The 70,652-nt window shown below is 39.5% G+C and overlaps 25 non-coding genes across 25 annotated transcripts; 24 read left to right on the top strand and 1 right to left on the bottom strand.

The window, feature by feature from the left end:
* Positions 1-22,487: 22,487 nt before the first annotated feature.
* Positions 22,488-22,569, top strand: trnas-cga (transfer RNA serine (anticodon CGA)). Its single transcript has one exon. It is a non-coding gene; the product is annotated as a tRNA-Ser (tRNA).
* A 965-nt stretch (positions 22,570-23,534) lies between these two features.
* Positions 23,535-23,616, top strand: trnas-aga (transfer RNA serine (anticodon AGA)). Its single transcript has one exon. It is a non-coding gene; the product is annotated as a tRNA-Ser (tRNA).
* A 1,028-nt stretch (positions 23,617-24,644) lies between these two features.
* Positions 24,645-24,726, top strand: trnas-cga (transfer RNA serine (anticodon CGA)). The gene has a single exon. It is a non-coding gene; the product is annotated as a tRNA-Ser (tRNA).
* A 965-nt stretch (positions 24,727-25,691) lies between these two features.
* trnas-aga (transfer RNA serine (anticodon AGA)) lies at positions 25,692-25,773 on the top strand. The gene has a single exon. It is a non-coding gene; the product is annotated as a tRNA-Ser (tRNA).
* Positions 25,774-26,801: 1,028 nt separating this feature from the next.
* On the top strand, positions 26,802-26,883 carry trnas-cga (transfer RNA serine (anticodon CGA)). Its single transcript has one exon. It is a non-coding gene; the product is annotated as a tRNA-Ser (tRNA).
* A 964-nt stretch (positions 26,884-27,847) lies between these two features.
* On the top strand, positions 27,848-27,929 carry trnas-aga (transfer RNA serine (anticodon AGA)). Its single transcript has one exon. It is a non-coding gene; the product is annotated as a tRNA-Ser (tRNA).
* Positions 27,930-28,957: 1,028 nt separating this feature from the next.
* trnal-caa (transfer RNA leucine (anticodon CAA)) lies at positions 28,958-29,039 on the top strand. The gene has a single exon. It is a non-coding gene; the product is annotated as a tRNA-Leu (tRNA).
* A 1,065-nt stretch (positions 29,040-30,104) lies between these two features.
* Positions 30,105-30,186, top strand: trnas-uga (transfer RNA serine (anticodon UGA)). The gene has a single exon. It is a non-coding gene; the product is annotated as a tRNA-Ser (tRNA).
* Positions 30,187-31,214: 1,028 nt separating this feature from the next.
* On the top strand, positions 31,215-31,296 carry trnas-cga (transfer RNA serine (anticodon CGA)). The gene has a single exon. It is a non-coding gene; the product is annotated as a tRNA-Ser (tRNA).
* Positions 31,297-32,257: 961 nt separating this feature from the next.
* Positions 32,258-32,339, top strand: trnas-aga (transfer RNA serine (anticodon AGA)). The gene has a single exon. It is a non-coding gene; the product is annotated as a tRNA-Ser (tRNA).
* A 2,072-nt stretch (positions 32,340-34,411) lies between these two features.
* Positions 34,412-34,493, top strand: trnas-aga (transfer RNA serine (anticodon AGA)). The gene has a single exon. It is a non-coding gene; the product is annotated as a tRNA-Ser (tRNA).
* Positions 34,494-35,521: 1,028 nt separating this feature from the next.
* Positions 35,522-35,603, top strand: trnas-cga (transfer RNA serine (anticodon CGA)). The gene has a single exon. It is a non-coding gene; the product is annotated as a tRNA-Ser (tRNA).
* A 962-nt stretch (positions 35,604-36,565) lies between these two features.
* trnas-aga (transfer RNA serine (anticodon AGA)) lies at positions 36,566-36,647 on the top strand. Its single transcript has one exon. It is a non-coding gene; the product is annotated as a tRNA-Ser (tRNA).
* A 1,028-nt stretch (positions 36,648-37,675) lies between these two features.
* On the top strand, positions 37,676-37,759 carry trnas-cga (transfer RNA serine (anticodon CGA)). Its single transcript has one exon. It is a non-coding gene; the product is annotated as a tRNA-Ser (tRNA).
* A 965-nt stretch (positions 37,760-38,724) lies between these two features.
* On the top strand, positions 38,725-38,806 carry trnas-aga (transfer RNA serine (anticodon AGA)). Its single transcript has one exon. It is a non-coding gene; the product is annotated as a tRNA-Ser (tRNA).
* Positions 38,807-39,834: 1,028 nt separating this feature from the next.
* trnas-cga (transfer RNA serine (anticodon CGA)) lies at positions 39,835-39,916 on the top strand. The gene has a single exon. It is a non-coding gene; the product is annotated as a tRNA-Ser (tRNA).
* A 964-nt stretch (positions 39,917-40,880) lies between these two features.
* On the top strand, positions 40,881-40,962 carry trnas-aga (transfer RNA serine (anticodon AGA)). Its single transcript has one exon. It is a non-coding gene; the product is annotated as a tRNA-Ser (tRNA).
* A 1,028-nt stretch (positions 40,963-41,990) lies between these two features.
* trnas-cga (transfer RNA serine (anticodon CGA)) lies at positions 41,991-42,074 on the top strand. Its single transcript has one exon. It is a non-coding gene; the product is annotated as a tRNA-Ser (tRNA).
* Positions 42,075-43,035: 961 nt separating this feature from the next.
* Positions 43,036-43,117, top strand: trnas-aga (transfer RNA serine (anticodon AGA)). Its single transcript has one exon. It is a non-coding gene; the product is annotated as a tRNA-Ser (tRNA).
* Positions 43,118-44,145: 1,028 nt separating this feature from the next.
* trnas-cga (transfer RNA serine (anticodon CGA)) lies at positions 44,146-44,227 on the top strand. The gene has a single exon. It is a non-coding gene; the product is annotated as a tRNA-Ser (tRNA).
* A 962-nt stretch (positions 44,228-45,189) lies between these two features.
* trnas-aga (transfer RNA serine (anticodon AGA)) lies at positions 45,190-45,271 on the top strand. The gene has a single exon. It is a non-coding gene; the product is annotated as a tRNA-Ser (tRNA).
* A 1,029-nt stretch (positions 45,272-46,300) lies between these two features.
* Positions 46,301-46,382, top strand: trnas-cga (transfer RNA serine (anticodon CGA)). Its single transcript has one exon. It is a non-coding gene; the product is annotated as a tRNA-Ser (tRNA).
* Positions 46,383-48,010: 1,628 nt separating this feature from the next.
* Positions 48,011-48,093, bottom strand: trnal-uaa (transfer RNA leucine (anticodon UAA)). Its single transcript has one exon. It is a non-coding gene; the product is annotated as a tRNA-Leu (tRNA).
* A 13,812-nt stretch (positions 48,094-61,905) lies between these two features.
* trnas-aga (transfer RNA serine (anticodon AGA)) lies at positions 61,906-61,987 on the top strand. Its single transcript has one exon. It is a non-coding gene; the product is annotated as a tRNA-Ser (tRNA).
* Positions 61,988-63,012: 1,025 nt separating this feature from the next.
* On the top strand, positions 63,013-63,094 carry trnas-cga (transfer RNA serine (anticodon CGA)). The gene has a single exon. It is a non-coding gene; the product is annotated as a tRNA-Ser (tRNA).
* The last annotated feature ends 7,558 nt before the right edge of the window (positions 63,095-70,652 follow it).

Below are 70,652 nucleotides of genomic sequence, written 5' to 3'. Positions count from 1 at the left end.
ACATTGCAGACTTTCATTTAAGGGCATTTGCATACATTTTGGTCACAACACGTAGAAATGACAACATTTTTTCTACATGGTCCCCCATTTCAGGGCACCATAATGTTTGGGACAATTGTCGTCACAGGCATTTATGATTCCTCAGGTGTGCTTCATTGTTTCATAAGATACCCTGGCCTTCTTCTACCCTTTGGAGTCTGTAGCTGCTACTGGTCAACATTAGGTGCTGTGCTAATGAAAGTAAAAGAAGCCATTATGAGGCTGAAAAACAAGAATAAAACCATCAGAGACATCAGGAAAACCTTAGGATGACCTAAATCAACTGTCTGGAATACCATTAAGAAGAAAGAACGCGCTGGTGAGCTTAGTAATAACAAAGGGACTGGTAGGCCAAAGAAGGCCTCCACTACTGATGACAGGAGAATCCTCACTATGGTAAAGAAAAGTCCCAAAGGCTTGTGTGACAGATTAGACACAGTCTTCAGGAGGCAGATGTGTGGATGTGTCTGAGATGACTATCTGCAGAAGACTCATGAACACAAATACAGAGGCAACACTGCCAGATGCTAAACACTAATTAGCCACAAAAATAGGACAGCAAGATTACAAGTTTGTGAAAAAGTACTTAAAAGATCTTGCAGAATTCTGGAAAAGGAGTTTTGGACAGACAAGACAAATATGAACCTGTATCAGTGATGACAAGAGCACATGTGGAGACGAAAAGGAACTACCCAATATCCAAAGCAGACCACCTCACCTGTTAAACTTGGTGGTGGGGGTGTTATGGTGTGGGCATTTATGATTGCCACAGGTATTAGCACACTTCTCTTCATGGTGCTGGAACTGCTGATGACAGCTGCACAATTAATTCTGAGGTGTAGAGAAATGTCTTATCTGCTCAAGATCCAGTAAATGCCTCCAAACTCAGTGGAAGGCACTTTGTCCTACCACAAGATAATAATCCAAACATACTGCTGAGGCAACACATGAGATTTTCAAAGTTAAAAAATGGAAATTCTTGAATGGCCAAGCCAGTTACCTGATTTAAATCCAGCTGATCAGGCCTTCCATATGCTGAAGAGAAAACTCAAGGTGACAAGCCCTGGAAACAAGCAGGAGCTGAAGATGGCTGCATTAGAGGCTTGGCAGAACATCACCAGAGAAGATTCTCAGCACCTGCTGATGTCTATGAATCACAGACTTCAAGCAGACATTGCATGCAGGGAATATGTGACAAAGTCCTGAATATGACATCTTTAATAGACCTGCCATTGCTATGTCCCAAACATTATGGAGCCCTGAAATGGGGGGACCATGTATAAAAAGTGTTATCATTTCTACATGCTGTGGTGGGCTGGCACCCTGCCCGGGGTTTCTTTCCTGCCTTGCGCCCTGTGTTGGTTGGGATAGGCTCCAGCAGATCCCTGTGACCCTGTAGTTAGGATATTGTGGGATGGATCATGGACATGGACATTTCTACATAGTGTGACTGAAATGTATGCAAATACCCTTAAATGAAAGTCTGCAATACGCACTTTAATCACTTCTGAATTTTTAACTGTAGAGCAGATTGGTAAATCAACGAAAAATGTTGTTTATTCCCAAACATTGAAAAATAAAAATGAAGAACATGATAAGATTGTGTGAGTCAATTCCCCAATGAGACTTGCAGGAATAGCAGGACTGGAGGGCAAACAAAGGAATTGCATAGCTGATATTCTGCTGACAATGCTAACTAAGAGAAAAAGCAGAGAGAGTCTGAGACACAACCTCTCAGTCTGATTCAGCACTATGATCTGAGGAAGGTGATATAATTTTCTATGCCATTTACAGGCTATTAAAGAAACCATGTCTGCCTAACAGGCCCATTATGAAAGAAAAGAAAAAGGTGAGGGGCAGAAAAGTAGGCTGAGATGTGAAACAGACATATACTAGAATTTGTACATCTTCCAGTGACTGGTATGAGGCTTCCATCTTTGTGTGTTTTGTATTTAAACATCAACAAAAATAGTGGTGTCTGACTGGTAACAAGGAAGCCTTTTGCCTGTTGAAAGATCATTTGGTAGTTTGAGAGCTGTGAGCACACTGTTGAGTCAGTGGCTGCAGGTCTTCTTTCTCATTAACTTAATTGTATGTTTATGTGAATTGCTCATACCCTGTGCTCTCATACTAAAAGGTTCTAATTTAAATAATATAATTTTCTTACATTTTATTTTCATCCAGATGTTTGTTATTCATCCAGAGGAAATGACCTTCTGTCTTCTGATCAGTCAGTCCAATCCAGTAAGATTTATCTGTTTTGTTTGCTGTCTTATTCAGTAAGAAATTCTAAGAAGAAAGGAAACTTGTCTCAGTTACAAATTAGTGGCCCAGCTGAATTACGTCAGCACCATCTTATCTGCTTAACTCTCCTCTATCTGTGATTTCCCATGTAAACCCCAGCTAGATGAATAGCTTACCTGCTCCTCCTTGCTCTCTATAATCACCAGATGACCCCCCATTGATGTGCAGTTATCTTGACTATCATTCCAGTTCATTGCGTCAGTGGAAAAGAAGTAACATTTTGTGTTGAATGGCAGCCACTTCTCTGAGCAGAAGACACATTTCATTCCTGTGGGATGAGAACTGCATGAGTGATCCCACCAGATCTCTGTTGTAAGTGCAAAATTGAGCTCTTCAAGCAAATGGCAGGTCATGACCGAGGTACTTAATCACTTAACGTCAACATTGGGATGAAGCTCTGGGAGATGCGTGAGAACCACTGGCACTGTCATCGGCTAATGGCCCTGGAACAGAAGCTGCTTGAGCCTGATGAAGGATTCTGATAGCCACTCATGGCTGCTACAATTATCACTTGCACTTTGTTTTACTAACAGGCAGAAACACAACTTACCTCGCACTGAAGCATTTCTTACAGAGCAGTATTTATTAAGAGACATGGTCACTGCTGACAGATGACTGTCCAGGACTGTGAAGTTCTCTTTAAACTGCTTCAGCTCTTCTGTGGTGGAAGAAAGATTGTGTTGCAGTTTGTCTGTATATTCTTTGAATTTATTTTCAATGACAACTAAATAAAAAACAACAAATATTGAAGTCAGTTCTTGATGAATGAATGAGTTTAAAAAATAAAGACTCAAGCAGAAGCCCAACATGTTTTGGGTCTTGTTTCTCCAAGCAATAATAGAACTCTCTTATCTCCTTTGTCATTTTCTCTTACTTCATTTGTTTAGGTGCATTCACATATAATATACAAGGCACCTATTGCAATAGTCCATGTCTATCTGTCTATCTGTCTGTCCGCATGAAACAACTCAACTGAACCAATTTTGTTGAAATATGGCATGCTTAGTCTCCAAAGAAATTTGTTGAGACTGTTTAATTTTTCTTGAGATATTTCAAGCAGTAGGTGTTGTGCACAGTTTTAAAATTTTGAAATTTCCCATTGAAAAGCATTGAAAAGCATTGGAGAATTTGCAGACTCGTCTATCTTAAAATAGATAAACATTCTGTGCAACTTCAGCTATGAATTAGTTTCTCTGCATGAATTTTCTTTTGATAGCACTTACACCGACTTTTATATTTTGCTGTTTTTCACCTCCAATAGCTGTTACTGACTGCAAACAGACCCCCCATTACAAGATAGTGAATCACCAGCAGATTTTCATTTGATGATCATTAAAAATGAAATGAGACCTTTCAGATATTAAGTCTGTTTGGCTATCTAAGTTGTTCTACTGGATACTCTTTATAGGAATTTGAAGTTGTCCACTTAAACTATAATTTCAATTTTACTTTGTTCTTGGATTTTGGTCCAATGTCTCTAGATGACACGGCTCCATGTGTGTGTAACACCATGATGGTCATCTTATTTAAGAGCAATCTTTGCATTCCATTATACTGTTTGAACCGGGAGTGGGCAACCTATGAGCATGCAGCCCCTAAGATTCTCATTCTTACGTCTAATATTACATCCCTCATGAGGTGTTCTTTTCAAGATGTTACTACAGAGGAAAGGTGTAAGAATAATACGTTACCATGCAGTGTCACCCAAAAAATATTCAAATAAGCCAAGCTTTTGCCATACAAATAGGGACACAGCCACCAAGTGCGTATTTTTTAATTGCTTGCCTAACTTTATTTTTTTATAGAATATGAGTTTACACATGGTGATTTTATCAGCGATGGATTTAGTTGGCAGTGACGAAACTTCAGGTGTTATTCCAGGAAAATGTATGGAGCACAGTTTTTCAGTGTATAATTTTACAATTTTACGACTCAGTGCTCAGACAGAAGAGAGGGTTTTGATAGACATGCAGCTCAGGTTGTCCTCCTTTCATTACGAATTTGAATCTTGCTTGCAGGATGTATGATGCGTGAACAAGTACAAGTAGTACAAGTAGTGAACTGAAGCAATTAAACCATTAAGAGTGCAAATAGGATGTTATTTTTATAGCACCCCTGATTTGTGGAGTGCAAATGACAAGAGGTTATGCTTAACTTCACCTCACCTTGAGCACTGCATGCAGCTTTGGTATCCATATTAAAAAAGAGACAAAACAGTACTTGAAGAACTCGACAGGAGAGCAACTAGGCTGAGAGGTGTGAACTATGATGACAGGACCTTTTAAGTTTAAACAAGCAGATTAATAAGTGACTTTATTAAAGTGTTTATAATTATGGAAGGAATTAGAACAGTGGATTCCAGCATTTACTTAAAATGAGTGCTACAAGAATAAAATGGGACACAAAGGAAAGCTGGTTAACAACAGAAAGTTAGAATCTAGATAGTTTTCTTCACACAAATAACCATAGACACATGGAATTAATTACCATGTAGGTTGATGAAGTGTAGGACTTTAAGGACCTTCAGAACTCAACTTAATGCTATTTTGGATAATCTGCTTGAGTAGGATGGATGTGTTTATTGGGCAGAGTGGTCTTTCTCATCACAATTGCTTTAAAACTCAGATAAAGCAGTATTCAAAATCAGAGGAAAAAAAAAATAAGAAAACAAACAAAAACTTCCGATGTCTCTTTATCAAAGTCACAACTGTTGGTAAAAAAGCACCACATTCTAACATCATAACACAGCATCCAATCTAAAAGCTACTTACAGTACAGAACAGCAGAGATGACAGCAGCCATGATGAAAGCAGTCAGGAACGTGAACAACATCCAAAACAAAAATGTCTTCTTTTTCTTGTTAGTAGGTGGTACTAATATATGTGAAAGGAAAAAAAAAGAAGACTGGATTATTAGCAAGAACCGGAAATAGGAAAAATATTGAATTGAAATTTCACAAACCTCTGCAAAGGTAGTGAGACCTCAGGAGCAACTTTGCCTCCATTTGACTGCTGATTCATTTCCAGTCTATAATATTGCAAGTTTCACTGCATCATTTTTTAGCTAATTAAGGAGATCTACAAAGCTATAATCAGAAATACAGCTTTACATTTTGTAAACCTTGTACACAGGGTGATGATATGTGCTTAGACTTTATACACAAAGCATTTTTAAAGTGAAATAACAATGTCACACATACTGTAAATTACAGCCTCTGTAACCTGACCACACTTGTGCAGCCAAGTGGCCCTCCTGCCATTATCAAGGTCATCTAGAAATTTTCTTTTTTAAATATTGAGAATTTATTTTTCAACATTTTAACTGTTCCAGAATAGTGTAAGGTTAAAGCTGCTCTGAACTTAAGATGAAGGTTCCATAGCTCATGCTGTAGTATGTACTACTGTAAACTGCATGCAAGCAGCCTAACAAATATGTTAGATGCAGAATTAATATAAAAAACAGAAAATTTAAAACAATTGTCAGCAATGCATGGCTCAGTGAAATATTAGAGCTGCGACTTTACACTATACGTACAGTTGGTCCAGATTAAAACTGCTTAAACAATACAGAGTGGGTTTCTACTGAAAGGCAGCCTGGATCTCTCTAAAATTTCCCTTTCCAGTAAGATTATTTATGTAAGGATGTTTTAAAATATCATTATTATTGTTGTTGCATGTAGGAGTTCCAGGATAACGTGAGAAGGGTTTTGAGCCTTCTAAAATGAGAAATAAAATAAGCCAGGACTTCCACTGGATGTTCAGCCAGTCCCCAACTACTACATGCAGACTTTAGGAAGCTTTCTTAAAACTTAGCTAACATTTATCCTATCTTAAAATATTTCCTACTAGCCTCAAAATATGCAAAAATACCTTACAAGAGAGAGTGTAACTGTAAACCTCTGGCTTGTTGAAACACCCCAAATCAAACATCTTTATAAACATCAAATTTATTGAACAAAAACAAAATAAGTCCAAAATGAGAATAGCAGAAAAAAAAAGGCTGCAAGATTTGCCTGAAAAGGGAAATTCAAAGCAAACAAGTCTCAAAACACAATCCAAAGGTAGTAATACAGAAATGAGAGCAAAATAATCCAGTAACCACAAATAAATCAAGGACAAACAATACTTGGGGAACTCCTACAGCTATGAATGATCCACTGCTGGTTCCCTCTGTCTGCCTTTAATCTAAAGATAGAGGGAGGAGCCAGCAGCAGTGACTGCATGGTAGCCCCGCCTCCTGGGGTTCCGCCCACAAAGTACAAGGAATGGACAAACATTTAAAGAAACACTACATAAATATTAAATAATAAGCAAATATAACAGAAATTATATAAAACTAATAAATAATAATTAAAAGATAAATGCCTTGGAAAAAATATCTTGCTAAATCATAATTTTTTAAAATGTACTACTTTTCATGCTGCCATTTTGTTTTTATGGGCAAATGCTCTTATGCAATGTTTATTAATTGGCACCAGCACAGTGCTTATGGTGCTAATGCCCAATACTGATGACGTAGGTGGGGTGTGTGACATTTAAGATGATGACACTCAGTGCACAACATCCAGGCTTTTGGAATTAAAAAAAAACAAAAACAAAAGGCTTTGCAATATCTTAGTTTATTTAGGGAAAGGGCTTCTATTAACATTTAGGACTCATTTGCTACATTTCGTTTTACTTTGATTTTTGAACTTTTGTTTTAGGTAGTAAATACAGAATCATTGGCTGTTAAAGGTTTACTTTTTCATGTCTTGGTCCTAAAGCTTTCAACATTCTTTCCATTGGTACAAGCCAGTTCCCTCCTTGGTTTTAATAACTATGATGTGTTAGTGATGTTTTTGGCATGCAACTCTAGTGGGGCCACAAGTGCTTGGGAACAAGACACTGTCAGAAGGGATGAAGCCATCCTGAGAAGTCTTGCAGAAGGTTTGGGAGTGTGTGATCAAGCACCTATATATCAGAATTACAAGACCCGTTCCACCACTTAAATGTATTGGCTTGTACATGGCCACTAGTGATTCTGGCTAAGATCAGCTCATGGAGTTGGGGAAACTGGGCGCAGGTGGTGTTGCCTCTGTAGCTAAGTGAGCGGTGTGAGGCAGAGATGACAGCACGAATGGTTAGATACTAGACACAACAGCAAAAAGTTCATGGAGCCACATGGAAGGAACCATTGGATGCTGGATGAGCTTCCTGTAAACCTCATTTGAGGAAACAAGAGAGAGACTCTGTATTTCAAAGTGTATTCCTTTACCAAGACCACTGATAATAAAATATCAGTTAGATGATGCCATAAAAATATCACACAAAATGAAGATCTATCAAGATTATTTTCTCATACAGTGCAACCCCGAAAAGACGATATTAAAAGATATCTCAGCATCAACATTAAATACTTAACACTGACAGCAGAAGGACAAATGTTCATTTATAAAATATCAATTTTTATTCACTGAACAAATTATAAAATTATATTGTATATGATTAATCAAAATGATTCATGAGCGCAATGAGGACTGGTCAAAATAACAGGATGTATTTTGCACCCTTAAAAAACAAATCAACAAATGCATCACTTAAAAGGGCTCAGCATTCAAACCATGCAAGAAAACACGTGAGCAAAGGTATGGCACGGACACAGCAGGGTCCATAGTGCTGCCTGAGTAATGCTCATGTACTAATTGGGCTGTGAATAGTTCATAAGAGCTAATAGACAATGTCTTACAGGAAGCTGATGGAATGTAAGCAGGTATTCTATGTGATTGGTCAATTTTGAACAAAGAGACTACAGCTAAAATGGCCAAGAATTTGATGTATTTGATGAAAAATGCGCTGGATGTTATAAAAGCAGGTCATTACATTTTCATGTGTGGGCTGTAAATATTAACATTTTCGGAAAAACCTGGGACACAATTTTTAAAAAAAAAAAGTCAATTTTGTGGTTAAAGTTGAAATTTCTAATTTAATCTCGAAATTTCAGTTTTAATCTAGTAGTTTATTTTCATGATTATTGTTAAATATAAGACTTTAAACTTGAAATTTTAACTTTAATTTCATAATTTATTTAGTGATCGAAGTTGGAATGTCAAGATATAATGCAATTGCGTGATCTATAATTTTGCAACCTATGACAATGTAAATACAAATGTGACAACACATACAGATCTGTCCAGGGATGAGCTTAAATGATAAAAGGTGGGTTTGTCATTTATATATCAGTTTAAAAGGCGGAAAGATGTGGTTGTGTATGTAATATATTTATCATGTTGTAGTCTTACTACCCTGAGCTGCATTTCCTATAACACTGAAATTAATTACAAGAAATTTAGATTTTAATCACAAAATAGATCTGTTTTTTTTTTCCACTATTTTTGTTTTGCATCCTACCCCACCATAACCTATCGTCTATGAGGGAGAAGTGAAGGCTTTAGATTTGTCAAAAATTTTGATCTTCTGTTTTCTATAGATTTCGACATTTTAGGGTCCTCTGATACCGAAAACATCAATATCTCAATGATGTGTGTGTGTGTGTGTCCATGTGTCACTGTTTCTTGAGGACAATCTAGAGATAAAACAGCTGGATGGAAAAATCTCAAACTCGAAACTTGAGATGACGATGTGCTGATTAGTCTTTCAGTCGAATCATGCAAAAAAAAATGGGCACTCTAGAGGAACCCCTAAATACTGTAATTCTGCAATTAATTATGAATTCTTCTCATCAATTGCTATCATAATGACCAATTTTATGATCACTAAGATCAGCATCAGAGCTTTAAATAAGTACTGAAATGTTATAGAATAGTTCGGGTAACTTGGTTCCAATGGCAACAAAGCCATTTGCTCACGTATGAATTTTTTTTTTTTTGCTGTGCGTTTTTTTTTTTTCTATGGCCCTGACATGCTTCCAAATAGCCAGGTTATCCATTAAACACAACACAAACAACATGGCTTGCAAAAAAGAAAAAAAACCCTACTGGAAGTTGTCAAAATACATGTTGCCAAAGGAAAGACTTTCTGAGAGAATATACCTTGGACAGACAGAACAAAAATAAAATTTTCTGGTAAATCCCAGCAAATTTGTGTTAACAGAAAACAAAAGTAGGCTTTCAAAGAACAGAATGCCATTCCTACCAAGGATGGAGGAGGCACAGTGATGTTTTGTGGTTGCTTTGCTTCCACTTTGAATCTTTGTGGGACACAATAAAATCAGAAGGCCAGTGTCAAAAAGCTATGTCTCACTCGTAGGTAATGGGTCCTCGGGGTGAATAATGACCTGAAACACACCTCAAAAAGCACTCAAGAATGGAGGATGAGAAGAAAACAATGGACCATTCTGAAAAGATCTGCAGTGACTCCTGATCTGAATCCCAGGAAACGTCAGGGAAGAACTGAAGGCCGTAGTTGAGGGAAGGCATCCATCAAGCCTTAGAGAAATGAATGAACCAGACGACCAGCCAATATGTGTGGAAATCTCACTGAGAGCTACAGAATGTGCTAGATGGCAGTTATTGTTCCCAAAGGCTATGCTGCAAAATATTTGCTTAAGGGTATCAATATTTTTGTCCATGCACTTGTCTCTGCTGTACGCGTTGTCAAGGGGGGGGGGGGGGGGGTTTAGGGTTGGTTGTGTGTACTGAATGCACACTAAAGATATGTGGACGGATCAGCTGCTGTCTTTCTACTGCTGCTGCTGGCGAGCTATGTGTTCTGATCGTCGCACTGAGCGTCGATCATTTAAAAGCCTGTACAGCAGCTGTCTTTTTGTCTCACTGCTTTGTCTTGCAGGACATTAAAGTGTCACTCACGGGACATTAAAGTGTCTCTTGCGGGACGTCAAAGTGTCTCTCGCGGGACATCCGTGCTGATTATTACTTTCCTTATTTTTTGAGTTTGCACATAGATTATTATTGCTCTCTTGTGCATCCTTTTTTCCTTCTTTTCTCTCCAACACTTTCGTGTCTCTTTTTGGCACGCTGCTCTCTCTTCTTCACTTACTCGTTCACGTGACATCTAAAATGTATAACATTTTTAAGAGCTGGAAGCACATGAAGTGTGTCTGCCAAAAGCATTCCAAGAACTGTGAGGTTAGATGTCCGTGAACTTGTTTTAAATTGTTTGTAAGTAGGGCGTGACATGCAAAAGTCACCGTCTCACGGGTCTTGCTTCCTAAGGTTGTAATGTCTAGTCTCGCATGACGTCAAAGTGTCTCTCCGAGATGATCACGTCTCGACCCAAGATTTTTTTATATAATAGATATGTTAGATCAGAAATCAAAAATCATATTTCAGTTCTACTAAATGTAAAAAAGAATGGTGGTTACTGAAAATTTTTGTCACTTTTAACATAGGAAAAGGAAGAGGAGGTTGGGAGTATGCACTAATGACCCCATGACGAACCACCTTTTAACAGAGTTCATAGTTTTTTAAAAAGTGGAAGGGTAACAGTATTTTTGGACACAGCTTTATCAGTAAGGCTACATTACATACTAAGCATATTTCAAAGGAGTCTGTGCCCCCTGCCATATAGACCACTGCATCCAGTCTCCTATAACATGGTGTCACGATTTTATATTAATGAATTACTTTGTTACATTTATATTTTGAAGAATGCCTAAGTAGGTTAAGAGGTCTTTTGGCCTTAGAATTCCTAAATGTTTGTTTTTCCCAGCATCCTTGTCACCTCAAGGATTTGTTTTCATCTTTTTCCTGGACATCTAACCACAGCAGACCTTTGTCAAATCATAAACTGACTTGTACCTCAAAAACCATTACAGCATTACTTTCTTCTGTCTGCTTTGATTTCTCCATTACTATTTGTAAGCACTTTGAGCAACATCTCTATATGAAAATGTGCCTTACAAATCAATGATGCTGTTGTTTATGGAAGTTTTAATTTCTGTAGGATTGTGACTCAGGAAGGTTCACATCTGAAAGAGTGGATCTGTGAAGAATGCAGAAAGGTGAGTTGAATATCTTGATGCTGCAAGAGCTGAATACTACTGTATAGTTCTGCTGTCTAGCAGTACGGAGAACATGGGTTCATATCCCGGGTCTTCACTGCATGGAGAACACTTTGAGTAGCGAGAAGTGTGCTATGTACATGTAAAGAATGATTATTATTATTGTAATTATGTAGAACTATGTGTGAGGGGCACTTTAGATGGCAGGTCATGATCCCCCTTTTTAAAGGGCTGCCATTGCTCTTGTGTAGATACGTCCTCAGGCTCAGTCACAGAAGTGCTGCCTGCCACGTGACAAGCATCTCATAAGAGAACTGAGTGCCTCCTCATTCATTTTGTCCAGGAGTCATATTGTAAAGCCACTACCAAGTGACCATGTTGAACTTTTATTTACTTTTCAGTTTTGAGTATTGTCCCATGGGCTACTGAGTAGTCAATTAAATGCACCATGTCCTGGACACTCTTTTGGGTTCTTTTTTTTTAATAATGATTTTTATACTATGTATTTTACCAGCTTTGTGTCTGTGCTGCACCTCAACCCCAGCCTATAAATGATTTATAGTTGCAGACCCTGTTTTCTGACATTTTTGTGGTTGTGTGATGGTGATTAAAGTCCCATCTTCACACAATTTCCTGACCCATTTCCTGCTTGCTATAACACCAGCTTTGACATTTCTTTGAAGTTGGCTGCTGCTGAGTTCAGCCAATTCACACAGAGGCCCAACCACAAAAGCAATGTGGCTATTTTAGGACTTGGCCCATCCTTAGCTTACGCACAGAAGTTACCTGAATACCCAAATCTTACAAAGTTTGAAGCATGAAGTATCTTACCTATAGTCTTTAATTTCTCATTACACATGTAATCACATCACCAAGGTGTAATATCAGACCTGATGTTGAAACCGGAGAGGTTAAGGGTGAACAAGGAAAACAGACAAAGACGTTGGCCAGCTCTACTTTGCATATCAGTAGGACAGAAAGAAAGTTGTGCCCAAGTTAAGATGTCCATAGCATAGACATACAGAGGCCATTGAGAGAAGTCACCTTAGCATGCGTACACTTGTACTACAGCACCAATTTAAGCTTCTGATTTCACTAGAAGAGATCATAAAGAATCCGAATGAATCCATGAGGAAAGCCACCTAGACCTACCTGTGTGGTGTCCTTTAGTCTTGTATCGAGTCTGTTCCAGCGTAGCATAGACATCTTCAGTGGATTTCTCAAGTGTGTTGTAAATACTTTTGGTCTCCATGTCTGCTATAATCAGAAGAATGACTGAAGGAAACAGGAAGTTGCAGTCGTGTTTAAGTGCTCATTAAGGTAGACTAATTTGGGCTGGGTGATCATGTGATGCTGCATATTCAGAGTTTTTCTAGCATCAAGCTAGTTTGTTAAGTGGCAGTTTCTGAAACTGTCAGTCATGTCTCTATTGAATTTTACTTGGTTTGTATGCAGTTGGACTTCTTTACAGAAAAAGTGGCCAAGGATATTTGTAAATGAAGCAGTTTATAAATATAAATGTATATACATGCTTTATATACTGTATGTAATAGTGTGATACAGTTTTAAGCACTTTTAAAAGAATGCTTTAATGCTGGGTGGATGCCATGAATAGTTTTATTAATCAATAAACTGCCTCAAAAGTACAATACAGGCAACCCCCGAAATATGCGGGGGTTACGTTCCTAGAGCACCTGCAAATTGTGCAGATTTTGGGTGTGGTCAAAAAAATGCCTATAAATACCTTTTTTTATAGTTTAACCCCTAAATATGCCCCCAAAACACTTTGATTTCATTTCAAACTCAGCTTAATACATTACCCTAAAAAAAAAAGAGTTTAAAGGTAAACCCGTATACTGTACAGTACTGTACTGCAATGTCTCCCACAGTGCTAGAATTTAAAATACTGATGTTACCCCTATATTTACTGTAATTCATGCAAGCGCGTTTTCTTTGGTATGCGCTGTCGTTTTCTTTGGTATAAGTAGGGTAAATACAGTAGTAATTTAATTTAATAAAAACACAGTAAAATGTACAGGTACTCACCAATAATTAATGATTTTGTTTGAAAATGATGATGATGAATTAGCTGTGCAGTACGATGAAGGTATGTAATGAAGATAATGACTTCACAGCAAAGCAGAGGATTTACAGCTCCTCGGGTGGTGCCTCGTTCTTCTTTATGTAGCGTATGGTGCTTTCATTTATGCCATAATGGTGCTCTACTGCGGCAAATCCAGTAGTTCAGCCTTCTCCTGGAGTGTCTTAAACTTTTTCTGGCACTTAGGTTAATTGCCAGAAACCTTAGAAGGTGCAGGGTGGCATCTTAGGGCTTTAAGAAGAACAAAACGAAAAACACGAGAACACTCAGTGAAACACTCGAGATAGCTACACGCAGCAAACTGTTATGATGTGGGAATGCTGGGCTGCATCTGCTGGAGATGCGTCACAGGGCAGCAGCCAATCAGCTACAAGGAGAAATAAATAACGCTCTCACATTGGCTACTTTCAAACCTCCCGCCTCTGAGTGCAGGTGCATTTCACCATACCAAGCTGCGTTTTCCTTTATGGTTGCTTTGTGTTCTCTCTACAGTACTAAAAAATGTATACAGTATTATATTTTATATGGAAATGTAGCTGAAATTACATTAATACTTATGTTTTGGGATTCACCTCCATTTGTATCATCACCTGGCCTTCTCACCCAAATAGTTGGCGAATCCGAAAGAATTGACCCCAGGGCTAAGGCTGCTGAGCTGAAGGCTGAATTCGAACGAGTACTGTTAGATTTTCAAAACTCTTAATCCCTTTCTCCGGATTTACGTGAAAAGGTTATTTTATTGTATGCTATTTTAGAAATAATGTCAGGCAATATGAGTGGCGATGGTCAAAGCAGGAAAAGGCGTACAAGTGAGGACTTGTACGCTGGGAGCGGTTCTCAAAATGCTGGGTTATTGCATGACATGGTGAATGAACTTAATTACTCTATTCAGCCCCCAAAAATACCTACTCCTTCAACCCGATATTTTAATGAATTGGAATATATTAATTGGCAATATCAAAACATGATACAAATGAATAATATAATAGCTACCATGCAAATTTCTTTACCTGTTACCACTCCCATTGACTTTGACCAGCTTGACTGCCTTTTAGAAACCCCCGATGAAATGCAGACATTAAATAACATGTTAGAAAAGTTTCAGCAGTCTTTGAACGAAAATGTGAATGCTCAAACGGGTCATGGCTTAACAAACACCGTGGGTTCTGCAAATGCTCAGAACGCTGTTGTCTCTCAGAGCATGGTTACATCAGTCTTAACTACCCCTTTGGTTACATCCGTTTCAGTTATACCTTTTGTACCCTTCTGTCTCCTCTGTCTCCATTACTTCAGCTATAGTTAACCCTTCTGGGCGCTCTGCTTCAGTCCTGCCCCCTGTTTCAATCCCTTCTGGGTACTCTGCTTCTGCCCCAGTAGCTAACACCTCTCCTTCAGTCTTGTCCCCAGCTTCTATCCCTTCAGTCATCCCCCCTGTTTCAATCCCAATAGCTAGCCCCACTGTGGCTATCCCTTCTGGGCCCTCTCCTTCAGTATGCCCCTCTGTCCCCTCTGCTTCAGTCTCAGCCTCTGTTTCCTAAGCACCTATTGCACAGCCATTTGTGGCTGCCCCTTCAACCTCTTCAGTCGTGCCAGTTATGTCCGGTAGTTCTGTCTTGTCTAAACCTTCAACTGCTTCTACTTCAGGTGTAACAGTTATGGCCGGTCTCTCTGCTGTCTCTAGTGCTGACAATCGGAGCATTTTTCAGCAGATCGACAGACCTGCTTTTAATCATACAGAAATAAGACACCCCTTAAATTTTGCCGATGCCTATGAACTAGAGTCTTACAAGGAGGTGTTTAACAGTATTCATGAGATGCTGCAAAGAATTCTGGATAGTTTTTCAGGTACTTTAAATCCGCAAGATGTTGTACAGTTAGAATTGTGTGCTGATTCCTTACCTATCGGCGTTTTTATACAGATGACTGGCTCTAATATTAATGTGGACGATTTTCTTCAACAGATAGAGAATCTTCTTCAGAGTCATGCGAGTGTATTAGCGGACAAGTCTCTGATGCTAGTCATACAGATTGTTCGTTCACCTAGCAGGGGTGCTAGTTGCGCTCGCAAGGCATCCGCTCTACTCAAACATGAAATAGTTTAGAAAGAAAATGAGATTGGTACAATCCGCCTCTGGATGACTATTTAGGCAAGCTCACCAGTGAGTTAAATCCTGGTGATTATATTACAGAATTTGCATCAGGGGGTCCAAAGACGTACGGGTGTAAACCAGCACAAGGCAAAACATGTATGGAGGTAAAAGGTATCACCATTAACCATGAAACTGGTAAAATTGTAAACCTCGAATCACTAACCAATCTAGTTTAGAATTTTGTAACGTTTCATGAAGCACCCCCTCAAGAGTTACTTGTTCATGGTAAGCAGATCCGCAGAAATAAAAAACACTTCACTTTAGAAACAGACCACTCGGGAAGAAATTCAGAGTGGTGTATAACAAGAGGGTTCTCCTAAAAGATTACACCACAAGACCTTATGTGCTACTAAAAGAGCTTTTGATGCACGCCTTCAACACCCCTTCGCTAAAATTATCTCGGGTCCCTCTTGTTCCAGTAAATCCTATTATGTAAAAAAATTAATGAAACATTCAAACAACGTTGTTTCTCCACCTTTTCAAAATATAATTTGGTTTTATAGTTGCTGGCAGAAAATGTACGACAAGCTATTGGCTAAATTTCAGCAGTTAAAATTTATTGAGGGGCTCCCAAAGTCTTTATGCGACGACGAACTTCTCCCTCCTGAGAAAATAAATTTGGTCATTATAGATGATCTGATGGAATCGGTTAGCGAAAGCCAGGAAATAGAAAAAGCTTTCACAAAATATACTCATCACAGGAATCTGTCTATCATTTACTTGGTTCAAAATTTATTCTTTCAAGGAAAGAAAAGCAGAACGATTAATCTTAACGCCAATTATATTACTCTTTTTAAAAACCCCAGAGACAAATTGCAGATTACTACCTTGGCCCGCCAAATGTATCCGGGACGTGTTACGTTCTTTTTGTAAGCATTTGAACATGCTACAAAATTACCATACGGCTATCTCTTAGTGGATCTGAAGGCACAGACCCCAGACGAACTGCGCTTAAGAACAGGTCTGTTTCCGCCCGATTGGCCGGTCGTGTACACCGTGAAAAGATAAAAGAAGCTGTTCTGAGTCAAAGTTACATATTCTGTCAACATGTCAGCCAGAATAAGCAGAAACCTACAGACTCTCAAGGCCTTACTCCGTTGCTCTTGTCGTCACCATAAAATTCTTATAAACGCCTCTTCTGACGATTTAATTAATGCTTTGTCCGAAATAGCCTGTAATACTTTAAAAGGTAATGTACCTCTTTCACCCAAACAGTTTAAGCAACTCAAGAAGCATAAAACATCCGTCCGAAAAATAAGTGACAGAAAACTAACCTTAAAAAAGAAGAAAGCTATTTTGAACCAGAAAGGAGGCTTTTTGGGGGCTCTTTAAAGTGTCGCCGTGCCATTCATATCCAGTTTATTAGCTTCTAGAGCATAAACATGGAATACGCTCAAAAAATGTATTTGGTACTACAGCAACAAATGTCTCTTTTTCAGCAAAAGAGCGCTAATCCAAACGATCTCTTGAGTGCCACAGAAACTGAACTGGACAAGAAAATGAGAAACGTCCTGCAACGCTGTGATATAGGGGCTGACAAGAAGGTGAAGCTTTACACTTCTATCTTGCAGAGATATCTGACGCTAGTTAAAAAGGCCGATAAAGAAACTAACCATCTGACCCTCGTGTTGCCAAAAGAGAAAAATGTCAAAGGGGACGTTAAAACAGTCAACGTGTCTGAGGACCAGGTTTGGCAAGAGGTTTTAAGAAGTGTGCCTATAAAAGCAAAGAAAAATGTTGAATTTGTTTTACATAAAATGTCTGTCAATCCCAATCACGCATTTTGGAATAATCGTGCAGAGCTGCTGTTAGAAGGCAAACCTTTGCTCGGCTCCAACATGGTGGATTTGGTACGTAATCTGACAGCGTCTCATACAATACCTGAGCATAGGCGACTGCGTGGTTGGAAGGAATTTGTAAACACCATGGCCGGTTTGAACATTCCATTTTCTGTCGTACCTAATGACGAAACGAGAGAACTCCTTGAAAGTTTTAAGCTGCCCGCCTCCCCCCTCCCTGTTCATCAAACTGAAGTTAGCCCCTACTGACGGAAACCAAGAAAAAAAAGACAGGAATGGATTGCTTATTAATTTGTAAAATTGTTTGTTTATTAAATGCAATTTTATGTCATTACAGAGTGTCGTCATCCTTTAACCGTCTATTGAAATATTTATAGGTCTCTGATCTTTGCATGCAAGGGTACCGATAAAAACAGAGTCCCGGTGAAGGAACCCAGGAACGAACAAATTTAGAGACCATAGCGTCATTATTGTTCAAATCATCAGAATACTTTTTTTATTACAGAGGGGTACGGGAGTCCTTTTCCTTTGTGATGCACATAGAAGAGGCAGTGTTGACCACATTGGTCTGAGAACCAACTTTGAAGCTGCCGGTTATTGTAAATGATTTGTCTACAGTTTTTCCTTAAGAAATGTCATTCAGGAAGTAGATAAAGTCCAGAGGATTTCCATAGGAATCAAAAAACTCCCCATTTCTGTCTTCTGTGAGGTAAATCCCCAGCCAGTGTTCTCCAGGTTGGGTTTGATGGTGAGTATTCACTATAAACATGGCTGGCACGCCGTTATTTTTTTCCGGTAGTTGATCACACGCCAGCACACCGCGGAAATATCTTTTGGTGTAGGGGTCTTGGGACAGTAGTTCTGTTAATTGTTTTGTATTCATGATGTTTATTAGTAGTCATACAGAACATTACGTCTCTGGTTGATTTCAATGATGTTGTCAAAGATTTCATATACTATTAGATTGACGGTCCGAGGGAGAGGGATGCGGAAGTGTAATTCAAATCTCATGTTTCCAGTTTTAACTAATGAAAAATGATCATCACATTCTTGATCGGGGGTTAGATCAAAAGCAAAAAGAGTATATCCTAGCGAGAACTCTGAATGGGTGATAGACAGAGCTTGATCCTTCAAGTGCTTACCAGTAGCCAATACCAGGTTATAGTATTCTCTGGCACTGTTGCTGCTTGCAAAGTCTGGCTGAAAAGGTTTGGCTGGAATCTGTTCACCGTCCATGTACAGAGCCAGGAACTCTACATCATTATGTTTGAAATTGAACGGATTCCTTGTATAAGAACCTGAAAAGGCCTCATTATCCACCATGCCAAACACCACATACTTTGGTAGTTGACCCAGAAACAGGTTTTCTTGATTGCATACTCGGATTCCCGCAGGCATACTGAACACTTTCTTATTCACCCTTTCCACAGGGTATTTAGCATTGGCTGATGTAAGGGCATGAGCGTGTCCTAATTTCACGGCCGGTGAAACTTTTACTTTTTTTACAAACAGGGACGCTGATGTTATGATTACTTTGTAATGTTCGGCACCACCAGACATTAAGCAGAATTCATCTTTGTTCCGAACCATTTTAATCTTCACGTCTATTCCGTTCAATATTAGTTTTTCCTGGAAAAAGAGAACTGTATGTATGTGTCCCAGAAGTTCAACAGTCCTGCTACCGGCCATATAGGCACTTCTTTTATTAAAACCAATGTTTTCTCCATCAGGATCTGTCTCTTCCAATTTGTTGTGTATCTTTGTAAAAAAGTCCCGTAGCAAACTGAGAAAGAAGAGTCTCCTAGCTGTAATTTAGCAGGCCTTCTAAAACAGCTCTGTTAGGATAACAATTTGAACTCTGCGATATTAGGCGGTCCCCCAGGGTGACATCAACTTGTGAAAACAGACTGGCTGTAGGGTAGTTGACAAATCCGACCTTTGCACCAGCAGCTATGTTAGTCCCGTCAGCGTTCACTATTTTACCCCTTAGGTGTGGAAGAGTGTTATTCAAGTCCAGGTAATCTTCCCCGTTTCTGGCAATAAGAAATTCTAGCGGCGCTACTTCAGAGAGGGCTGACAGCGGCGGGATTTCAACGTATATATTTTTATCTACACACGTTTGAGTGAAAGGCACCGTAAACAGGTCCAGTTCAGATTTGACACACTCTTCGGACATTCTGTGTACGAAAGCCATCTTCTCTTAAAAAATGTCTCTCTTCTTCTTTTTGTTTGCTTTAGTCTTGTTTCTCTTCTGACGACATTTAGAAAATGCCGTAAAAATAATGTGCCTTGCCTTTTTAGCTGGCAGGGCCTCACGCGATCCCGGTGGTCTCTTGCGTTTTGTCTTTCTCATTACCATCAAGCCCGCTCCCTCCTGCTTTTCTTGGACTCCACCAGCCACACTTGATATAGCCCCTGTGATCACATCTTTTACAATATTTTTAGCCGTGGATTTGATATGTGGTTTTGCAATGTCAAAGCCTGTTTTCAGGAGAGGTAAAGCTCTTCTAAACAATCCTCGAAATATACCTCCAATCCCCCCACCATACATTTCAGGGGCTCCAGAGAATCCCGGTAATCCGTTACCCGCGTCGGTCTGGTAATATTGTATATAAGATGTCAGGTCCTGGTAAGACCTCATTGTTTCAGTTGTGCATACAGTGCCTAACGGGTCTGAAATGCAACTTCACAATTACCTTACCAAACTGAAATGGCACATTTTTGTTCTGATCCGTCTTTATTTCAATAGTCACTGTGTCAAAATGATTCTTGCTGGCAGGGGCATAATAAGGTTTGTCTTATGTGATGGTTGTAATTTTATTCGCTTGATCCCCTATATGAATGCACCTCAAAAGGAGCACGTAGCTGTCTCCGACTCTCTGATGAGATACCATGTCCCCGTACACATACAACATGTAAAAGCCAGCCCTGATGATGGCGGGGGAAGGAGCTTTGTAAGTTAACCCCCGAGTGTGATCAGGATGCGCTCCTAATATTCGACCCAGCTGTCCTTTTAAGTGTATAGTTTCATCCTTTCATCAGACTCTTCTTTCCACCGCATTATAACTGAATTTCACAGGATTCTCAGAAGGGACAGTTCCAGCTGCAACATCTGTCAAAGTGGGTAGGCTTAAGATTGTCGAATTCATAAAAGATAGTAGGTCGTGAATACCTTCGTAATGCCCACATGGTATGTAGTAATATTTTTTATCACTGGAACTAAAAACGTAGAATTCGTTATCTGGCTTGTCTATGGTATGTGGGTACTGTATTTCTGCATCCCAAGAACCTTCTACTTCTATGGGTTTAGCAAGCTTTGTCATGAAACTTGAAATTGTATTGTTAGGGAAAATGTCTGAGGAAGCGTTGCTAGGTAGAGTCACAAAAAAACTTTTGCGCTCATTCGTATACCACTAGAGAATGATAACCCGATTAGGAGCATTCTGGATTTTATTGAACATGTTGGGCTTGGCTCTCTGGTATCCAACTGTTAAATTATTCTGGCCATCTGAGCCATTTGACTAAAATGAGACGTTTTTTATTCTTAACTTTCATAGCCAGTATTTTTTCGATCCTGTAAACATTTGTGGTTTCGACTTTAATTTTCTGCAATTCAGGATCTCTTCACCATCGTAGTCTTTCAGTTTGTACACCGCTGGTACCCTAGGTACAAGCTCTGCTACGGTAAAGATTTCATCTGAAAATCTTTGCTCATAACCTTTCTCAAAAGGATGTCTGGTTTTAGACAACCTAATTGTATCTCCTACTTTGAACTTAAACAACGGAGGACCCGGGAGATTGGCTACATCATATAAGTTTTTGAAACCTTTCCAGGAATTTAATGTGTTTACATTGGAAGGAGCCATTTTTATGCTTCGATGATAACTTTTGTTGTAAGAGTATACGAGATCAGACAATTTATCGATGTAGGTTCTCGTATTATACGTGCTGAAATATTTCCACATTTTAGATTTTAGTGTGCGGTTAAATCTCTCCAACACGGAGGCCTTTAATTCGTTTCCTGTGGTGAAATGTTTTATTCCAAACTTCTCTAACAACTTTTGAATATCTCGATTAAAAAACTCTTTCCCTTATCGGTCTGGAGCTTCTTTGGAGTTCTACCAGTGCTCAGAATGTATAGGAAGGCTCTTGTCAAATCCTTACCAGTTCTGTTCTTCAGGGGCCGTACCCACGCGTACTTAGAAAATACATTGATACAGGTTAATAAATATTTATAACCACGGTTATGCTCAGACACATTTGTCATGTCCGCTAAGTCCATCTGTCATTGTAAATTAATATCAGATACATAAACGTTATTTCTCCTAAAATGACTTCTAGCTGGTTTTTGAATTGTATAAGCATATTGACCGGATAACTAATCTGACACCTGATGGTCATTACTTTTCAGACCCGAAACCTCAAGAGCTCTTTCCAAAGGCTAAAAAGGCTGCCTTGTCTTGAGTAACTGATGAATGAGAAACACTCAATCACTCGCTAATCATCAGAGATCTTGGGTAAAAGAAAAAACAATGACGCCAATGTAAAAGGAAAAATGAGGTTTTAGGTAACAAAGAACTCACAATTAAGACGGATTCCGTTGGAACTTCAACGGCAAATTTTACAGGCATTAAAGGAAATGCGGACAATCAATTTAGAGTATTTGTATTTTTAAACTTAATAAAATAAATTATAAGCAGCCTCAACTTAGCAGCAAGCTGAGACAAACTTAAGCATTTTTACCACGATAACAGAGGCAGCATCCTGTAACTTATCGCAGGACAATCTGGGGAGTTACTCTTGCTCTTTAACGATTAAAACGAGCATATTTTGTTCTTTCTGTTGCTTCCTTTCCATCACTTGGCTTATTTAGTTATCTTCGAATTATAACTCGGGGTCTGGCTAGGTAGATAACACATGTCGACTTTGCAACCAAGACAAGACGTTTAAAGTTCTAATCTCACAGATAATCGAACCGCTTCAAATCCTCTGCCTCCTTAAGGATGATCGGGAAAAGACCGAAATATTACCGCTCCTGCTCCAGTCCAAATGTCTTCAGAGCTCATATTGACAAAATGAAAAAGGACAATTCGACAACTGAAGGAATTCAGACGCGTTAGCAGGTAAGTCCTCACAGTAGTGGTGGCTGAGTGGTTAAGGCGATGGACTCGAAATCCATTGGGGATCCCCCGCACAGGTTCGAATCCTGTCGGCTACGCAGTTTAACCTTTAGGAAATTCGAGGTATTAATCCTTCACTTGACACTGCCAAACACAATTTGCAAAGCTTGTCAGGAGCTCACGGATCAAATAATAAAACAGTGGTAGATACTGCAATCAATGGGAGGCGTAAGAAAACGTTCCGTTGACAGCTTTCCAGTTTATATTCACGGCACAAATAATGAATGCGATTGTGCAAATTTAAGTGTCCTTTCAGCACAGACTGCAGCAAAGCATTTGATTGCAGTGTAGAAAATGATCAGCTGCCGTACAAACGCCATACGTTGTAAACCCCCAAAGCTGTGACCACCATAACTATACTGATATTGATAATAATGATTTAAAAAACACTCTTGTTCAAAGATTAAGCGTCAAAATCACTTGTTGGTCTGAATTTGGACAGGAAGACTGTAAGGACGTTGTAACACAAAGCTCATTTATTTCTTTTCGTTGCTGTGCCACGGGTGAAAGGCACTGCCAGGGTCTGAAGGTTTAAATTTAATAATGATTCTGGGAGGAAAATGACAGAATTCACATGTGATGTGAAACAAATCTAATAAGAACGGGTATCAGTAAATCATGCGTGTCTGCCTTCTTCGGAGGCAGCAAAGGCTAAAGAATAGGAGAAGTAAAGAAGACCTGACAAACCATCGGTTCCACACTTCTGACACTAAAAGTCGCCCGTCGTTATATTCCTTAAAACCCGTATCAGCTGTCTTTTTTTTACTTATCGCCCTTTCTTCTCGGGTGAAATTTTGTGTCTCAACTTATAATTCAGCCAAAAAAGAAAAATTAAATGAAGAAATAATTAACAAATGAAAGCATGATGGGGCCACTGTAGTTTCACTCCATAGTCTCAATAATTACGAGGAATTTTTAGAAGTCAAAGAAAAGACAAAAATTAAAAAAAAAACAAAAAATGGAAATTTACCTCCTAAAGCTATATCACTGGTAATTAAAATTTGTAGTCGTGGCCGAGTGGTTAAGGCGATGGACTAGAAATCCATTGGGGTCTCCCCGCGCAGGTTCGAATCCTGCCGACTATGTGTGTGTTTTTCATTTTTAAGAGTGTCTTCAAAGGCAAAATTTAGCACTCGGATTAGCAATTGTCAGCGTTATGTAGGGAAAGACTCCCAAAATTTGTCACAGAATAATGGACCCGTTCTGGCACACGGATATATTCCTTGACTTTCTTAACTGTGGAATATTCCACAGGCAAGTGTCTGCTATTAGTTGCAATGAAAGGACTTTTCTGCGATTAGAAAAAACAAAAAAAATATTCAATCGTTTTACAAAGTTGGAGCAGGCTTTGAACAGTTAATTCTATTTTTTGTGTCAGACGTGTACCAGAGCAGGATGAAAAATAGCATTTATGCTGTCTGAAAGGCTGCCTTGTATTGATTAACTGTTGAATGAGAAAACGCTCAATCACTCGCTAATCGTCAGAGATCTTGGGTAAAAGAAAAACCAAACAAACCAATGTAAAAGGAAAGATGAGGTTTTAGGAAACAAAGAACTCACAATTAAGACGGATTGCTTTGGAACTTCAACGGCAAATTTTACAGGCATTAAAGGAAATGCGGACAATCAATTTAGAGTATTTGTATTTTTAAACTTAATAAAATAAATTATAAGCAGCCTCAACTTAGCAGCAAGCTGAGACAAACTTAAGTATTTTTACCACGGTAACAGAGACAGCTTCCTGTAACTTATCGCAGGACAATCTGGGGAGTTACTCTTGCTCTTTCACGATTAAAACAAGCATGTTTTGTTCTTTCTGTTGCTTCCTTTCCATCGCTTGGCTTATTTAGTTATCTTCGAATTATTACTCGGGGTCTGGCTGTGTAGATAACACATGTCGACTTTGCAACCAAGACAAGCCGTTAAAAGTTCTAATCTCACAGATAATAGAATCGCTTCAAATCCTCTGCCTCCTTAAGGATGATCGGGAAAAGACCGAAATATTACCGCTCCTGCTCCAGTCCAAATGTCTTCAGAGCGCATATTGACAAAATGAAAAAGGACAATTCGACAACTGAAGGAATTCAGACGCGTTAGCAGGTAAGTCCTCACAGTAGTCGTGGCCGAGTGGTTAAGGCGATGGACTCGAAATCCATTGGGGATCCCCCGCACAGGTTCGAATCCTGTCGGCTACGCAGTTTAACCTTTAGGAAATTCGAGGTATTAATCCTTCACTTGACACTGCCAAACACAATTTGCAAAGCTTGTCAGGAGCTCACGGATCAAATAATAAAACAGTGGTAGATACTGCAATCAATGGGAGGCGTAAGAAAACGTTCCGTTGACAGCTTTCCAGTTTATATTCACGGCACAAATAATGAACGCGATTGTGCAAATTTAAGTGTCCTTTCAGCACAGACTGCAGCAAAGCATTTGATTGCAGTGTAGAAAATGATCAGCTGCCGTACAAACGCCATACGTTGTAAACCCCCAAAGCTGTGACCACCATAACTATACTGATATTGATAATAATGATTTAAAAAACACTCTTGTTCAAAGATTAAGGGTCAAAATCACTTGTTGGTCTGAATTTGGACAGGAAGACTGTAAGGACGTTGTAACACAAAGCTCATTTATTTCTTTTCGTTGCTGTGCCACGGGTGAAAGGCACTGCCAGGGTCTGAAGGTTTAAATTTAATAATGATTCTGGGAGGAAAATGACAGAATTCACATGTGATGTGAAACAAATCTAATAAGAACGGGTATCAGTAAATCATGCGTGTCTGCCTTCTTCGGAGGCAGCAAAGGCTAAAGAATAGGAGAAGTAAAGAAGACCTGACAAACAATCGGTTCCACACTTCTGACACTAAAAGTCGCCCGTCGTTATATTCCTTAAAACCCGTATCAGCTGTCTTTTTTTTACTTATCGCCCTTTCTTCTCGGGTGAAATTTTGTGTCTCAACTTATAATTCAGCCAAAAAAGAAAAATTAAATGAAGAAATAATTAACAAATGAAAGCATGATGGGGCCACTGTAGTTTCACTCCATAGTCTCAATAATTACGAGGAATTTTTAGAAGTCAAAGAAAAGAGAAAAATTAAAAAAAAAAAAAAAAATGGAAATTTACCTCCTAAAGCTATATCACTGGTAATTAAAGTTTGTAGTCGTGGCCGAGTGGTTAAGGCGATGGACTAGAAATCCATTGGGGTCTCCCCGCGCAGGTTCAAATCCTGCCGACTACGTGTGTGTTTTTCATTTTTAAGAGTGTCTTCAAAGGCAAAATTTAGCACTCGAATTAGCCATTGTCAGAATTATGTAGGCAAAGATTCCCATAATTTGTCACAGAATAATGGACCCGTTCTGGCACACGGATATATTCCTTGACTTTCTTAACTGTGGAATATTCCACAGGCAAGTGTCTGCTATTAGTTGCAATGAAAGGACTTTTCTGCGATTAGAAAAAACAAAAAAAATATTCAATCGTTTTACAAAGTTGGAGCAGGCTTTGAACAGTTAATTCTATTTTTTGTGTCAGACGTGTACCAGAGCGGGATGAAAAATAGCATTTATGCTGTCTGAAAGGCTGCCTTGTATTGATTAACTGTTGAATGAGAAAACGCTCAATCACTCGCTAATCGTCAGAGATCTTGGATAAAAGAAAAACCAAACAAACCAATGTAAAAGGAAAGATGAGGTTTTAGGAAACAAAGAATTCACAATTAAGACGGATTCCTTTGGAACTTCAACGGCAAATTTTACAGGCATTAAAGGAAATACGGACAATCAATTTAGAGTATTTGTATTTTTAAACTTAATAAAATAAATTATAAGCAGCCTCAACTTAGCAGCAAGCTGAGACAAACTTAAGTATTTTTACCACGATAACAGAGACAGCTTCCTGTAACTTATCGCAGGACAATCTGGGGAGTTACTCTTGCTCTTTCACGATTAAAACAAGCATGTTTTGTTCTTTCTGTTGCTTCCTTTCCATCGCTTGGCTTATTTAGTTATCTTCGAATTATTACTCGGGGTCTGGCTGTGTAGATAACACATGTCGACTTTGCAACCAAGACAAGCCGTTAAAAGTTCTAATCTCACAGATAATCGAACCGCTTCAAATCCTCTGCCTCCTTAAGGATGATCGGGAAAAGACCGAAATATTACCGCTCCTGCTCCAGTCCAAATGTCTTCAGAGCGCATATTGACAAAATGACAAAGGACAATTCGACAACTGAAGGAATTCAGACGCGTTAGCAGGTAAGTCCTTACAGTAGTCGTGGCCGAGTGGTTAAGGCGATGGACTCGAAATCCATTGGGGATCCCCCGCACAGGTTCAAATCCTGTCGGCTACGCAGTTTAACCTTTAGGAAATTCGAGGTATTAATCCTTCACTTGACACTGCCAAACACAATTTGCAAAGCTTGTCAGGAGCTCACGGATCAAATAATAAAACAGTGGTAGATACTGCAATCAATGGGAGGCGTAAGAAAACGTTCCGTTGACAGCTTTCCAGTTTATATTCACGGCACAAATAATGAATGCGATTGTGCAAATTTAAGTGTCCTTTCAGCACAGACTGCAGGAAAGCATTTGATTGCAGTGTAGAAAATGATCAGCTGCCGTACAAACGCCATACGTTGTAAACCCCCAAAGCTGTGACCACCATAACTATACTGATATTGATAATAATGATTTAAAAAACACTCTTGTTCAAAGATTAAGCGTCAAAATCACTTGTTGGTCTGAATTTGGACAGGAAGAGTGTAAGGACGTTGTAACACAAAGCTCATTTATTTCTTTTCGTTGCTGTGCCACGGGTGAAAGGCACTGCCAGGGACTGAAGGTTTAAATTTAATAATGATTCTGGGAGGAAAATGACAGAATTCACATGTGATGTGAAACAAATCTAATAAGAACGGGTATCAGTAAATCATGCGTGTCTGCCTTCTTCAGAGGCAGCAAAGGCTAAAGAATAGGAGAAGTAAAGAAGACCTGACAAACAATCGGTTCCACACTTCTGACACTAAAAGTCGCCCGTCGTTATATTCCTTAAAACCCGTATCAGCTGTCTTTTTTTTACTTATCGCCCTTTCTTCTCGGGTGAAATTTTGTGTCTCAACTTATAATTCAGCCAAAAAAGAAAAATTAAATGAAGAAATAATTAACAAATGAAAGCATGATGGGGCCACTGTAGTTTCACTCCATAGTCTCAATAATTACGAGGAATTTTTAGAAGTCAAAGAAAAGAGAAAAATTTAAAAAAAAAAAAAAATGGAAATTTACCTCCTAAAGCTATATCACTGGTAATTAAAATTTGTAGTCGTGGCCGAGTGGTTAAGGCGATGGACTAGAAATCCATTGGGGTCTCCCCGCGCAGGTTCGAATCCTGCCGACTACGTGTGTGTCTTTCATTTTTAAGAGTGTCTTCAAAGGCAAAATTTAGCACTCGGATTAGCCATTGTCTGCGTTATGTAGGCAAAGACTCCCAAAATTTGTCACAGAATAATGGACCCGTTCCGGCACACGGATATATTCCTTGACTTTCTTAACTGTGGAATATTCCACAGGCAAGTGTCTGCTATTAGTTGCAATGAAAGGACTTTTCTGCGATTAGAAAAAACAAAAAAAATATTCAATCGTTTTACAAAGTTGGAGCAGGCTTTGAACAGTTAATTCTATTTTTTGTGTCAGACGTGTACCAGAGCGGGATGAAAAATAGCATTTATGCTGTCTGAAAGGCTGCCTTGTATTGATTAACTGTTGAATGAGAAAACGCTCAATCACTCGCTAATCGTCAGAGATCTTGGATAAAAGAAAAACCAAACAAACCAATGTAAAAGGAAAGATGAGGTTTTAGGAAACAAAGAACTCACAATTAAGACGGATTGCTTTGGAACTTCAACGGCAAATTTTACAGGCATTAAAGGAAATGCGGACAATCAATTTAGAGTATTTGTATTTTTAAACTTAATAAAATAAATTATAAGCAGCCTCAACTTAGCAGCAAGCTGAGACAAACTTAAGTATTTTTACCACGATAACAGAGACAGCTTCCTGTAACTTATCGCAGGACAATCTGGGGAGTTACTCTTGCTCTTTCACGATTAAAACAAGCATGTTTTGTTCTTTCTGTTGCTTCCTTTCCATCGCTTGGCTTATTTAGTTATCTTCGAATTATTACTCGGGGTCTGGCTGTGTAGATAACACATGTCGACTTTGCAACCAAGACAAGCCGTTAAAAGTTCTAATCTCACAGATAATCGAACCGCTTCAAATCCTCTGCCTCCTTAAGGATGATCGGGAAAAGACCGAAATATTACCGCTCCTGCTCCAGTCCAAATGTCTTCAGAGCGCATATTGACAAAATGAAAAAGGACAATTCGACAACTGAAGGAATTCAGACGCGTTAGCAGGTAAGTCCTCACAGTAGTCGTGGCCGAGTGGTTAAGGTGATGGACTCAAAATCCTTTGGGGATCCCCCGCACAGGTTCGAATCCTGTCGGCTACGCAGTTTAACCTTTAGAAAATTCGAGATATTAATCCTTCATTTGACACTGCCAAACACAATTTGCAAAGCTTGTCAGGAGCTCACGGATCAAATAATAAAACAGTGGTAGATACTGCAATCAATGGGAGGCGTAAGAAAACGTTCCGTTGACAGCTTTCCAGTTTCTATTCACGGCACAAATACTGAACGCGATTGTGCAAATTTAAGTGTCCTTTCAGCACAGACTGCAGCAAAGCATTTGATTGCAGTGTAGAAAATGATCAGCTGCCGTACAAACGCCATACGTTGTAAACCCCCAAAGCTGTGACCACCATAACTATACTGATATTAATAATAATGATTTAAAAAACACTCTTGTTCAAAGATTAAGGGTCAAAATCACTTGTTGTAAACCCCCAAAGCTGTGACCACCATAACTATACTGATATTGATAATAATGATTTAAAAAACACTCTTGTTCAAAGATTAAGCGTCAAAATCACTTGTTGGTCTGAATTTGGACAGGAAGACTGTAAGGACGTTGTAACACAAAGCTCATTTATTTCTTTTCGTTGCTGTGCCACGGGTGAAAGGCACTGCCAGGGACTGAAGGTTTAAATTTAATAATGATTCTGGGAGGAAAATGACAGAATTCACATGTGATGTGAAACAAATCTAATAAGAACGGGTATCAGTAAATCATGCGTGTCTGCCTTCTTCCGAGGCAGCAAAGGCTAAAGAATAGGAGAAGTAAAGAAGACCTGACAAACAATCGGTTCCACACTTCTGACACTAAAAGTCGCCCGTCGTTATATTCCTTAAAACCCGTATCAGCTGTCTTTTTTTTACTTATCGCCCTTTCTTCTCGGGTGAAATTTTGTGTCTCAACTTATAATTCAGCCAAAAAAGAAAAATTAAATGAAGAAATAATTAACAAATGAAAGCATGATGGGGCCACTGTAGTTTCACTCCATAGTCTCAATAATTACGAGGAATTTTTAGAAGTCAAAGAAAAGAGAAAAATTTAAAAAAAAAAAAAAAATGGAAATTTACCTCCTAAAGCTATATCACTGGTAGTTGAACATTGTAGTCGTGGCCGAGTGGTTAAGGCGATGGATTTGAAATCCATTGGGGTCTCCCCGCGCAGGTTCAAATCCTGCCGACTACGTGTGTGTTTTTCATTTTTAAGAGTGTCTTCAAAGGCAAAATTTAGCACTCGGATTAGCCATTGTCTGCGTTATGTAGGCAAAGACTCCCAAAATTTGTCACAGAATAATGGACCCGTTCTGGCACACGGATATATTCCTTGACTTTCTTAACTGTGGAATATTCCACAGGCAAGTGTCTGCTATTAGTTGCAATGAAAGGACTTTTCTGCGATTAGAAAAAACAAAAAAAATATTCAATCGTTTTACAAAGTTGGAGCAGGCTTTGAACAGTTAATTCTATTTTTTGTGTCAGACGTGTACCAGAGCGGGATGAAAAATAGCATTTATGCTGTCTGAAAGGCTGCCTTGTATTGATTAACTGTTGAATGAGAAAACGCTCAATCACTCGCTAATCGTCAGAGATCTTGGATAAAAGAAAAACCAAACAAACCAATGTAAAAGGAAAGATGAGGTTTTAGGAAACAAAGAATTCACAATTAAGACGGATTCCTTTGGAACTTCAACGGCAAATTTTACAGGCATTAAAGGAAATGCGGACAATCAATTTAGAGTATTTGTATTTTTAAACTTAATAAAATAAATTATAAGCAGCCTCAACTTAGCAGCAAGCTGAGACAAACTTAAGTATTTTTACCACGATAACAGAGACAGCTTCCTGTAACTTATCGCAGGACAATCTGGGGAGTTACTCTTGCTCTTTCACGATTAAAACAAGCATGTTTTGTTCTTTCTGTTGCTTCCTTTCCATCGCTTGGCTTATTTAGTTATCTTCGAATAATTACTCGGGGTCTGGCTGTGTAGATAACACATGTCGACTTTGCAACCAAGACAAGCCGTTAAAAGTTCTAATCTCACAAATAATCGAACCGCTTCAAATCCTCTGCCTCCTTAAGGATTATCAGGAAAAGACCGAAATATTACCGCTCCTGCTCCAGTCCAAATGTCTTCAGAGCGCATATTGACAAAATGAAAAAGGACAATTCGACAACTGAAGGAATTCAGACGCGTTAGCAGGTAAGTCCTCACAGTAGTCGTGGCCGAGTGGTTAAGGCGATGGACTCGAAATCCATTGGGGATCCCCAGCACAGGTTCGAATCCTGTTGGCTACGCAGTTTAACCTTTAGGAAATTCGAGGTATTAATCCTTCACTTGACACTGCCAAACACAATTTGCAAAGCTTGTCAGGAGCTCACGGATCAAATAATAAAACAGTGGTAGATACTGCAATCAATGGGAGGCGTAAGAAAACGTTCCGTTGACAGCTTTCCAGTTTATATTCACGGCACAAATAATGAACGCGATTGTGCAAATTTAAGTGTCCTTTCAGCACAGACTGCAGCAAAGCATTTGATTGCAGTGTAGAAAATGATCAGCTGCCGTACAAACGCCATACGTTGTAAACCCCCAAAGCTGTGACCACCATAACTATACTGATATTGATAATAATGATTTAAAAAACACTCTTGTTCAAAGATTAAGCGTCAAAATCACTTGTTGGTCTGAATTTGGACAGGAAGACTGTAAGGACGTTGTAACACAAAGCTCATTTATTTCTTTTCGTTGCTGTGCCACGGGTGAAAGGCACTGCCAGGGACTGAAGGTTTAAATTTAATAATGATTCTGGGAGGAAAATGACAGAATTCACATGTGATGTGAAACAAATCTAATAAGAACGGGTATCAGTAAATCATGCGTGTCTGCCTTCTTCCGAGGCAGCAAAGGCTAAAGAATAGGAGAAGTAAAGAAGACCTGACAAACAATCGGTTCCACACTTCTGACACTAAAAGTCGCCCGTCGTTATATTCCTTAAAACCCGTATCAGCTGTCTTTTTTTTACTTATCGCCCTTTGTTCTCGGGTGAAATTTTGTGTCTCAACTTATAATTCAGCCAAAAAAGAAAAATTAAATGAAGAAATAATTAACAAATGAAAGCATGATGGGGCCACTGTAGTTTCACTCCATAGTCTCAATAATTACGAGGAATTTTTAGAAGTCAAAGAAAAGAGAAAAATTAAAAAAAAAAAAATGGAAATTTACCTCCTAAAGCTATATCACTGGTAATTAAAATTTGTAGTCGTGGCCGAGTGGTTAAGGCGATGGACTAGAAATCCATTGGGGTCTCCCCGCGCAGGTTCGAATCCTGCCGACTACGTGTGTGTCTTTCATTTTTAAGAGTGTCTTCAAAGGCAAAATTTAGCACTCGGATTAGCCATTGTCTGCGTTATGTAGGCAAAGACTCCCAAAATTTGTCACAGAATAATGGACCCGTTCCGGCACACGGATATATTCCTTGACTTTCTTAACTGTGGAATATTCCACAGGCAAGTGTCTGCTATTAGTTGCAATGAAAGGACTTTTCTGCGATTAGAAAAAACAAAAAAAATATTCAATCGTTTTACAAAGTTGGAGCAGGCTTTGAACAGTTAATTCTATTTTTTGTGTCAGACGTGTACCAGAGCGGGATGAAAAATAGCATTTATGCTGTCTGAAAGGCTGCCTTGTATTGATTAACTGTTGAATGAGAAAACGCTCAATCACTCGCTAATCGTCAGAGATCTTGGATAAAAGAAAAACCAAACAAACCAATGTAAAAGGAAAGATGAGGTTTTAGGAAACAAAGAATTCACAATTAAGACGGATTCCTTTGGAACTTCAACGGCAAATTTTACAGGCATTAAAGGAAATGCGGACAATCAATTTAGAGTATTTGTATTTTTAAACTTAATAAAATAAATTATAAGCAGCCTCAACTTAGCACCAAGCTGAGACAAACTTAAGTATTTTTACCACGATAACAGAGACAGCTTCCTGTAAATTATCGCAGGACAATCTGGGGAGTTACTCTTGCTCTTTCACGATTAAAACGAGCATGTTTTGTTCTTTCTGTTGCTTCCTTTCCATCGCTTGGCTTATTTAGTTATCTTCGAATTATTACTCGGGGTCTGGCTGTGTAGATAACACATGTCGACTTTGCAACCAAGACAAGCCGTTAAAAGTTCTAATCTCACAGATAATCGAACCGCTTCAAATCCTCTGCCTCCTTAAGGATGATCGGGAAAAGACCGAAATATTACCGCTCCTGCTCCAGTCCAAATGTCTTCAGAGCGCATATTGACAAAATGAAAAAGGACAATTCGACAACTGAAGGAATTCAGACGCGTTAGCAGGTAAGTCCTCACAGGAGTCGTGGTCGAGTGGTTAAGGCGAGGGACTCGAAATCCATTGGAGATCCCCCGCACAGGTTCGAATCCTGTTGGCTACGCAGTTTAACCTTTAGGAAATTCGAGGTATTAATCCTTCACTTGACACTGCCAAACACAATTTGCAAAGCTTGTCAGGAGCTCACGGATCAAATAATAAAACAGTGGTAGATACTGCAATCAATGGGAGGCGTAAGAAAAAGTTCCGTTGACAGCTTTCCAGTTTATATTCACGGCACAAATAATGAATGCGATTGTGCAAATTTAAGTGTCCTTTCAGCACAGACTGCAGCAAAGCATTTGATTGCAGTGTAGAAAATGATCAGCTGCCGTACAAACGCCATACGTTGTAAACCCCCAAAGCTGTGACCACCATAACTATACTGATATTGATAATAATGATTTAAAAAACACTCTTGTTCAAAGATTAAGCGTCAAAATCACTTGTTGGTCTGAATTTGGACAGGAAGACTGTAAGGACGTTGTAACACAAAGCTCATTTATTTCTTTTCGTTGCTGTGCCACGGGTGAAAGGCACTGCCAGGGACTGAAGGTTTAAATTTAATAATGATTCTGGGAGGAAAATGACAGAATTCACATGTGATGTGAAACAAATCTAATAAGAACGGGTATCAGTAAATCATGCGTGTCTGCCTTCTTCATAGGCAGCAAAGGCTAAAGAATAGGAGAAGTAAAGAAGACCTGACAAACAATCGGTTCCACACTTCTGACACTAAAAGTCGCCCGTCGTTATATTCCTTAAAACCCGTATCAGCTGTCTTTTTTTTACTTATCGCCCTTTCTTCTCGGGTGAAATTTTGTGTCTCAACTTATAATTCAGCCAAAAAAGAAAAATTAAATGAAGAAATAATTAACAAATGAAAGCATGATGGGGCCACTGTAGTTTCACTCCATAGTCTCAATAATTACGAGGAATTTTTAGAAGTCAAAGAAAAGAGAAAAATTAAAAAAAAAAAAAATGGAAATTTACCTCCTAAAGCTATATCACTGGTAATTAAAATTTGTAGTCGTGGCCGAGTGGTTAAGGCGATGGACTAGAAATCCATTGGGGTCTCCCCGCGCAGGTTCGAATCCTGCCGACTACGTGTGTGTTTTTCATTTTTAAGAGTGTCTTCAAAGGCAAAATTTAGCACTCGGATTAGCCATTGTCTGCGTTATGTAGGCAAAGACTCCCAAAATTTGTCACAGAATAATGGACCCGTTCCGGCACACGGATATATTCCTTGACTTTCTTAACTGTGGAATATTCCACAGGCAAGTGTCTGCTATTAGTTGCAATGAAAGGACTTTTCTGCGATTAGAAAAAACAAAAAAAATATTCAATCGTTTTACAAAGTTGGAGCAGGCTTTGAACAGTTAATTCTATTTTTTGTGTCAGACGTGTACCAGAGCGGGATGAAAAATAGCATTTATGCTGTCTGAAAGGCTGCCTTGTATTGATTAACTGTTGAATGAGAAAACGCTCAATCACTCGCTAATCGTCAGAGATCTTGGATAAAAGAAAAACCAAACAAACCAATGTAAAAGGAAAGATGAGGTTTTAGGAAACAAAGAATTCACAATTAAGACGGATTCCTTTGGAACTTCAACGGCAAATTTTACAGGCATTAAAGGAAATGCGGACAATCAATTTAGAGTATTTGTATTTTTAAACTTAATAAAATAAATTATAAGCAGCCTCAACTTAGCAGCAAGCTGAGACAAACTTAAGTATTTTTACCACGATAACAGAGACAGCTTCCTGTAACTTATCGCAGGACAATCTGGGGAGTTACTCTTGCTCTTTCACGATTAAAACGAGCATGTTTTGTTCTTTCTGTTGCTTCCTTTCCATCGCTTGGCTTATTTAGTTATCTTCGAATTATTACTCGGGGTCTGGCTGTGTAGATAACACATGTCGACTTTGCAACCAAGACAAGCCGTTAAAAGTTCTAATCTCACAGATAATCGAACCGCTTCAAATCCTCTGCCTCCTTTAGGATGATCGGGAAAAGACCGAAATATTACCGCTCCTGCTCCAGTCCAAATGTCTTCAGAGCGCATATTGACAAAATGAAAAAGGACAATTCGACAACTGAAGGAATTCAGACGCGTTAGCAGGTAAGTCCTCACAGTAGTTGTGGCCGAGTGGTTAAGGCGATGGACTCGAAATCCATTGGGGATCCCCCGCACAGGTTCGAATCCTGTTGGCTACGCAGTTTAACCTTTAGGAAATTCGAGGTATTAATCCTTCACTTGACACTGCCAAACACAATTTGCAAAGCTTGTCAGGAGCTCACGGATCAAATAATAAAACAGTGGTAGATACTGCAATCAATGGGAGGCGTAAGAAAACGTTCCGTTGACAGCTTTCCAGTTTATATTCACGGCACAAATAATGAATGCGATTGTGCAAATTTAAGTGTCCTTTCAGCACAGACTGCAGCAAAGCATTTGATTGCAGTGTACAAAATGATCAGCTGCCGTACAAACGCCATACGTTGTAAACCCCCAAAGCTGTGACCACCATAACTATACTGATATTGATAATAATGATTTAAAAAACACTCTTGTTCAAAGATTAAGCGTCAAAATCACTTGTTGGTCTGAATTTGGACAGGAAGACTGTAAGGACGTTGTAACACAAAGCTCATTTATTTCTTTTCGTTGCTGTGCCACGGGTGAAAGGCACTGCCAGGGACTGAAGGTTTAAATTTAATAATGATTCTGGGAGGAAAATGACAGAATTCACATGTGATGTGAAACAAATCTAATAAGAACGGGTATCAGTAAATCATGCGTGTCTGCCTTCTTCCGAGGCAGCAAAGGCTAAAGAATAGGAGAAGTAAAGAAGACCTGACAAACCATCGGTTCCACACTTCTGACACTAAAAGTCGCCCGTCGTTATATTCCTTAAAACCCGTATCAGCTGTCTTTTTTTTACTTATCGCCCTTTCTTCTCGGGTGAAATTTTGTGTCTCAACTTATAATTCAGCCAAAAAAGAAAAATTAAATGAAGAAATAATTAACAAATGAAAGCATGATGGGGCCACTGTAGTTTCACTCCATAGTCTCAATAATTACGAGGAATTTTTAGAAGTCAAAGAAAAGAGAAAAATTAAAAAAAAAAAAAATGGAAATTTACCTCCTAAAGCTATATCACTGGTAATTAAAATTTGTAGTCGTGGCCGAGTGGTTAAGGCGATGGACTAGAAATCCATTGGGGTCTCCCCGCGCAGGTTCGAATCCTGCCGACTACGTGTGTGCTTTTCATTTTTACGAGTGTCTTCAAAGGCAAAATTTAGCACTCGGATTAGCCATTGTCAGCGTTATGTAGGCAAAGATTCCCAAAATTTGTCACAGAATAATGGACCCGTTCTGGCACACGGATAAATTCCTTGACTTTCTTAACTGTGGAATATTCCACAGGCAAGTGTCTGCTATTAGTTGCAATGAAAGGACTTTTCTGCGATTAGAAAAAACAAAAAAAATATTCAATCGTTTTACAAAGTTGGAGCAGGCTTTGAACAGTTAATTCTATTTTTTGTGTCAGACGTGTACCAGAGCGGGATGAAAAATAGCATTTATGCTGTCTGAAAGGCTGCCTTGTATTGATTAACTGTTGAATGAGAAAACGCTCAATCACTCGCTAATCGTCAGAGATCTTGGATAAAAGAAAAACCAAACAAACCAATGTAAAAGGAAAGATGAGGTTTTAGGAAACAAAGAATTCACAATTAAGACGGATTCCTTTGGAACTTCAACGGCAAATTTTACAGGCATTAAAGGAAATGCGGACAATCAATTTAGAGTATTTGTATTTTTAAACTTAATAAAATAAATTATAAGCAGCCTCAACTTAGCAGCAAGCTGAGACAAACTTAAGTATTTTTACCACGATAACAGAGACAGCTTCCTGTAACTTATCGCAGGACAATCTGGGGAGTTACTCTTGCTCTTTCACGATTAAAACGAGCATGTTTTGTTCTTTCTGTTGCTTCCTTTCCATCGCTTGGCTTATTTAGTTATTTTCGAATTATTACTCGGGGTCTGGCTGTGTAGATAACACATGTCGACTTTGCAACCAAGACAAGCCGTTAAAAGTTCTAATCTCACAGATAATCGAACCGCTTCAAATCCTCTGCCTCCTTAAGGATGATCGGGAAAAGACCGAAATATTACCGCTCCTGCTCCAGTCCAAATGTCTTCAGAGCGCATATTGACAAAATGAAAAAGGACAATTCGACAACTGAAGGAATTCAGACGCGTTAGCAGGTAAGTCCTCACAGTAGTCGTGGCCGAGTGGTTAAGGCGATGGACTCGAAATCCATTGGGGATCCCCAGCACAGGTTCGAATCCTGTCGGCTAGGCAGTTTAACCTTTAGGAAATTCGAGGATTTAATCCTTCACTTGACACTGCCAAACACAATTTGCAAAGCTTGTCAGGAGCTCACGGATCAAATAATAAAACAGTGGTAGATACTGCAATCAATGGGAGGCGTAAGAAAACGTTCCGTTGACAGCTTTCCAGTTTATATTCACGGCAAAAATAATGAACGCGATTGTGCAAATTTAAGTGTCCTTTCAGCACAGACTGCAGCAAAGCATTTGATTGCAGTGTAGAAAATGATCAGCTGCCGTACAAACGCCATACGTTGTAAACCCCCAAAGCTGTGACCACCATAACTATACTGATATTGATAATAATGATTTAAAAAACACTCTTGTTCAAAGATTAAGCGTCAAAATCACTTGTTGGTCTGAATTTGGACAGGAAGACTGTAAGGACGTTGTAACACAAAGCTCATTTATTTCTTTTCGTTGCTGTGCCACGGGTGAAAGGCACTGCCAGGGACTGAAGGTTTAAATTTAATAATGATTCTGGGAGGAAAATGACAGAATTCACATGTGATGTGAAACAAATCTAATAAGAACGGGTATCAGTAAATCATGCGTGTCTGCCTTCTTCCGAGGCAGCAAAGGCTAAAGAATAGGAGAAGTAAAGAAGACCTGACAAACAATCGGTTCCACACTTCTGACACTAAAAGTCGCCCGTCGTTATATTCCTTAAAACCCGTATCAGCTGTCTTTTTTTTACTTATCGCCCTTTCTTCTCGGGTGAAATTTTGTGTCTCAACTTATAATTCAGCCAAAAAAGAAAAATTAAATGAAGAAATAATTAACAAATGAAAGCATGATGGGGCCACTGTAGTTTCACTCCATAGTCTCAATAATTACGAGGAATTTTTAGAAGTCAAAGAAAAGAGAAAAATTTAAAAAAAAAAAAAAAAAATGGAAATTTACCTCCTAAAGCTATATCACTGGTAATTAAAATTTGTAGTCGTGGCCGAGTGGTTAAGGCGATGGACTAGAAATCCATTGGGGTCTCCCCGCGCAGGTTCGAATCCTGCCGACTACGTGTGTGTCTTTCATTTTTAAGAGTGTCTTCAAAGGCAAAATTTAGCACTCGGATTAGCCATTGTCAGCGTTATGTAGGCAAAGACTCCCAAAATTTGTCACAGAATAATGGACCCGTTCCGGCACACGGATATATTCCTTGACTTTCTTAACTGTGGAATATTCCACAGGCAAGTGTCTGCTATTAGTTGCAATGAAAGGACTTTTCTGCGATTAGAAAAAACAAAAAAAATATTCAATCGTTTTACAAAGTTGGAGCAGGCTTTGAACAGTTAATTCTATTTTTTGTGTCAGACGTGTACCAGAGCGGGATGAAAAATAGCATTTATGCTGTCTGAAAGGCTGCCTTGTATTGATTAACTGTTGAATGAGAAAACGCTCAATCACTCGCTAATCGTCAGAGATCTTGGATAAAAGAAAAACCAAACAAACCAATGTAAAAGGAAAGATGAGGTTTTAGGAAACAAAGAATTCACAATTAAGACGGATTCCTTTGGAACTTCAACGGCAAATTTTACAGGCATTAAAGGAAATGCGGACAATCAATTTAGAGTATTTGTATTTTTAAACTTAATAAAATAAATTATAAGCAGCCTCAACTTAGCAGCAAGCTGAGACAAACTTAAGTATTTTTACCACGATAACAGAGACAGCTTCCTGTAACTTATCGCAGGACAATCTGGGGAGTTACTCTTGCTCTTTCACGATTAAAACAAGCATGTTTTGTTCTTTCTGTTGCTTCCTTTCCATCGCTTGGCTTATTTAGTTATCTTCGAATTATTACTCGGGGTCTGGCTGTGTAGATAACACATGTCGACTTTGCAACCAAGACAAGCCGTTAAAAGTTCTAATCTCACAGATAATCGAACCGCTTCAAATCCTCTGCCTCCTTAAGGATGATCGGGAAAAGACCGAAATATTACCGCTCCTGCTCCAGTCCAAATGTCTTCAGAGCGCATATTGACAAAATGAAAAAGGACAATTCGACAACTGAAGGAATTCAGACGCGTTAGCAGGTAAGTCCTCACAGTAGTCGTGGCCGAGTGGTTAAGGCGATGGACTCGAAATCCATTGGGGATCCCCCGCACAGGTTCGAATCCTGTCGGCTACGCAGTTTAACCTTTAGGAAATTCGAGGTATTAATCCTTCACTTGACACTGCCAAACACAATTTGCAAAGCTTGTCAGGAGCTCACGGATCAAATAATAAAACAGTGGTAGATACTGCAATCAATGGGAGGCGTAAGAAAACGTTCCGTTGACAGCTTTCCAGTTTATATTCACGGCACAAATAATGAATGCGATTGTGCAAATTTAAGTGTCCTTTCAGCACAGACTGCAGCAAAGCATTTGATTGCAGTGTACAAAATGATCAGCTGCCGTACAAACGCCATACGTTGTAAACCCCCAAAGCTGTGACCACCATAACTATACTGATATTGATAATAATGATTTAAAAAACACTCTTGTTCAAAGATTAAGCGTCAAAATCACTTGTTGGTCTGAATTTGGACAGGAAGACTGTAAGGACGTTGTAACACAAAGCTCATTTATTTCTTTTCGTTGCTGTGCCACGGGTGAAAGGCACTGCCAGGGACTGAAGGTTTAAATTTAATAATGATTCTGGGAGGAAAATGACAGAATTCACATGTGATGTGAAACAAATCTAATAAGAACGGGTATCAGTAAATCATGCGTGTCTGCCTTCTTCCGAGGCAGCAAAGGCTAAAGAATAGGAGAAGTAAAGAAGACCTGACAAACCATCGGTTCCACACTTCTGACACTAAAAGTCGCCCGTCGTTATATTCCTTAAAACCCGTATCAGCTGTCTTTTTTTTACTTATCGCCCTTTCTTCTCGGGTGAAATTTTGTGTCTCAACTTATAATTCAGCCAAAAAAGAAAAATTAAATGAAGAAATAATTAACAAATGAAAGCATGATGGGGCCACTGTAGTTTCACTCCATAGTCTCAATAATTACGAGGAATTTTTAGAAGTCAAAGAAAAGAGAAAAATTTAAAAAAAAAAAAAAATGGAAATTTACCTCCTAAAGCTATATCACTGGTAATTAAAATTTGTAGTCGTGGCCGAGTGGTTAAGGCGATGGACTAGAAATCCATTGGGGTCTCCCCGCGCAGGTTCGAATCCTGCCGACTACGTGTGTGTCTTTCATTTTTAAGAGTGTCTTCAAAGGCAAAATTTAGCACTCGGATTAGCCATTGTCAGCGTTATGTAGGCAAAGACTCCCAAAATTTGTCACAGAATAATGGACCCGTTCTGGCACACGGATATATTCCTTGACTTTCTTAACTGTGGAATATTCCACAGGCAAGTGTCTGCTATTAGTTGCAATGAAAGGACTTTTCTGCGATTAGAAAAAACAAAAAAAATATTCAATCGTTTTACAAAGTTGGAGCAGGCTTTGAACAGTTAATTCTATTTTTTGTGTCAGACGTGTACCAGAGCGGGATGAAAAATAGCATTTATGCTGTCTGAAAGGCTGCCTTGTATTGATTAACTGTTGAATGAGAAAACGCTCAATCACTCGCTAATCGTCAGAGATCTTGGATAAAAGAAAAACCAAACAAACCAATGTAAAAGGAAAGATGAGGTTTTAGGAAACAAAGAATTCACAATTAAGACGGATTCCTTTGGAACTTCAACGGCAAATTTTACAGGCATTAAAGGAAATGCGGACAATCAATTTAGAGTATTTGTATTTTTAAACTTAATAAAATAAATTATAAGCAGCCTCAACTTAGCAGCAAGCTGAGACAAACTTAAGTATTTTTACCACGATAACAGAGACAGCTTCCTGTAACTTATCGCAGGACAATCTGGGGAGTTACTCTTGCTCTTTCACGATTAAAACGAGCATGTTTTGTTCTTTCTGTTGCTTCCTTTCCATCGCTTGGCTTATTTAGTTATCTTCGAATTATTACTCGGGGTCTGGCTGTGTAGATAACACATGTCGACTTTGCAACCAAGACAAGCCGTTAAAAGTTCTAATCTCACAGATAATCGAACCGCTTCAAATCCTCTGCCTCCTTAAGGATGTTCGGGAAAAGACCGAAATATTACCGCTCCTGCTCCAGTCCAAATGTCTTCAGAGCGCATATTGACAAAATGAAAAAGGACAATTCGACAACTGAAGGAATTCAGACGCGTTAGCAGGTAAGTCCTCACAGTAGTCGTGGCCGAGTGGTTAAGGCGATGGACTCGAAATCCATTGGGGATCCCCAGCACAGGTTCGAATCCTGTTGGCTAGGCAGTTTAACCTTTAGGAAATTCGAGGATTTAATCCTTCACTTGACACTGCCAAACACAATTTGCAAAGCTTGTCAGGAGCTCACGGATCAAATAATAAAACAGTGGTAGATACTGCAATCAATGGGAGGCGGAAGAAAACGTTCCGTTGACAGCTTTCCAGTTTATATTCACGGCACAAATAATGAATGCGATTGTGCAAATTTAAGTGTCCTTTCAGCACAGACTGCAGCAAAGCATTTGATTGCAGTGTAGAAAATGATCAGCTGCCGTACAAACGCCATACGTTGTAAACCCCCAAAGCTGTGACCACCATAACTATACTGATATTGATAATAATGATTTAAAAAACACTCTTGTTCAAAGATTAAGCGTCAAAATCACTTGTTGGTCTGAATTTGGACAGGAAGACTGTAAGGACGTTGTAACACAAAGCTCATTTATTTCTTTTCGTTGCTGTGCCACGGGTGAAAGGCACTGCCAGGGTCTGAAGGTTTAAATTTAATAATGATTCTGGGAGGAAAATGACAGAATTCACATGTGATGTGAAACAAATCTAATAAGAACGGGTATCAGTAAATCATGCGTGTCTGCCTTCTTCCGAGGCAGCAAAGGCTAAAGAATAGGAGAAGTAAAGAAGACCTGACAAACAATCGGTTCCACACTTCTGACACTAAAAGTCGCCCGTCGTTATATTCCTTAAAACCCGTATCAGCTGTCTTTTTTTTACTTATCGCCCTTTCTTCTCGGGTGAAATTTTGTGTCTCAACTTATAATTCAGCCAAAAAAGAAAAATTAAATGAAGAAATAATTAACAAATGAAAGCATGATGGGGCCACTGTAGTTTCACTCCATAGTCTCAATAATTACGAGGAATTTTTAGAAGTCAAAGAAAAGAGAAAAATTTAAAAAAAAAAAAAATGGAAATTTACCTCCTAAAGCTATATCACTGGTAATTAAAATTTGTAGTCGTGGCCGAGTGGTTAAGGCGATGGACTAGAAATCCATTGGGGTCTCCCCGCGCAGGTTCGAATCCTGCCGACTACGTGTGTGTTTTTCATTTTTAAGAGTGTCTTCAAAGGCAAAATTTAGCACTCGGATTAGCCATTGTCAGCGTTATGTAGGCAAAGACTCCCAAAATTTGTCACAGAATAATGGACCCGTTCTGGCACACGGATATATTCCTTGACTTTCTTAACTGTGGAATATTCCACAGGCAAGTGTCTGCTATTAGTTGCAATGAAAGGACTTTTCTGCGATTAGAAAAAACAAAAAAAATATTCAATCGTTTTACAAAGTTGGAGCAGGCTTTGAACAGTTAATTCTATTTTTTGTGTCAGACGTGTACCAGAGCGGGATGAAGAATAGCATTTATGCTGTCTGAAAGGCTGCCTTGTATTGATTAACTGTTGAATGAGAAAACGCTCAATCACTCGCTAATCGTCAGAGATCTTGGATAAAAGAAAAACCAAACAAACCAATGTAAAAGGAAAGATGAGGTTTTAGGAAACAAAGAATTCACAATTAAGACGGATTCCTTTGGAACTTCAACGGCAAATTTTACAGGCATTAAAGGAAATGCGGACAATCAATTTAGAGTATTTGTATTTTTAAACTTAATAAAATAAATTATAAGCAGCCTCAACTTAGCAGCAAGCTGAGACAAACTTAAGTATTTTTACCACGATAACAGAGACAGCTTCCTGTAACTTATCGCAGGACAATCTGGGGAGTTACTCTTGCTCTTTCACGATTAAAACAAGCATGTTTTGTTCTTTCTGTTGCTTCCTTTCCATCGCTTGGCTTATTTAGTTATCTTCGAATTATTACTCGGGGTCTGGCTGTGTAGATAACACATGTCGACTTTGCAACCAAGACAAGCCGTTAAAAGTTCTAATCTCACAAATAATCGAACCGCTTCAAATCCTCTGCCTCCTTAAGGATGATCGGGAAAAGACCGAAATATTACCGCTCCTGCTCCAGTCCAAATGTCTTCAGAGCGCATATTGACAAAATGAAAAAGGACAATTCGACAACTGAAGGAATTCAGACGCGTTAGCAGGTAAGTCCTCACAGTAGTCGTGGCCGAGTGGTTAAGGCGATGGACTCGAAATCCATTGGGGATCCCCCGCACAGGTTCGAATCCTGTCGGCTACGCAGTTTAACCTTTAGGAAATTCGAGGTATTAATCCTTCACTTGACACTGCCAAACACAATTTGCAAAGCTTGTCAGGAGCTCACGGATCAAATAATAAAACAGTGGTAGATACTGCAATCAATGGGAGGCGTAAGAAAACGTTCCGTTGACAGCTTTCCAGTTTATATTCACGGCACAAATAATGAATGCGATTGTGCAAATTTAAGTGTCCTTTCAGCACAGACTGCAGCAAAGCATTTGATTGCAGTGTACAAAATGATCAGCTGCCGTACAAACGCCATACGTTGTAAACCCCCAAAGCTGTGACCACCATAACTATACTGATATTGATAATAATGATTTAAAAAACACTCTTGTTCAAAGATTAAGCGTCAAAATCACTTGTTGGTCTGAATTTGGACAGGAAGACTGTAAGGACGTTGTAACACAAAGCTCATTTATTTCTTTTCGTTGCTGTGCCACGGGTGAAAGGCACTGCCAGGGTCTGAAGGTTTAAATTTAATAATGATTCTGGGAGGAAAATGACAGAATTCACATGTGATGTGAAACAAATCTAATAAGAACGGGTATCAGTAAATCATGCGTGTCTGCCTTCTTCGGAGGCAGCAAAGGCTAAAGAATAGGAGAAGTAAAGAAGACCTGACAAACAATCGGTTCCACACTTCTGACACTAAAAGTCGCCCGTCGTTATATTCCTTAAAACCCGTATCAGCTGTCTTTTTTTTACTTATCGCCCTTTGTTCTCGGGTGAAATTTTGTGTCTCAACTTATAATTCAGCCAAAAAAGAAAAATTAAATGAAGAAATAATTAACAAATGAAAGCATGATGGGGCCACTGTAGTTTCACTCCATAGTCTCAATAATTACGAGGAATTTTTAGAAGTCAAAGAAAAGAGAAAAATTAAAAAAAAAAAAAATGGAAATTTACCTCCTAAAGCTATATCACTGGTAATTAAAATTTGTAGTCGTGGCCGAGTGGTTAAGGCGATGGACTAGAAATCCATTGGGGTCTCCCCGCGCAGGTTCGAATCCTGCCGACTACGTGTGTGTTTTTCATTTTTAAGAGTGTCTTCAAAGGCAAAATTTAGCACTCGGATTAGCCATTGTCAGCGTTATGTAGGCAAAGATTCCCAAAATTTGTCACAGAATAATGGACCCGTTCTGGCACACGGATATATTCCTTGACTTTCTTAACTGTGGAATATTCCACAGGCAAGTGTCTGCTATTAGTTGCAATGAAAGGACTTTTCTGCGATTAGAAAAAACAAAAAAAATATTCAATCGTTTTACAAAGTTGGACCAGGCTTTGAACAGTTAATTCTATTTTTTTCTGTCAGACGTGTACCAGAGCAGGATGAAAAATAGCATTTATGCTGTCTGAAAGGCTGCCTTGTATTGATTAACTGTTGAATGAGAAAACGCTCAATCACTCGCTAATCGTCAGAGATCTTGGGTAAAAGAAAAACCAAACAAACCAATGTAAAAGGAAAGATGAGGTTTTAGGAAACAAAGAATTCACAATTAAGACGGATTCCTTTGGAACTTCAACGGCAAATTTTACAGGCATTAAAGGAAATGCGGACAATCAATTTAGAGTATTTGTATTTTTAAACTTAATAAAATAAATTATAAGCAGCCTCAACTTAGCAGCAAGCTGAGACAAACTTAAGTATTTTTACCACGATAACAGAGACAGCTTCCTGTAACTTATCGCAGGACAATCTGGGGAGTTACTCTTGCTCTTTCACGATTAAAACAAGCATGTTTTGTTCTTTCTGTTGCTTCCTTTCCATCGCTTGGCTTATTTAGTTATCTTCGAATTATTACTCGGGGTCTGGCTGTGTAGATAACACATGTCGACTTTGCAACCAAGACAAGCCGTTAAAAGTTCTAATCTCACAGATAATCGAACCGCTTCAAATCCTCTGCCTCCTTAAGGATGATCGGGAAAAGACCGAAATATTACCGCTCCTGCTCCAGTCCAAATGTCTTCAGAGCGCATATTGACAAAATGAAAAAGGACAATTCGACAACTGAAGGAATTCAGACGCGTTAGCAGGTAAGTCCTCACAGTAGTCGTGGCCGAGTGGTTAAGGCGATGGACTCGAAATCCATTGGGGATCCCCCGCACAGGTTCGAATCCTGTCGGCTACGCAGTTTAACCTTTAGGAAATTCGAGGTATTAATCCTTCACTTGACACTGCCAAACACAATTTGCAAAGCTTGTCAGGAGCTCACGGATCAAATAATAAAACAGTGGTAGATACTGCAATCAATGGGAGGCGTAAGAAAACGTTCCGTTGACAGCTTTCCAGTTTATATTCACGGCACAAATAATGAATGCGATTGTGCAAATTTAAGTGTCCTTTCAGCACAGACTGCAGCAAAGCATTTGATTGCAGTGTAGAAAATGATCAGCTGCCGTACAAACGCCATACGTTGTAAACCCCCAAAGCTGTGACCACCATAACTATACTGATATTGATAATAATGATTTAAAAAACACTCTTGTTCAAAGATTAAGCGTCAAAATCACTTGTTGGTCTGAATTTGGACAGGAAGACTGTAAGGACGTTGTAACACAAAGCTCATTAGTGGTAATATGTGAGGGACCTTCTGTCAAAATGTCAATCAAAGATGATTGATGATTTGATGGCCCCGTACCATTTCCTCTGATTGGTGGGTTTAAGTGATGCACCCCTCCCCCTGTCGGTTGATTGGTGAATACAACCTGTTCTCTTTCTATCCCCTCCCAGACTCCCACCCCCTCCATGTGATTGTCCCAGCTTTGTGTCAAGAGCAGTTTGATGGTTGTTCCCTCTGCATTGCTCCTGGTCTGTCAACACCTGTTTGTTGGCTGGCAATCCCCTCCCTGCTGCTTTTTCTGAGGCCCTTTATGTTAAAAGAATGACTTTGCCATGAGCCCAAGGCCTGATCAGTATGTCCAGAAATGTTCATAACCAGCACGCCAGGTCTACCTGATAGTATGGATCATGCCCCTGCATGTATCTGTTATTTTAATTATTACAAGATTAAAATATCTATCTAACCTTTGCTTTATAATTTGTAAATTTTTTTTTATTTTAGCCTGCTTACAGGTCCTGCAGTAAATCAGCCTTTCCCCATCTCAAAGAATTTCTTCTTGCAGAAAGGCAAGCTTCTAGCAGCTGATTCTATCATCTCACAAACTGAGTGGCTCTGAAATGAAAAGCCTTCACCATCTCACAGACAGACTCTGCAGTTAAACAGCCTTTCCCGATCTCTCAGATAGGAACTGACAGGCTCTGCGCACCACCGCGCGCGTACGAGCAGGCATATGCCTGTATACCTCAAAGCTGACAGGTCATCACCAGACAGGCCCTGCGCGTGATCTCCCGCACACATTTGTGTGCATGCTCACACCCCTATCCCCCGCTGCTGCAGGATCCTTCGCAGAGAAAGCACATTTTATGATTTTTAACTTTAGAAGGTAAAGGATTTTAGGTAATGCGTGTAATGCACAACATAACTAGTTTGATATAAGCCTTTTAAAAATCACACAGGGGTAAATAGTATAAAGCAATTCCCTTTCAAATCACGTATAAAAAATCTATCCTTTGCTTTATAATTTGTAATTGTCTAAAATCTATCTAAAACAAACCCTTTTCTATCAAATACCCAACATTTTAAATAATCAAGTACATTCATGCATTTTCAGCTGAGGTAAGGATCCACAGTGCGGAAGCAATTTGCTTAACTTTCTAAAGGTGACAAATATACCCAGACACACTTGAACAACAAGCTACCAGAAGCGGGAATCGAACCCACGCGGGCATTTGCCCATTGGATCTTAAGTCCAACGCCTTAACCACTCGGCCATTCTGGTGGCAGAAAAAGCTGTTTTAAACACTCTTTGTGACTCCATGAAAACTGAGATCATTTTTTCAGTTCCTTCAAAAACAGATGGAGACCCCTCTCCGGACGCGAGATTTTGCTGATGCAAGAGCAGGTTCACACATAGGTCTTTTAACATAAGGTCATACAGTATCTTCCTGTGGTCAGTGTAAACCAATCTTAAAGATGGTCAAGGTTCACACAACTGCTTAACGAGCTCTCCTTATTACAAAGATGGCTTTTAAAAAATACCGTTCTTTTCAGTGTATATATGTTTAGATATAAGCCTTTGGCGCGGACACCGATCCATTACACAGTTGTCCGTTTAAAATGGGCCAAAGGCAACACATTTGCTAAAAGAAATCACTGTCCTTATTTTAAAGTCCGCATTTCAAAAATGCCCTGCTCTTTTCTATATATATAAATAAGCTTTCAGCCGGACACCGAACCATTATGCCTCTTGCCATTAATACAGAAAGATGACTCCGAATTTTGTCGAAAGACAAAATGGTGCGTCTTCATTATCTTACTAGAATAATGTTTCTATTTTTTTATGGAAAGGACTAAATGAAATATAAATATTGTTAATACAGACTATTCTCCTGAGAGTCCCGGCAATCAAGATCATGGTACGTCATATTATTGATTATTACTGTATATGCTTCAAATGAGAATGCTTTAAAAAAAGTATGGCTGAAACCTTAAATTTTATCCTTAGGTCAATATTTCCAAGTTGATTCTCCGAACTATTACTCAGAAACAGGTAAGTCCCTTTTTAAAAAATTATATTTGTTTAAAACGAGAGGGGGCTGGGGGTTTAAAATCCAAAATGATGTCAATCATAGATTAATTATTATGCTCAGTACCATCTCTCTCAGTGTGTAAGTGTGTGAGCGCACTTGTGTGTGTATAATATAAGTTGTAGCATTTTATATTTAATTCTATCTATCTGTCTGTCTGTCTGTCTGTCTGTCTGTCTGTCTGTCTATCTATCTATCTATCTATCTATCTATCTATCTATCTATGTGTACAATTGATTAATGTACAAATTCATATTACTGACGCAAGCAATAGTAGTTTTTTCTGTTAACAAAATGGGTAATCCAATCAATAAAGTTTTGTCTCCACAAGGCTGTCTGTTTTTATTTATGTCTTTAGCTTTTAAAATGTTTTTATCCATCTTGGTGTAGGGATCGCTCGTGCGTTTTGTTAAAGAGTACCTTGAATGCAAAGCGTAAGTGAACGTCTGTGTTAAGTGTTTCAGATAGTTTCAAATTGCATATAATGTGCGAGAGTCTGTCTAGCTATCATAAAAATAGAATTTTTATGTTTACATGCTTCTATCTGTCTGAACCGGGCATGAAAGAGGATGACAAGGCTTAAAATGTGCAGGGATTAATTAAGCACATGAAATGTGTGAGTGAGTGTGTGTGTGAATATTTGTGTATAAGGATGGATGTATAACGGAAAATTTGTCATGATACATTAATAAAGGTTGTTTTAAAAATGAAAATCTATCTATCATATAAATAGATGTTGCAAGCCATTTATTTGATTATGTATTGATGCAGAACTATTATAAGGCTTCCTGGTGGTGAGAGGGTTACCTTGAAACTAATATCAGATCATTTTGTTTGAGCTGCTGTGTGCACTGGAAGGGGAAATGTTGTTTGAAAGAGCGCATGCATTATGTTTTCTAGACGACAACCTTTTACAATCTGAAACAGTTTCTCAAAGGGCTTCCTCTTATCTGTCCAATCGCAGTAAGTGTCATTTTAGGTTTCAGTTTATCGAAGAAACATAGGTTGAATACATAACGGCAGATTTTGTGAAAAGGTGTCCTTAACTGAGAATGTCAAACTTTATTTCCAGATCCCAGTCCACCGGGTGTTTTAACGCAAGTGCTGGACGGTTCCAAAAATCTGTCAATCTACCAAAACTGGCAGAACCCGCAGACTGTGCAAGCACTGCAGCCTCTTGAAAGCAGCTTTCAGCATTCTCCTGTACCCTCTGAGCTCAGTCTTCGTTCAAGTCTCCTGCATTTTCCTCAGCTATCACCGACGCCCTCTAATTACAGCTGATGTTCAGCCCTCCTGCTGATCCCTTTGCCGTGAATTCATTATTCACCCCGATATACCCTTCGTCATTACAATGAGCGGAGACGCCAAGAAAGACTGAAGCGGTTGCAGGTGGCTGCCAACCTTCACCATATACAATACAATACAATACAGTTTATTTTTGTATAGCCCAAAATCACACAGGAAGTGCCGCAATGGGCTTTAACAGGCCCTGCCTCTAGACAGACCCCCAGCCTTGACTCTCTAAGAAGACAAGGAAAAACTCCCAAAAAAAAAACCTTGTAGGGAAAAATGGAAGAAACCTTGGGGAAAGGCAGTTCAAAGAGAGACCCCTTTCCAGGTAGATTGGGCGTGCAGTGGGTGTCAAAAGAAGGGGGTCAATACAATACAATACAGTACAGTACACAGAACAATTTCTCAATATAGTAAGAAATAAAAAATATATATATATATATAAATTTTAGAAGTACAGAGTAGAATTTAACAGTAAATGATATATCCCATAATAAGATTTGTATTTGTATAGAGTCCTGGAGACCTCATCCTTCAAGCTGCCTCCCCCATTTGGCCATTCCACAGCTGAAACAGTGCTGGGCCAGCCAATCCGATGAAAGGACCCCTCTCTCCCACGATTCCTGCGATCCTCCATCTGGGATGACTTTTACTTAGGCAGGCAAAACAACTTGGCAGGTGGGCCGTGGCACCAAGTGCCACATTTGAGTACCGAGAAGAAAAACAGAATAAGTGAGGGTTAGTATACAATTGTAACTGTCATGTTACTTATGTTTAAGTGCTAATGACTAACAACAGAGATGCAGTCTGTACAGTTAATCAGCAGCTCTAGTCAGGATATGCTAAACTGAAGTAGTGAGTCTTCAGCCGGGATTTAAAAGCTGAGACTGAAGGGGCATCTCTTATAGTAGCAGGCAGACCACTCCACAGTTTAGGGGCCCTGTAACTAAAAGCTCGACCCCCCACTGTTATTTTATTAATCCTTGGAATCATAAGCAGACCGGCATCTTGAGATCTTAATGTGCGCTCTGGTTTGTAAGTCATGATAAGTTCAGACAAGTAAGCCGGACCTCGACCATTTAATGATTTATATGTTAAAAGAAGGATTTTGAAATCTGCCCTAAACTTAACCGGGAGCCAGTGTAAGGATTTAAGAACTGGAGTTATGTGTTCGTATTTTCTTGTTCTTGTAATAATTCTCGCAGCCGCATTTTGGATTAACTGGAGGCTGTATAAAGAACAGTTTGAACATCCAGTGAACACCGCATTGCAGTAGTCAATCCTACTAGAGATAAATGCATGAATTAATTTCTCAGAATCCTGTTTATTTAAAAAGCGCCTTAATTTCCTAACATTTTTAAGATGGAAGAAACATGTTTTGGACAACTTTGTAATATGCGCTTTAAATGACATGCTAGAGTCAAAGATAACTCCTAGATTGCGGGCTGATTCAGTAAAATTGACTGGGATTCCCATTGAGTTAAATGATGACAAAATATTATTGTGATCAGCATCATTCCCTCCAACAATTAACATCTCTGTTTTATCTGTATTTAAAGACAAGTAGTTCTTATTCATCCACTCCTTTAATTCACTAACACAACTAATTAAAGACAACATTGGAGAAACTTCATTTGATTTAAATGAAAGGTATAACTGGGTGTCATCTGGAATTTCTCAAATAAATTGTAATGCATAAGGTGTGTCTGAAGCTGACTGGCGACTACTTTTTCTAGTATTTTAGAGAGAAACGGTAAATTTGAAATAGGCCTATAATTATTTAGTATATGTGGGTCAAGGTCTGACTTTTTAAGTAATGGTTTAATGACTGACACTTTTAGTGCATCTGGTACTGTGCCATGCAATAATGAACTATTGATAATGTTTAGGATAGGCGCTGCAAGAACATCCATTGCACTTTTTACTAGTTTTGTTGGCACTGGATCTAGGGAACAAGTAGTGGGCTTCATTTTAGAAATTAAACTTAAGACTTCCTGCTCAGTTACAGGATTAAAATTACTAAAGTGCTGAGTGCAATGTGAGACAGGGTCTGCTAAGCTAGTATTTGGTTTGTACTGTGATGCAGAGATCTGGGATCTTATATTTTTAATTTTCTCATTGAAGAAGTTAATAAAGTCTGTACTGCTAATGTCTGTTGGTATTTTGCACTGTTGATCTGAATTTCCATTTGTTAATTTAGCCACTGTTCTAAACAGTGCCCGAGGATTTTTATTATTGCTATCTATTAATGTAGAATAATATTCTGACCGAGCTTTAAAGAGGGCTTTTTTATATTTATTAACACTCTCTGTCCATGCAATTTGAAAGACATGTAGCTTTGTTGTTCTCCATCTGCGTTCCAGTTTTCGACACTCTAATCTAAGAGCTCGAGTGTTTTCATTAAACCAGGGAGAGTTTCTATGTGCTTTGATCACTTTTGTTTTAAGGGGAGCCACTGTGTCCAGAGCATCTCTCAAGGTCACATTATAATGTGATGTTAGCTCATCTAAATTGTTTTCTGTGTTTACATTTGATGTTAACTGATCTAAATGGTTTTCCACAATTACACTCGACTTACTGAAAGTATCTATAAATTTTGAAGCAGAATTACAATCTAGATGCCGCACTGTCTTTGTTTTAATCTGGGAGTGTGTTCGCAAGGGCAGGACCAAATCAAATGTAATTAAGTAGTGATCAGAAATAACTTCATTTAATGGAGTAATAATTAAATTTTGAATTTCAACTTTGTAAGTTATAATTAAATCTAATGTGTGGTTATGATTATGAGTTGGACCTTTGACATTCTGACAAAATCCTACTGAATTTAACAAATAAGTAAAACATTTGCTAAAAGTGTCAGTTTCCACATCAATGTGTACATTAAAATCTCCCATCAGTACTACGTGATCATAATTTATAGCCAAGTCAGATAAAAGGTTGCTAAATTCAGACATGAACAATGAATACGGCCCTGGTGGTCTATAGACTAGCACTATAATTGTGTTGGAATCTGTTTTAATATTTAAAATGAATGCTTCAAAGGATGTAAAGTTGCCTAAATTTTTAGAAGTGATTTGCATTTTGTTACAATGAATTATTCCAAGGCCCCCTCCTTGACCTGAATCTCTAGACTTATGAAGGAACGAGTATCCATCTGGTGACGCCTCAGCTAGGGGTACAGTGTCACATTTACTAAGCCAGGTTTCGGTGAGAAGACACAGATCAGATTTTGTACTTAATATAATATCATTTACCAAAACAGCTTTAGTGCCAAGAGAGCGAATGTTCAATAAGCAGCATTTAAAACTGTATGCTTCTTTCTGAATTGGTGATATACTTTTTGTTTTAATTTGTAGTAAATTTCTATTACAGATGCCCCTGGTGGAGGGTCTGGTTTTATCCCTTGGTCTAATTATACACCTTATTTTTTGGTTATCAATTAATTTAAGGTTTGTATCAAGACTAAATTTACTGGATGCCCCAAGACAAGGATTATGGGTAACAGCTTCAGGAAAGTAACAGGTGGGATAAACAACAGCCTGTGATTTAAGATCACATGACTGCGGCCTGGATGGTGCTCTAATCAGTCAACCAGGCAGTTTTGCTGCCATATTTTGGGATAATACATAAGATCCCCTCCAGTTAGGATGAAGACCATCTCTTCTGAAAAATCCAGGCCTTTCCCAAAAATCATCCCAATTGTTCACAAACGCTATGCTTTTGTTTGCACACCAGGTTTCTAGCCAGCAGTGAAGGGAATGCAATCTGCTATAAATCACATCCCCTCTATATAATCGTGGTAAGGGGCCAGATACAACTAAATTCCGACATTTTCTTTTAGCTTTGATGCAAAGAGAGATGAAGTTCCTCTTTAATACCTCAGATTGCTGTGAATAAATATCATTAGTGCTGACATGCAGCAATAAGGTAGATACTTCAGCGTCGGCGACACGGTCCAATGCGGCCTCTATGCCAGAAATCTTGGCCCCTGCGAGGCACTTAACATGAACTGCTGGTTTAACATAGTTTGGAATTCTAACATTCCGCACTATGGAATCGCCAATTATGAGCACTTTCTTATTCTCAGTTTCCACAGGCGCGCTGCGGAGTGCTGAGAATCTGTTCTGGGTCCGAATTGTTGACCTGGGTGCCGGGGGACTACATTTTGGATTCTTAGACCCCCGTCTTACTGTTACCCACTCGCCCTTTGGCTGAATTGGTGCTGCTGACTTTGGCTGTGCACTGACTACAGTGGGGCCAGGAGAGACTGAAGCCGAATCAGAAGTAGCCGAATTGTCTAAACAAACCGAGTCGATCCAATTTTCGGTTTGCCTAATCGCTATCAGATTCCTAACGCGGTCCTCCAATTCGTGTATTTTCCCGACCAACTCTAAATTAACTAAACACTTTTGGCAGGTGAAGCTGTCTACAATGTCGGCCGGAAAACCTGAACTGTACATGCTGCAGGACACACAACATATAAACGTGCCCTCAACGGGCAGAGCGCAGATGGAACTTACGTTTAGTGGTGATGTCATCTTCTCCGTTTTCTGTAGTTTACTTAAGTGCTTTCTGCTTCAGAGACCGTCGGCTTCAAGTTTCTCACTGCCGGTTATTTCTTCTGGTCAGCTGCCAGCTTTACTTCCGATGAACTTGCTCGGGTGTTTGCGAAGGGTTACGTGCCTGTGGGAGACGCCGCTGCTCTGTGCTTCTGCTCGGTGCTTCCGCTCACTGCTACGCTCGTGCTTCCATATACTGGATCGAATTGTAGAATCAGAGTCTCCTGTGTACAATTCCAGACCCGAAATGAGGTTACATTTGATACATATGTATGCTTTTTACACTGGTATGACCCAAGATTAAAGGATAGGTTTTATATTCCTTTTTTCATTAAAATAACATTGACTGCAAATTGTTATATTCTGTGTTCATAACTGCAACCTTTGATTACATTTAGGTCATGTCTGAAAACAGGTATAGCGGCAACACTAGCAGCAGCAGCAGCGATACCGATAGCTAGAGCAAACGTGAACATCCTGGAGGGGCTAAAGGTAGGAAAAGACCGTCCAGTGAAAACCTGAGACTATTAAAAGAGATGTCTGATAACCTTGAATATTCTATAAAGCCCCCTAAAATCCTTGAAACCTTCGCGATCTCCTCAAATTTTTCAAACACCATCCCCAGTTACACAACCGGTGGAAAATTTTGATATCATTAATAATTCGCTCCAGGTTCTAAATTCTGATGAAATTGCCATCTTGAGTGCTCTGCTGGAGCTATTGAGGAAAGCCTATTCTGAGGCCATAACGTCTTCAGATCCAGGTCCTTCACAACAGCCTAGTGCCCTAGACACGATTGTAAAATCCCCACAACCTTCTATCTCAGGCACAAGTAGATCCCCACTTCAGCACTTACCTGTCGACGACTTGACAACATTGAACGGTCCAGTAATACAACCTTCAACAAGTAAGGCCCGTCTTCAACACTCACCTGTTGATGACTTAACAGCTTCGGATAATTCAATCTTACATTCTCAGACTGGAGCCGGAGTGACTAATCCCTCCGGGGCAAACTTGAGTGTCAACGCTAACTCTCCACAGCCATCTACCGCGCATATGGCAAATCCTTCCTCTCCAGAGTCGTCAGTAAGCTCACCGTAGCCCTCTACCTCTAGATTAAATAATTGTTTATAGCTGAGCGTACAAAATTTAACAATATTGAGATTAGACACTGTTCCAATTTTTCAGAGACCTACAAACTTGATTCATTTGCTGAAGTTTTTAATCATATACACGAGACTCTTCAGCAAATATTAGACAGTTTTGCGAGCACTTTGAATCCTAAGGATCTAGTCCAGCTAGAGTTACATGCTGATTCTCTCAATCCCAGTGTTTTTTCCCTAATCACCGCCGGTACACTTTATGTTGAGGACTTTTTTAACCAAATTGAATTACTTCTCCAGAGTCATGCTACTACTTTAGCCGATTCCAGTCTGATGCTAATCATTCAGGTTGTTAGGGCCCCATCTGGGGGGTCTAGGCGTAAAGCATGTACCATTTTGAACGATATAATCGGGCAAAAGAAACAGAAGCACCTATGGATCTCATTCAACCTGGATGATCAGTGCTGTTTTGCCAAGGGTTTGCTGGCTGTATTAAACGATAGGTACAGAAACAACCAGAAATTGTGTGAACAAGAGGCCTGTCAATTGCACGTGAGGACCGGATTATCACCGGATCAGAAAGTGCCGTTTTCAGATGTTGAAAAATTTGAGAGGCTAATGGGTATTAAAATTATCGTCTAATTGACTCTGACACTATTGCTGCTTGCAGAGAGCAAGGGGGAACCACTGAGTGAGATCAAAGAGGCTCCTAGTACCCCAGAAGATCGGGTGTACGATGAGATTTTGAAAAGTGCACTGGATAAATCAAAGAAATATACCGAACTTATTTTACAGAAAATGTCGCATAACACTAATCCAACCTACTGGAATGGCTTGGGAGAGTTTATGTTACGTAGAGAACCATTAGCCGGTACGAATATGATCGATCTAATGTGGAACTTGACCGCCCATCACAACATGAATTTGTCAAGGCCATTTGAACATTCCGGCATCCACCATGTCAAACGCTGACATGAGAGAACTTCTGGAGATCTTCAAACCTTCTGACCCGGATGGGGTCGCTGCCGCTGCCACTGCCGCTGCTTCCAATATACCTGTTGGAAAGAAAACCAGATCTCACAAAAAGAATGAATGGACTCCATATTGAAATGTATTTATATTTTTGTTTAATAAAATATTACATTTGATTATACAGTCTGCCTATTCTTTATTAAGCTAATCACAAGTCATAGAACTTTGCATACAGGGGTGATCCTGAAAACCTCTAGAAGTGTTCTTAGACAAGGTGCTGACAAATTTTTGAACCATATAATTGTTCTTGGTGACTTCATTAAAATACAGGTTCATGACATCTTTATAAGAGCATCCTTTCCCTCTGTGATGCAGGAAAACAATACAGTGTTGCCCGCAGACGGTGGAAAACCAGCTTTGAAGCTGTCAGGTATGGTGAATAATTTCTTTACAATTTCTGTTTAAAAAGCTGTATATTTCCTCAGGAAAATAGATAAAGTCTGGTGGGGCGCCGTAGGAATCAAAAAATTCTCGAGTTCCGCTTTCTCTGAGATGTATCGCCAACCAGTGTTCTCCGGGTTGATTTTGACGGTGAGTATTGATGATGATCATGGCTGGGAGATCCGTAAGTATTTTTTCAGGCAGTTCGTCGCATGCCAACACTCCGTAAAACAAATTTTCTGTGTATGGGTTACAGGACATGAGTTCGTTGATCTTCAGGGTGTTCTTGCTTTGTTAGTAATCATAAAGGATGTTCCTTCTCTGGTTTATTTCAATAATGTTGTCAAAGACAACGTAGACTATTAGATTCGCAATATGGGGTAGGGGCTGCCGAAAGTGGACTTCAAATCTCATGTTCCCGTTTTTCATCAATGACAAATGGTCTCCGCATTCTTGATCAGGTGTCAAACAAAAGGCGAACAGGGTGTAATCCCGGGAGAAGTCAGTACGGCTGATGGCTAGAGGCAGGTCTTTCAAATGCTTTCTGGAGGACAACACAAGATTGTAATATTCTCGAGTTGTATTGTCATTAGCAAAATTGGGCTGAAATGGCTTGGCAGCAATCTGCTCTCTGTCCAAATACAAGGCCAGGAACTCCACATTGTTATGCTTGAAATTGAAGGGGTTTCTGGTGTAATCCCATGAAAAGGCATCATTATCCACTATGCCTATGACCACGTACTTGGGCAGCTGACCCATGAACAGGTTCTCCTGATTGCACACTCGTATCCCAGCCGGCATACTGAGAACTTTCATATTCACTCTTTCCATGGGGTACTTGGCATTGGCAGACGTAACAGCTTGGGTGTGCCCTAATTTCACCGCTGCTGAAACTTTAACTTTCTTGACAAAAAGAGTGGCGGACAAAATGTTTACTTTGTAATGCTTGGCATCTCCGGACATCAGACAGAATTCATTTTTGCTCTGCTCCATTTTAATTCTGACGTCCACACCGTTTAGAATTAATTTTGAATGAATATGTCCGAGGAGTTTTACTGTTTTACCATGGGATGTATAACCGTTTCTTTTTTTGAATCCCTCAATCGGACCGTCCAAGGCCGTGTTTTCATGTTCGTTGGGAGTTTCATTGCTGTAATTTAGCAGTCCCTCGAAAATGGCCCTGTAGGGGTAAAGGCTGAAACTGTGATATTAAGCGATCTCCCAGGGTCACATCCACCTGTGAAAATAAACCAGCTATTGAATAATTAACAAAGGCTACCTTGGCAACAGGTGCAGGATTAATTCCATCGGCCTTGACGATTTTGCATCTGACATGTAGAAGCGTGTTATTCGGGTCCAAGTAGTCTTCACCATTCCCAGTAATCAGAAACTCTAGTGGCGCGACTTCAGATAGAGCTGAGAGAGGAGGTACCTCGACGTAGATGCTTTTTTCTACGCTAGTCTGAGTATAGGGCACCGTAAACAAGTCCATTTCGGATTTCACACACTCTTGAGACAATCGATGAACGAAAGACATCTTGAGTTAAAAAATGTTTTTTGATTTCTTTTTTCTGCGGGCACTGGACTTATCCTTGTGGCAGAGAGAAGAAAATGATGTAAAAGCTGAACGGCTCATCTTTTTGATGATCGGTCCTGCGCGTGACCCGGGAGGTCTGTTTCGCTTAGTTTTCCTCATCACCATAAGCCCCGAGCCCTCTTGATTTCTTTGCTTCCTCGAGTCATAGCTCCGGACATGGACGCCGCCACCACATTTTTGACAATATTCTTAGAGGCTGATTTAATGTGTGGTTTGACAATTTTGAATCCTCTTTTCAAGAGAGGCAAAGCTCTTCTAAACAGACCGCGAAATATACCGCCGATCCCAGAACCGTACATCACAGGAGCCCCAGAGAACTTGGGGAGTCTGTTACCAGCTTGGGATTCATAATAATACATGTAAGGGCTAGGGTCCTGGTAAGTTCTCATCTCTGTATTAGTCGGGGATACACCGCTTAGCAGGGCTGAAATATAACTTGACTATGACCTTGCCACACTGAAATGGAACCAATTTGTTCTGATCCATCTTTATTTCAATGGTCAAAGTCTCAAACTTGCTAACCGGAACGTAGTGGGGCTTGTCATAGGTGATTGTGGTGATCTTGTTCACCTCATCCTCAATATGTAGGCATGTCAAGAGAGGTACGTAGCTGTCTCTGACTATTTGGTGAGACACAATGTCGCTGTAGACGTACAAGGCATAAAACCCTGCTCTGATATCCGTGGGGTAAGGAGCCTCATTCACAATGTCCATGGTTATGTCCGAATGAGCTCTTATAATCATCCCCAACTGCCCCATGACATGAAGAGTTTCATCCTTCGCAGAGTTTATGACGTAGAATCTTCATTCCAGTGCTGTAGCGGAATCTCATTGTGTTTTCCGGTATCGTAGTGACTGCTGAACCGGCCTCGATGGATTTCGGTTCTTTCGTAGCAACATGATTCATCTTGGATGTAACTTCCTCGACGCTAGAGTAATAGCCTGCAGGAATAGTGTAAAATCTGGTTACTCGCGAGGTCACAACGGGTGTTCCAGGTGTGTGGATACTGAATTTCGGCCAGTCCAAATTCCCAGAGGCCCTGTAGTTTAGTTGGGGTGGCTAATTTAATGGCAAAATTGGCGATAGTATTATTAGGGAAAACATCCCTGGAAGAATTGCTGGGAAGAACAATGTAAAAGCTTTTTCTCTCCATTGTAATCACACAGTTAATGAAATACTATTTTTGATTCTCAGTATTTAACGTCTTGCGCGTAGCTTTCAGGGACCCAACTGTTAAACTGGTCAGGCCAATCGAGCCATTTCACCAAAATATGCTTTTTTCTATTGATATTTTTTTCGCCAAAATTTTTTCAATCCTGAAGACGTCTGTACCTTGAATCTTTTGTAACTCTGTGTCGTAAAAGGATCCTATAATGTCTTCACCATCATAATCTTTGAGCTTGTAGACAGGCGGATCCCTGGGTACTAGTTCAGAAACTGTAAATACCTCATCTGAAAATGTTTGTTCATATCCCTTTGTAAAAGGATTCCAGGATTTCGACACTCTCACTGTATCTCCAACTTTGAATTTATATTTTGTGGGTCTTTTGGGCTTAGTTAGTTTGTATAATGTTTTAAAGACTTTCCAAGAATTGGAAGTATTGACCTTGGCAGGGGCCATTTTTATGCCTCGGTGATAGCTCAGATTATAAGATTTCACCAAATCCTGGACCAGGCTTTGAACAGGTAATTGTTTCCAACATGTATGAGATCGGGTTGAAAAATAACATTTATGCTGTCTGAAAGGCTGCCTTGTATTGATTAACTGTTGAATGAAAAAACACTCAATCACTCACTAATCGTCAGAGATCTTGGGTAAAAAAAAAAAAACTATGTGAATGTAAAAGGAAGGATGAGGTTTTAGGAAACAACTCACAATTCAAACGGATTCAAGCCTCTTCAAATCCCCTGCCTCCTTAAGGATGATCGGGAAAACACTGAAATATTACCACTCCTGCTCCAGGCCAAATGTCTTCAGAGCACATATTGACAAACAAAAAAAGGGCAATTCGAAAATTGAAGGAATTCAGACGCGTTAGCAGGTCTGTCCCCTCAGTAGTTGTGGCAGAGTGGTTAAGGCAATGGACTTGAAATCCATTGGGGTAATAAGCCTTCACTTGACACTGGCAAATACAATTTGCAGATCTTGTCAATAGCTCACAGTTCAAATAACAAGACAGTGGTAGATACTGCAATCAATGGGAGGCATAAGAACACGTTTGTTGACAGCTTACCAGTTTCTATTCACCACACAAATAATGAACGTGCTTATGCAAAGTTGTGTCCTTTCAGCACAGACTGCAGTAAAACATTTGATTGCAGTGTAGAAAATGATCAGCTGCCGTACAAACGCCATACGTTGTAAACCCCCAAAGCTGTGACCACCATAACTGTACTGATATTGATAATAATGATTTCAAAAAACAGTCTTGTTCAAAGATTAAGCATCAAAATCACTTGTTGGTCTGAATTTGGACAGGAAGACTGTAAGGACGTTGTAACACAAAGGTCATTTATTTCTTTTCGTTGCTGTGCCACGAGTGAAAGGCACTGCCAGGGTCTGAAGGTTTAAATTTAATAATGATTCTGGGAGGAAAATGACAGAATTCACATGTGATGTGAAACAAATCTAATAAGAACGGGTATCAGTAAATCATGCGTGTCTGCCTTCTTCGGAGGCAGCAAAGGCTAAAGAATAGCAGAAGTAAAGAAGACCTGACAAACAATCGGTTCCACACTTCTGAGACTAAAAGTCACCCGTCGTTATATTCCTTAAAACCCGTATCAGCTGTCTTTTTTTTACTTATCGCCCTTTGTTCTCCGTTGAAATTTTGTGTCTCAACTTAGAATTCAGCCAAAAAAAGAAAAATTAAATGAAGAAATAATTAACAAATGAAAGCATGATGGGGCCACTGTAGTTTCACTCCATAGTCTCAATAATTACGAGGAATTTTTAGAAGTCAAAGAAAAGAGAAAAATAAAAAAAAAAACAAAAAATGGAAATTTACCTCCTAAAGCTATATCACTGGTAATTAAAATTTGTAGTCGTGGCCGAGTGGTTAAGGCGATGGCCTAGAAATCCATTGGGGTCTCCCCGCGCAGGTTCGAATCCTGCCGACTACGTGTGTGTTTTTCATTTTTAAGAGTGTCTTCAAAGGCAAAATTTACCACTCGGATTAGCTATTGTCAGCGTTATGTAGGCAAAGATTCCCATAATTTGTCACAGAATAATGGACCCATTCTGGCACACGGATATATTCCTTGACTTTCTTAACTGTGGAATATTCCGCAGGCAAGTGTCTGCTATTAGTTGCAATGAAAGGACTTTTCTGCGATTAGAAAAAACAAAAAAAATATTCAATCGTTTTACAAAGTTGGAGCAGGCTTTGAACAGTTAGTTCTATTTTTTGTGTCAGACGTGTACCAGAGCGGGATGAAAAATAGCATTTATGCTGTCTGAAAGGCTGCCTTGTATTGATTAACTGTTGAATGAGAAAACGCTCAATCACTCGCTAATCGTCAGAGATCTTGGATAAAAGAAAAACCAAACAAACTAATGTAAAAGGAAAGATGAGGTTTTAGGAAACAAAGAATTCACAATTAAGACGGATTCCTTTGGAACTTCAACGGCAAATTTGACAGGCATTAAAGGAAATGCGGACAATCAATTTAGAGTATTTGTATTTTTAAACTTAATAAAATAAATTATAAGCAGCCTCAACGCAGCAAGCTGAGACAAACTTAAGTATTTTTACCACGATAACAGAGACAGCTTTCTGTAACTTATCGCAGGACAATCTGTGGAGTTACTCTTGCTCTTTCACGATTAAAACAAGCATGTTTTGTTCTTTCTGTTGCTTCCATTCCATCGCTTGGCTTATTTAGTTATCTTCGAATTCTTTCTCGGGGTCTGGCTGTGTAGATAACACATGTCGACTTTGCAACCAAGACAAGCCGTTAAAAGTTCTAATCTCACAGATAATCGAACCGCTTCAAATCCTCTGCCTCCTTAAGGATGATCGGGAAAAGACCGAAATATTACCGCTCCTGCTCCAGTCCAAATGTCTTCAGAGCGCATATTGACAAAATGAAAAAGGACAATTCGACAACTGAAGGAATTCAGACGCGTTAGCAGGGAAGTCCTCACAGTAGTCGTGGCCGAGTGGTTAAGGCGATGGACTCGAAATCCATTGGGGTTTCCCCGTGCAGGTTCGAATCCTGTCGGCTACGCAGTTTAACCTTTAGGAAATTCGAGGTATTAAGCCTTCACCTGTCTTGTTCAAAGGTTAAGCATCAAAATCACTTGTTGGTCTGAATTTGGACAGGAAGACTGTAAGGCCGTTGGAACACAAAGCTCATTTATTTCTTTTCGTTGCTGTGCCATGGGTGAAAGGCACTGCCAGGGTCTGAAGGTTTAAATTTAATAATGATTCTGGGTGGAAAATGACAGAAATTCACATGTGATGTGAAACAAATCTAATAAGAACGTGTATCAGTAAATCATGCGTGTCTGCCTTCTTTGGAGGCAGCAAAGGCTAAAGAATAGGAGAAGTAAAGAAGAGCTGACAAACAATCGGCTCTGCACTTCTAACACTACACGTCGCCCGTCGTTATTTTCCCTAAAATCTGTACCAGCTGTGTTTCTTACTTATCTCCCTTTGTTCTCGGGTGAAATTTTGTGTCTCAATTTAGAATTCAGCCAGAAAAGAAAACTTAAATGAAGAAATAAGTAACAAATGAGAGCATGATGGGCCCACTGTAGTTTCACTCCATAGACTCAGGAATTACGAGGGATTTTCAGAAGTTGAAGAAAGAGAAATAAAATAAAAATATAAATAAAAAAAAAATTACCCCCTAAAGCTATAACCCTGGCAGATGAGCACAGTGGTTGAGTGGTAAAGGCAATGGACCAGAAATCCGTTGGGGTCTTCCCACGCAGGTTCGAGTTCTGCCAACTACGTGTGTGTTTCTCTTTATTAAGAGTGTCTTCAAAGGCAAAATTGAGCGGTCAGATTAGCCATTGTTAGGTTTATGTAGGCAAAGATTCCCTTCATTTGTCTCAGAATAATGGACTCATTATGGCACACGGATATATTCCTTGACTTTCTTAACTGTGGAATATTCCGCAAGCATGAGTCTGCTATTAGTTGCAATGAAAGGACTTTTCTGCGATTAGAAAAAACAAAAAAAATATTCAATCATTTTACAAAGTTGGACCAGGCTTTGAACAGGTAATTCTATTTTTTGTTTCCGACGTGTATGAGATCGGGTTGAAAAACAACATTTATGCTGTCTGAAAGGCTACCTTGTATTGATTAACTGTTGAAAGAAAAAACACTCAATCACTCGCTAATCATCAGAGATCTTGGGTAAAAGAAAAAAAACTATGTGAATGTATGTGAATGTCGTGGCAGAGTGGTTAAGGCGTCGGACTTGAAATCCATCGGGGTAATAAGCCTTCACTTGACACTAGCAAATACAATTTGCAGATCTTGTCAATAGCTCACATTTGAAATAACAAGACACTGGTAGATACTGCAATCAATGGGAGGCATAAAAACACGTTCCGTTGACAGCTTACCAGATTCTATTCACCGCACAAATAATGAACGCGCTTATGCAAAGTTGCGTCCTTTCAGCACAGACTGCAGTAAAACATTTGATTGCAGTCTACAAAATGATCAGCTGCCATACAAATGCCATACGTTGTAACCCCCCAAAGCAGTGACTGTCATAACTATACTGATATTGATAATAATTGTAACCCCCTTGCAACACCCTTCCGTTATCGGTATGCAAGGTCCTGAGCTCTTTTATAATGGTGTCGCCACCTCTATGGTGGGAAGGTACACTATCACCCACCTTTACCCTTATAATCAATAATCAAATCAGTTACTCAAATATATAAACAAAACTCTCTTTACTAAATTGAAAGTGAAACAGTTTTTTTTAAATTGATAATTTACAATATACACACTATACATAAAACACAAACAGTAACTTATTTATAACCCGATATATATATTGGTCCCGACACTATTGGTGAGCTCACCCGGACATATTTCCACAGTCAATGAATATTACTCAATCCGTTGGGGGCCCCAAACGTAGCTCGGGTGCGTAGTGGCCAAACAAACAACACAGAAACTGGCCCCTTCACTTGAGAATTTACTCAAGCCACTTTAAAACAAATAAACAAAAAAAACACACCGACCTTGGTTATATATATTCCTCCTTCTCCCTCTCTCTCAAACACCCTCTTTACTCACTGATCACCATTTCTGCCTTGTGTCCTGCCTGCCGTCTTTCCCTTTATCAACCAACTCTTCTTTGTGTTGTAGCCGTTTGCTACATTTAACACCCTCTTTCTTTCTCTCTCTGTCTTGTTTCGGCGTTTTGCCTCAACCTGCCTCTCTTTTCTCTTTCGTTCTATTCGTCTTGTTTCAGCGTGCTGCCTCAACTCCGACTTTCTCGTTCTTTCTGTCTTGTTTCAGCTTGCTGCCTCAACCGTGACTCCTTCTAGTTCTTTCTCCGTCTTGTTTCAGCGTTGTGCTTCAACTGCGACTCTCTTTTCTCTTTCTGTCCGTCTAACTTCGGCGTGATGCCTCAAATGCGACTCTCTTTCTTTCTTTCGTTTAGGCGTTTTGCCTGAACTCTCTTTTCTTCTCTTCCTCTCTCACACTCCCCTCTTCTCCTTTTCGTACCTTCTTTTTTTTTTTTTTTACTCACTTGCAACCCGGTCTTTTTTTTTTTTTCTGGCCAATCCGAGGACACCTACTTATACATCCTCAACTTCAATAAACTTTATTTACACAAAACTCGCAGTTATATATATATATATATATATTCCTTTTTTGAAACCTGACCCAGGTTACATAATGATTTAAAAAACAGTTGTGTTCAAAGATTAAGCATCAAATCACTTCAGAAGAGGAAGGAGATGTACAGCTGTCTTGTAAGTTATCTTGCGGCACAGAAACAACAGCTCCTGTTAAAAAAATACAGGAAAAGGACATTGAAAATAGTCACCAGTTATCAATAAACAGGTTATGAATTATGAACTTTGATGAAGCCTGACATAAATGGAAATATTGACTTTTATTTATCCTAAATGAAATTAGTAATCAAAGACTGCATTGCTCAAATATCGGACCGCTTATATTTTCATTGCTAAAAACAAGATAGTAGTCATCTTCCTTATGTCCTGATAAAACACAGAAACAATATGTGCTCAGTTATCTACTGATATGGAGTATTTTCACACTATGTTGTATTGAACTAAATAAGTTGCTACATGAGTACAGGGAACCTCGGGTCACGAATGTCTCGGAACACGTACAAATCGGGTTACGACCAAAAAGTCTGCCAAACTTTTGCATCTGTTCATGACCACACACTCGGGTGACGAACAAGCCAGCTTCCCTTCCGGTTTGTACGCGCCGGTGATTTACGCACGTGTTCAGTCTCTCCCTGTACAGTACATTGTTCTCGGTCAGATGTGCATGGGGATTTTGTTGTATATTAAATAAATAATTTATTAAATAATCGCTGCGCTTGCAGCTTAGCGAGGGGGCTTGGTGGTTGAGCGGCTGAAGCAGTTCCAGGGGAATTCGTGGTGTGCGCATTTCTCACCAAAGTGCACAGGTGGGAAACTGTCCACATCCGTAATTGGTCCCAGGGCTGCTGATTGTTACAGCTGCCACGTCCTATTCATAAATAGAAGCACGAGACGGCTAAAGGGAGGAAAAAGAAAAGAAAGACTGAGGTTGCGGAGTGAGGAAGTAAGCAGTAAGCAGTGTGGAAAGAACCAGTGTGAGTGAGCGAGCATGCTCGCAGGCAGGCAGCTGGACATTGAGCCCAAGCAGGGGTGTTTGGCCAACACTCGGTGGGGCAGAAGGAAGCAGTCGCTCCAGCTGAGCGATCAAGGAGCTGGAGTGACCAGATGAAGGACGGCTGGCCGCTTAAGGCCGAGAAGGCAGCGGGAGTCGTGAGGCTTGGGCGGTGAATTCCCTGACGTAGGCGTCCTGGTCGCCAGGGAAACCAAGACTCGGTCTGGAGAGTGCGCGACCGAAGCCAGGGATCGGGAGGCCCCCAGACCAGAAGGAAGAAGCAAAGACAGCTGCAGGTAGAGTGGATCCACTGTTGCGAAGCCTGGATAGGGATAAGCAGGGGGGTCACCAGTTAAAGAATGTACCAGTCTTGTTTTTAAAGAGACTGCTTCCAGCATTGTTTAACCTCGTTGTATTTAATGAAGACTTATTTCTATTGGATTTTAACCTCCACTTCACTTCTGTTTTTATAGGATTATTTATTGAAGGATTCTGAAAGCACTGCACTTAATTTAATTTGGACTTTGTTTTTGATTGTTGTTTTGTTGATTTTCATAAAAGCACTTGGCACTTTTTGCACCATCCCCTTGCTCCATTGTAGTACTTCACTGTCGTGCTCATCGGTAACATTACCGATGGTGACAGGTTTAAGGGCTCCCGGAAGCGAGATGGGAGCATTCAGTGAACCCACATTGTCACAGACTTTACCTCAAAACTGTAATCTCCTCTCCACCCAGTTCCTCCTCACTTCCTTCATTCAGAACTCGACTCATGCAATGTTAGTTTTCTTGGTTATTTATGGTTCGTATTTGTATAAATTAAGGATTTTTCAGATGTTCATTTTTTTCCCTGTGCTTAAACCTCATTAAAAAAAGTGTTTACAGCGAGTGGTTCATAAGGCTGTAGCGTGAACTCTTGCAATGTTAGTTTTCTCTGTTCAAGGTTTTCTCAGTGTTATTCAATGTTTTTACATTTCGATTACTATAACACTGTGTATTCTATGGTATAATTAACTATTTTTGTGCTTAAAAATCTTTAAAAAATATATACTTACATACAGTTCGTACGGTCCAGAACGGATTAATTGTATTTACATACAATCCTATGGGGGAAATTACTTCGGGTCACGACCAAATCGAGTTTTGGAACGAATTATGGTTATGACCCGAGGTTCCACTGTACTGTGAAATTCTTACTTGTGTGTGCTAATTAACATGTAACACGCTATCATTCTCTAGCGCCATGATAAAGAAGTTTATCAAAATATTTGTAAATTAATATAGAATTTCTATAAATTACAAACATACATAAATACTTGTCTACAGTGCATCCAGAAAGTATTCACAGTGCATCAGTTTTTTCACATTTTGTTATGTTACAGCCTTATTCCAAAATGGATTCAATTCATTTTTTTCCTCAGAATTCTACACACAACACCCCATAATGACAACGTGAAAAAAGTTTACTTGAGATTTTTGCAAATTTATTAAAAATAAAAAAATTGAGAAAGCACATGTACATAAGTATTCACAGCCTTTGCCATGAAGCTCAAAATTGAGTTCAGGTGCATCCTGTTTCCCCTGATCATCCTTGAGATGTTTCTGCAGCTTAATTGGAGTCCACCTGTGGTAAATTCAGTTGACTGGACATGATTTGGAAAGGCACACACCTGTCTATATAAGGTCCCACAGTTGACAGTTCATGTCAGAGCACAAACCAAGCATGAAGTCAAAGGAATTGTCTGTAGACCTCTGAGACAGGATTGTCTCGAGGCACAAATCTGGGGAAGGTTACAGAAAAATTTCTGCTGCTTTGAAGGTCCCAATGAGCACAGTGGCCTCCATCATCCGTAAGTGGAAGAAGTTCAAAACCACCAGAACTCTTCCTAGAGCTGGCCGGCCATCTAAACTGAGCGATCGGGGGAGAAGGGCCTTAGTCAGGGAAGTGACCAAGAACCCAATGGTCACTCTGTCAGAGCTCCAGAGGTCCTCTGTGGAGAGAGGAGAACCTTCCAAAAGGACAACCATCTCTGCAGCAATCCACCAATCAGGCCTGTATGGTAGAGAGGCCAGACGGAAGCCACTCCTTAGTAAAAGGCACAAGGCAGCCTGCCTGGAGTTTGCCAAAAGGCACCTGAAGGACTCTCAGACCATGAGAAAGAAAATTCTCTGGTCTGATGAGACAAAGATTGAACTCTTTGGTATGAATGCCATGCATCACGTTTGGAGGAAACCAGGCACCGCTCATCACCAGGCCAATACCATCCCTACAGTGAAGCATGGTGGTGGCAGCATCATGCTGTGGGGATGTTTTTCAGCGGCAGGAACTGGGAGACTAGTCAGGATAAAGGGAAAGATGACTGCAGCAATGTACAGAGACATCCTGGATGAAAATCTGCTCCAGAACGCTCTTGACCTCAGACTGGGTCGACGGTTCATCTTTCAGCAGGACAACGACCCTAAGCACACAGCCAAGATATCAAAGGAGTGGCTTCAGGACAACTCTGTGAATGTCCTTGAGTCGCCCAGCCAGAGCCCAGACTTGAATTCGATTGAACATCTCTGGAGAGATCTTAAAATGGCTGTGCACTGACACTTCCCATCCAACATGATGGAGCTTGAGAGGTGCTGCAAAGAGGAATGGGCCAAACTGGCCAAGGATAGGTGTGCCAAGCTTGTGGCATCATATTCAAAAAGACTTGAGGCTGTAATTGCTGCCAAAGGTGCATCGACAAAGTATTGAGCAAAGGCTGTGAATACTTATGTACATGGGATTTCTCAGTTTTTTTATTTTTAATAAATTTGCAAAAACCTCAAGTAAACGTTTTTTACGTTGTCATTATGGGGTGTTGTGTGTAGAATTCTGAGGAAAAAAATGAATTGAATCCATTTTGGAATAAGGCTGTAACATAACAAAATGTGGAAAAAGTGATGCACTGTACACAAAGGTTCATATGGTGAGGTGAACATGTTGGGGCAACAGCCTTGATGGATGCATGAGCTGTCCTGTGCTCAGGTGTGACATTTCAAACTGCTTTTATTGAATTATGGGAAATTTTAATTGAGAAGGACTAAGCCCAAGTTTCTACTCTTCAAATTTCCACATTTATATACAGTGGAACCTCGATTTGCGAGTAACTTGGTTTACGAGTGTTTTGCAAGACGAGTTAAAATTTTTAATAAATTTTGACTTGATAAACGAGCGAGGTCTTGCAATACGAGTAGTATGTATACACTTTGTCTGCTGAGCATCATGTGATCACAACTGAGCTGATGGTTCTCTCTCTCTCTCTCTCGCTGTGGGATTGTGGGCAATCGTCTCGTATTCTCCGGAGTTGGTGTGCCTCACTCATATAGTGAACATCCATATGAGTGTATACTGTTTACTACAGCATTGTGACTGTGTGTGTGTGTGTGTGTGCGCATGTGTGCTGTGACGTGCGAGTACTTTAGTACTTTAGCAACACCAGCTTTATAAAGCTTGAAACAGCAACAGCGCGGTTATTTATTATAGCGGGATCTGTCACTCCCCTATACACAGATACAGTAGTCAGGCAGGTCGTGGCCAAGTAGTACTGTGCCCTGTGCATTTATAATGCTCCTTGTTCCTTGTATCACCCATCGACAGCAGGCGCTTATAGCATGTCCACGATCTTTTTGGATTCGCTTTTATGGCTACAGCGCTGGGAGACGGCGATTGCTTTGGGACACTCTTCCGTGTGTCGTCCTGTTGGGTGGAATCCCACAAGAGTTTAGAAACTCACTCACACCAGCCATGATTCTTTTCAAAAGTAAAGTGCAGGTTAATTTGTTTTATGTATTTTTACTTTATATTTTGTATTAATCATTTTTATATGAATAGGTTTGGGTTGTGGAACAAATCATCTGAGTTTCCATTATTTCTAATGGGGAAATTCACTTTGATATATGAGTGCTTTGGACTGTGAGCACGTTTCCGGA

This window comes from Erpetoichthys calabaricus, chromosome 5, assembly GCF_900747795.2.
Source record: "Erpetoichthys calabaricus chromosome 5, fErpCal1.3, whole genome shotgun sequence".
NCBI classification, from domain to species: Eukaryota; Metazoa; Chordata; class Cladistia; order Polypteriformes; family Polypteridae; genus Erpetoichthys; species Erpetoichthys calabaricus.
This window is presented reverse-complemented; position numbering and strand designations above follow the sequence as displayed.